The sequence below is a fragment of the Delphinapterus leucas genome, chromosome 14 (assembly GCF_059928025.1).
Source record: "Delphinapterus leucas isolate spDelLeu-1000000601 "Yukka" chromosome 14, BTC_Dleu_Yukka2, whole genome shotgun sequence".
In the NCBI taxonomy this organism is placed as follows: domain Eukaryota; kingdom Metazoa; phylum Chordata; class Mammalia; order Artiodactyla; family Monodontidae; genus Delphinapterus; species Delphinapterus leucas.
The window spans coordinates 27,034,578-27,094,294 of NC_143142.1; the positions used below are offsets into that span (position 1 = coordinate 27,034,578).

A 59,717-nucleotide genomic window follows, 5' to 3' on the forward strand; every position below is an offset into this window, starting at 1 on the left:
TAACGATGAAAAACCTGGATTAAACCACAGCAAGAGATCACTTCACACCCATTAGGATGGATGGATATTATCAACACAAAACAAACAGAAAATAACAAGTGCTGGTGGGGATGGGGAGAAATTGGAACCCGTGCACTGCTGGTGGGAATGTAAACTGGTGCAGATGCCGTGGGAAACTAGAGTTTTCACAAAAAGTGAAACATAGCATTACCATATGACCGAGCAATTCCACTCCAGGGAGTGGACCCAAGAGAACTGAGAGCAGAGACTTGAACCTGCACTTGTCCACTCACGCTCAGGGCAGCTCAAGTCACAGCAGCCGAGAGGTGGAAACAGCCCACCTGTCAATAGCTGATCAATGGATAGAACTGATTAATTGAAAAATGGATAAAAAGATATGATCTGTCCACATAGGGGAATAAAAAGGAAGGACATTCTGACACTACAACATGGATGACCCTTGATGTGATGTTTGTTGAAATGAGCCAGGCACAGAAGGACAAATCCTGTGTGGTTCCCCCTACATGAGGTCCCTGGGCTTGTCAGATTCAGAGACAGAAAGTAGATGGTGGGGGCCAGGGGCTGGTCAGGGGTGGGGGGAGGGGGAGTTAGTGTTTGATGGGGACAGAGTGTCAGTTGGGGAAGATGAAAAGTTCTGAAGGTGACAGTAGTGACAGCTGCAGGACAGCGTGAGTGTACTTGATGCCACTGAGCTGTGCACTTAAAAATGGTTAAAATGGCAATGATTTTTAATGTATATTTATGTATATTTAACAATTAAAAACCGCTGGATTATCCACAGTCTGCAAAAAAATATGCTGTTCATCTCAAATTGATCAAGTCCTCACCTGTCTCTAAACCAGCAGTTTTTCACACGGTAGTTTTGTCCCCAGGAGCTTGGGCAGCATTTGGCGACACTGTCGGTTGTCACACGGGGTGGGTGCAGGCCGGCCCCCTGCAGTGTACAGGAATCTTCAGGGCAGGTGTCACAGGGTCTGGAGCAGCTCACAGTGTGGCCGCAGTGTTCTGAGCCCCTCAGCCTGCCTGGCACGCAGCTGGGTGGCAACTGGGTGGGCGAGCACCCATCCCACGGGAGCCACTCTCCTGGCTACGTGTCCACGAGGCCCGGTCTACCCAGCCCCCTCCACAAGCCCCCTGGTGCCCAGGGACCCAGATTTGCCATGAGCCAGGCCATCCAGCCCTGGGCTCCAGCCTGGGTGTGGGGTCAGGACCCGGGAGAGAGCCCCTGCCAGCACCAGAGCCCGGCCAGTCCCATTGGCTCTGGAGCAGAAGGGACCTGCAGGGCAGGCGATGGTGGGATCTTTTTCACTGATCCCTGTTGCTCCTCTGAAACCACCAGGAAAGTCACTGAGCCTTCACAGTCAGAGCCTGTGCCGACCACCGACCCCCGACATTCAACCCCAGGAGCTGGGCTCTTGCTGGCCCCTCCACCGGCCTCTCCTGGCCTGCCCAGCATCTCTCCCTCTGTTTGTGGGGTTCTGACCCTCCAGGGGCCAGGCCCAGGGTGGGGAGAGGCAGGGGCCAGAGCGACACTTCCAGGTACGTCTCGTGTCCGCCCCACAGTGTTCGCTGAGACACAGTTTCTGCTCTAAAGGACCACATGTCCCCCAGGGAGGGACAGGGATGCCCACCAGGATCGGCTGGGGCAGCTGTGCTCTGGGGAGGGCAGGGGGCTCAGGACAGACTGAGCAGAGGCAAGACCCCTTAGGGGCATGTCCAGCTGGCCCTGCTCAGGAGCGTGCATGACCAGGCTGGTGGGTGAAGCCTCACTGCAGCACATCCACCCACGAGGGACGGATGGATGGGGATGCACCCCAACGTCCACAAAACCAGGACACGACCAGGTGAGCCCGGCAGGGGGTGGGTGAGACATTCATCCCTCCGTCCACAGGACCTGATGCAGACAAGGGGGGAAGGCAGCCTGGACAGCCTGGGGAGATGGGACAAGGTGGGACACGGTGGGACCCGTCTCCACACTCGGAAGAGGCAGAGCTGCAGAGCCCAGGACAGACAGGGCGGCAGGGCCACGGGGCGACTACAAAGGGCGGGGCGGCCGCACGGGGTGGACTGCAGCTGTCGTGAAGCAGGTCCTCTCGCCGTGAAGATGGAGCCAGGCCTGCTCACCCCTTCCTGACCGGACGCCACCCTGGTGCTGCCCCTCCCCCCTCCACGCCCCGTGTCTGAGCTCGTCCGTGTGTTGACGTAGCTCTCGCGTCTGTTATTTATTGCTAATCACAAAACAGCGCCTTCTCCCTCTTTACTTCTCCAGGGCGGTAAGAGAGCCATCAAGGGCCGGGGGTCACGGCCAGGAAGGCAAGGCTGCAGCGGGCACGGCCTTGGTTCGTCCTGCCCACAAGGAGAGATGTGTATCCAGAAAGGGTCCATCCAGGCCCACCTAATGGGCTAGCCCATTTTTTGGGCAAGTGGCTGCAGGCCTCGGGGGCCAGAGCTCACCTAATACCTGGAGGCCGCTGCTTCACGCTGAAGCTGGGCGCTGGCTACACGGGGCTGTGGTTTTTCCCTCCATTTTGGTCTCCGCTTGAAATTTCCAAAAAAAAAAAAGTCAATTGTTCAATAAATTCTCAAGATCGATAAATTGTATGTTGTGTAATGGTAATTCCCTATATAGTCACATTCTAACTCAGTTCATAAATCAAAATTTATGAATAAAATTTCCCCAACACTTAAACACTGGTTGCAAATTCATTAAAAACTCTTCTAAACATTTAACAAAACAACAGCCTCACGTCTACTTCTAACGTCTCAGGAGAGACTCTCGGAAGCTGGTTCTCACCCGTTTCTCTCCCTCCAAGGCACGTCCTCAGTTCTGGGGTCTCACCTTGTAAAGGCTACAAACACTCTAAGGCCCTCCATCAGGAGGTGGGGTCTGTGTCTCCCACACACCAGGGCTAGGCAAAGGCGGCTTTTGGTGCCCGCCTGGCTCGCTGGCCAAGCCCTCGGTGCCCCCACGAAGAATGACTCCCCTGAGGCCGCCACGCCGAGAGCCCACCTGAAGGCACCTGATGGGCGGTGCCCCTGTGCCGCCTTGTCCCGTGGAGAGAGACAAACCGCCCAGTGGGCCCTCAGCCTTCCTGACTGACGACTCACGGGCATGCCCCTGAGTCTGGGCTGATTATTAACATCCCAGCAACGGGACCAGACCAGGGACTCAACTTCTCAACATGCACGTCTTGACAAACAACAAACATACAGGCATCCTGTCATCCTGTCCTCTTCCTGCTGCTATAACAAAATACCACGGGCTGGGCAGCTCATCAACCAGAGACTCTGCTCAGTTCTGGAGGCTGGAGGTCTAAGACCAAGGCGGATTCGGGGTCAGGCAAGGGCCCACATACTGGTTCTGGCACTAATCCCATTCTTGGGGATCCACCCTCATGACCTAGTCACCCCCCAAAGGCCCTGCCTCCAACTGCCATCATGTTGGGGGTTAGGGCTCCAGCCTATGGACAGGGAGATGCAGATGTTGGGGCCACAGTCTTCAGGCGCGCGCAGCTACCTGCTGTGACAGTGCGTTTCTGGCACACTTTGTTATTAGAGTGTTGGTGAGGATTCTTGGCCTATTTGAACAGAGCCAGTGACTGTCACCATGATGCCCGTGGCGGCCCCTGGACCCTCAGAACTGCTCCTGGCCCCTGTGAACACATCCTGGCCTGTGGCAGCTGCGAGATTCACCCCACCCCCACCCCCGTCTGCCCAGTACCACGGAAGCAGCTCTGCTTTAAGGCAGGAGCCACACACGTCTCTGTGAAGGGCAGGCACTGAACACTGGCCCTGGGGCCCGAGGTCCGGGTGCTGTGCACAGGGCGCCGGGCTACGACACAGAGAATGAACCTGCCTGTCAGCTCCGAGTCTGAGCTCCCAGGGCAGGTGCTGGTCGTGCACGCAGGTGGCTCCTGAGCGCTCCTGGTGGGATAAGGGAAAGGCCAGGAACGCCTACTCATTTTCCAGTTCAGCCTCCATGAGTCTGTCCTGCTTCCTCATCTGTGGCTGTGCCGCCCACTCAGATGCTTCCCTGAGTGGATCCTTTTGGGACTGGTGGCCTCTACCTGGTGGGCTCAGCCCCATCACACAGCAGCCACCTTGCCCTTTCCACCTCACTTAGCTCCGTCCAGTCATGCGCTTCCCGCCTGCCCGGATCCCGAGGTGCCTCCAGACGAGCTGGTGTGAGGGTGGCCGCATCTGGGCAGGGCCAACCAGCCCCAACACACAGGAGACCAGGGAGGGCGGGGAGGGGGCTGCACACCCACCCCGGCCCAGGTGCACAGCCTGCTCAGCTTAACCCCAGACCAGGCTCCCCGCAAGGTGCCAGCTGGTTGAGCACCGAGCCTCCAAAGAACCTCGGGTCGTCTCCTCTCTGCACACTGCTCCCAGAGCTGCTCTTGCAGAGACATGGGTGGGAAACACCTAACAGCCTTGCTTGCTGGGGGTGCAGGCGCTCACGACGCGCAGCACAGAGCAGCCTGCAAGACAGCCCTCCCCAGGGAACCCCTCGGTGGCAGCGTCCAGCCCCCAGGGCCGTGTTTACAGAGCACGTGGCGGTCTGACTTCTCAGACCTCTTGAAGCTCACGGAGCCCAGGAAAAGGTGAGAATTCCCAACCGTGCTGCGTCCCCTGGTCACTTGCCCGGCCCACCGCTGACCTCTTGCTTGTCCAAGAGGAGCCAGGGCAGCACGATGCTGGGATGACCATGGGCCCCACCCATAGAGTGCCAGGCGGCTGGAAGAGGGCCAGGCAGTGGTGAGCTCAGGAGAAATGCCTGTGTCCCCAGACCCACTTCCTCTGGTCCTGAGTGTCTGGCAGGGCTGTCACAACCCGACTCAGCCCCATGCATGGAGATTTGGCCACAAGATGTCCTTGGGACACTGCTCACAGCACGTGGCCTTGGTGGGCAGCCCAGAGCCCAGCTCAGGGCCAGCAGCCGTGATCTTCTGGGAGCCTCTGCCTGTGCCTTCAACGGAGGTGAGGGCCAGGTACGGATGGACACTTTGTCTCCCGAGCCCTCTCCCCCTCCAGGGCTGAGTCACGGCAGGCAGCACACACAGCTCACCCCCAACGTTTGGGAGGCACCTCTGGCGTCTCGCGGTGTCCTGTCCTCTGCCAGTAGGATACGCTGCCACGGCTGTTTTCGTGAATTCAGTGATTCTGCCAAAGGATCGCTGAGCTGATGGCGTGGATGTAAGCGGGCATGGGCACCACGTCCTCAGCTGCAGCCTGGTTTTAGAGGCTTCTCTAGCCCACCGCCCAGCACCTCAGGGTCACAGCTGCAGCGGGACTCGCAGAATGACTGGTGTGTTCACAGCTGTGCTCTAGTGAGGAGGCCAAGTGGGTCCTGAGACAGAGTCCTTTGCTATTTAGCACTGGCCTCTAGTCCAGTCTCCAGGACAGACCCACGGGAGGGGACGCTGGCCTGAACGTTGGCTTTGCTGGGGGTGGGGGCACATGTCAGATGCAGGAGCCCGGCCAGGCCGGAGAAGCAGAGGTCCACCTCCCGAAAGGGGCACCCAGTGCCCTACTGCCTCCCGTGGAGAAGGCAGAGAGTGGGGGTCCTGAGCAGACCACAGCGCCCAGAGGACGCCCCACACGCGGGGTTCAGGTCTCCGCAGCCTAAACAGAGCCGCCCGTCTTGCTGGCATTCGTAATGTGGAAACCCCTCTGGATGTGCACCACCCCCCAATATCCCAGGGGCCACAGCCCCCCTCCCCGATGTGCTGGAGGAAACCTGGCAGCACCTCTGTCCGACGGGCCCATGGGGAGGCCCGTCCCTGAGCTAGGATAGTGCACAGCCCCCCAGTCAGGGGTGTGGGTCTGGGGGGCCCCGGCTGGATCAGCAGCACAAGTTGCAGGCAGTGTGGTGGGCACCTGGGCCTGGTCGCAGGGCAGATACCTGCTGGTCCAGGTGGCCCGGGTCAGACGTCTGCTCGCTGGATCCAGAACGCTCTGCTCTGCCCACGGGGACCAGGCCAGGCTTCAGCGGCTGCCCACTGGCTCCTCTTGCCGGGGCCCAGGGTCATCTGCCCACACCCGCAGTCCTGGACCCTTGTCCACCATGAGGCCCCGCAGCCCCAGGACCCGTCCCCACTGCCGCTTCTGACCTTCGGGGAAGAGGGACCACAGAGCTCTCCAAGGATGCAGGTGGTCCTCACAGCTGCGGGGAGGCACATCATCTGGAGCCCGAGGAGGGTGAGCTAGTCTCACATGAAGCTCCCCCAACACCCTTGGTGCCCCCCTCTCAGCACCCCACGCAGTGCTGGCATTTCAACCCCACTTGTGTCCCTCGTGGTCCCTGCTTCAACCAATCAGCCAAACCTCATAGCCCTTCAGCCCCCGAGCTGAACCTGGAGGCCAGACTCTCCAGCAGGGCCCTGTTCCAGTGGGTTCGGCATCCCGCCACCTGGATGCACACGTGTTCTCCAGATGCCTGGGAAAGCCACGCAGCCCTTCTGGAGCGCAGCCACCGCAGACCCCACCCTCTCGGGCCTGCTGGGACCCAGTCTGGTTATAAGCAAAGTGTGGAGTAGGGGGTTCCTGAGTGCCCCTTAGGGCCCCTGCCTCGGGGGAGGCCATTCAGGTCCTGCAGCCAAAGGGGGGCTGACCTCAGGTAGGGTGCGAAGGGGGCTCTCCCAGCAAAGAAGCTGATGGAACGAAGGGGTTTGTGGCCCCCAGCTTCGTCGGGCTCTGCCCACAGCCCCCATCCCAATTTTCAGGGTCCCATTCCTTCCCAATCAACAGCCCAGCCTTGAGAGGAGCTGTCCTGAGGTTTGGGCTCGGCCCCACGTGGGAGTAGCCGGCAGCTGCCCTGTGTGAGCGGCTGCAACAGTGCCCTTGGTCCCTGTCTGTCTCGCTTGGGCTGCTGGGCTTAATGCCTAGAAGCCACACTGGGACAGCCACCTGCCACTCTCAGCCTCACTCCACGAGGTGGCCCTTCTTTTCTCCTGCTGGTCCTGCTGGAGGCCTAGCCCTGTGCCCTCCCCGCCACCCCCATCAGGGGCCCTCTCCCTGCCGCGCTCCCGTCAGGAGCCCGTCACCGGCTCAACCCTGTGATGCAGGAGCTCCTGGCCGTCTGCGGTGTGAGGAGCCCAGGACCCGGGGCCCACACTTGGCGTCCCTGCTGGACGGACCAGCCACCCTGCCCAGTGGAGGCTCTGAGGACAGACAGCTCTGGGCTCTGATCACCCGGGGAAGCAGGGGGTCACCTGGGAGAATTCGTACCTCAAGCGTGCAGGTTTGCAAACAAGTTTATTATCAGGCACCCCCGGGTCGGCCTCTTGCCTGGGTCGCTGGTGCCCAGTGTCTGGCCTGGTTATGCTTTAAATGGCAGTCGCCATGGCACAGACGCTGTGCTTCACGAAAGGGAGCAGGTCCCATGCAGGAAGGAGGCCCAAATGACCGGCTCTTCCCATGACCAGTGGGGCCCATGGCCCATGGCCTCCGACCCCTTGCACCACCTTCCCGCTATCCAAGTGTCCTGACAAGGAGCCACGAGTCACGTGCACGGGTAGAGAGACCAGACACTGATGCGCTGATCCCCAGACCCTGTGGCCAGCAAGCCGTCGTCAGCGAAGGCCACACAGTGCACGGTGGCGCTGTGGAAGGCCAGCACGGCCAGTGGCTTCATTGTCCGCCAGTGAAACACACGGACGCGATGGTCCCAGCCCGCGGTGGCCAGAATCTTACGGTCTGGCCGAATCTTGACGTCGGCAATCCCGGGGTTGGTGAGCACGTGAGTCCCACGCACCTGTGATCAGAGCGGCAGGGAGAACCATTAGGTGGCTTCTTAGACCTGCCTCCACGCCTCCCCCTCTACCAGGACGCCCCCGTCAGGAACAGGGAGCCAAGGGCTCCTGCCAACTTACTGCCACCTCCTGGAGCCAGCACAGGTGACCTCTGCCCTTGGCCAGACCCTCGGGTTGAGACAGGACAGGCCTCAGTGGACTGCGGCCTGGGCCCCTCCCCAAGGAAATACTGCCCCCCAGCCTCCAGGCAGCACTGCCCACTGGACAGCAGCAAGGTCAGTGGGTCCTCTCTCACGAAAACTCACCGCACCCAAAGCAGAAGGAGCAGAAGGAACGCAAACCCCACCTTCAGCAAAGCCGGGGGCAGGGCAGCCCTGCGTGGCATGCAAGGGGGAAGGCCACCCGGGGCTGGATGTGCAGCCATTGTGGGGCCATCTGGCAGCTCTGCCCCACGTTGACAACACACACTTGGCCATCGTCGTGATGACCCAAATGGCCACGTCCTTCCACCCATCCTGTCTTGGCCCAGCCCTGGGCACCAGGAGTCCTTGCTGCCCCGGGGTCGCTGGTGTGCCCACAGCAGCTCCCCTTTCTCTGCAAATTCACCTCCTGTTGGGCCAGAGCAGCCTCAGGGAGAGTCATTCATTTTTCAAAGACAACACAGGGAAAAGGAGGAAAGAAACTCAGCGAAAGATGGCAGCATTCCTTGGAAGCAACCAGACACTCACCAGGCACTTTTGCAAATCAGCAAAACAGAACTGCATGAAGCAATGATCTCCATAAAACAAGAACCAGGAGAGCAAACCCAGAGGAGGGAGGCTGATCCACAGGCACCGAGAGAAGCAAACACTGCAGAAGCAAGGGGAATCGGAAGAGACAGCAAAGGCAGGTGTGACCCAACCTGGGGACAGAGGCACGGCCACTGGAGAAACAGCAGACGTGGAAGGCCGCGCAGCTGCTCTGACCTTTGCCGTTTAGAAAATCTGTTCTTGCTTCTAGAAACTGAAGTCTTAGGATCCACAGAGAGCCTACAGGGTGGTCACAGGAAGATGCGCTTGATAACGTCATTGGACGCAAAGCTAATTAGTCCTTTTGTCAGGCAAAAGGATCAAGTCAACTGTGAGGGCAGAATGGCCCATGGCCACGTCTGGGCGAGGTCTGGGCCAGACAGTGGGGTGACGCCTGCGAAGCTAGGAGGGGAGGCCTGAGAATTTTATATCCAGCCAAACTGTCGCTCAGGTATGAGAACAACAGACGAGCATTTGTGAACATGTAAGAACCCAGGGGATGCGTCCCATCAGCTCTTCCTCGAGAACTAGGAAATAAGGTCCAGTCTCTCAGGAGAAAACAGGGGAATGGCAGCAAGTAGCCTGGCAGAGAGTAGGGAACGTAGTCCCCTGCAGGATTAGGCCTGAGACAATACAGGGATCAAGGCTACAGAACCGGTTGTGTAACTAACAGAAATACAGGACGGCAGCAAAAGAGACGGGTGTGAAGTTCACTGATCTGCTCATCTTTGTCATCTGGGTCGAAGATACAACAGTCAGCCTCATTCTACGGAGATTATCTGACACCCACTGAGGTGCTGACAGAACAACCTCACTTCCTCTCCCCACCCAGGTGTAATCGTTTCCTAATATTTGCCCTTGTATTTCTCTGAAAAGGAATAAAAATATACTCAACAGACTTTTGACTGGATTCCAAAGTTAAAGCCAAATGTGTGCTGTGAACGTGAGAGACACCAAAAGAATGACTGGCCAAGAAACCCCGGGAGCCAGCAGACGAGAGAGTTGGGGCCCACCCTGGGGACCAGGGAGCACTCGAACAGACTGTGCCCCACTTGACAGCAACAGAGTGTGCACAGTTCACAACGAGAAGCCGCGAATGTCTGCTCAGCAGACAAACAGACACCCTTCATGAAGCTGGGACTACAGGAGGTGGCTGTGATGGGCAGCTGGTGCCAGACCACTCTGCGTGCTGCCAACAACCACCAACTGGACAAAAGACACTGCGTGACTGAGTCCAGGCACCAACACCGGTGGGAAGGGCAGCTGACAGGGGAGCCTCCCAGAGGCCCAGTAGCTCTCTGCTGGCGGAATGTCTGGCCGCAAAGTCCAGGTGGAGCACAGCGGCCATGTGAAGCCAAGGAGGTGATCAGAGGGTGGGGCCGCTGGAACCCGTGGGGTGAGGCAGCAGCATGGAGGGGGCTGGGGGAGGGACTGCAGGCCATGTGGGTCCCACGAGTCCTTGTGAGGGCTGGGCTGTGCCCACTCAGGGCACCACACAAGGTTAGCCGGCCAGTGGCTGCTGCAGGGTTAAAGGGAACGAATACAAGAGATCAACAGTGATCTTGGACCCAGCAGCCGAGGGTGACATCTGTGTGTCCACACAAGACCAGATGAGACCCCGCGTGGCCGCGCTGCAGGGTAGGCATCACGCCCTGGTTGGGCCTACTCTGGCCAACCATGATGAAGCTGGAAACCAAGCCCCACAAGTGCGAAGGGGAGGTACAGTTTGGAAGGTGAGTCCCATGCATTACAGGAGCCTGGGATGACCCTGGGCCCCACGTACTGCCTGACGGAGTGGAAGCCAAGCCCATGGTGCAGGTGAACAGCCGCAGGGCTGACAGTGATTGCTCTGCAAAGTAAGAGAATCCAGTCTCCATCTCTATCAGTACAATGTCTGGCACAGACAAAAATTACTAGACACCCAAAGGAGTAGGAAAAAAAGCAGTTAATGGAAACCAGCCCAGAACGGCACAGGTGTGGAACATATCAGACGAAGACTTTAAAGCAATATTTAAATATGTTCCAAAAAATGAAAGAAAATGCAAATAATTACCAAAAAATTGTCTTGATGAGTGAACAGGTAGGATCTATTAGCAGAGAAATGCAAATTCAGAACCAACTCAGAACAGCCAACACTCTGTGAAGGTGAAGAGCAAAGCGGGAGGACCAACTTCACAACTTGCTGTGAAGCTACAGGAATCAAGACCATGGATGTTGGTGGAAGAAGAGACAAACGGATCAGTGAAACAGAAAAAAGAGCTCAGAAATGGACTCCCATAAACACGTGACCTTTGACACAGGAGCAAAGTAGCCTTTTCAACAAACGGTGCTGGAACAACTGGACGTCCACATGAGAAGAAACGAATCCAGACACAGACCTGCCACCTTCACAAAAATCAACTCAAAATAGACCAAAGACCTAAATGTAAATTGCAAAACTATAAAACTCCTAGATGACGACAGGAGAAAACCTAGGTGACCTTGTATTTAGATACAACACCAGAGCATAATCCATAAAGGAAACAATTGATAACCTGACTTCACTAAAATTAGAAACTTCTGCTCTGTAAAGACACTGTTGAAAGAATGAGAAGACAAGCCAAAGACTAAGAGAAAGTATCTGCAAAGACGCATCTGATAAAGGGCTGTTACCCAAAATACACAAGAACTCTTAAGAAAATGAGCAACCCAATTTAAAAATGGGCAAAAAGCCTGAACAGACACCTCAGCACAGAAGATACACAGATGGCAACTAAGCATGTGAAAAGATGCTCCACATCGTATGTCATTAGAGAAATGCAAATAACAACAAACAGATACCACTGCACATCTGGACACATGTCATTATACATTCGTCCAAACCCATAGGATGTACATCACCAGAAGTGACCCCTGATGTGAACCAAGGGCTCTGGGTGATGATGAGGTGTCAGTGCAGTTATATCGATTGTAACAAATGTCCCACTTGTTGTGGGGGGATGTCGATAGTGGGGGGGCTGGGGGTATATGGGAAATCTCTGTACCTTCCTCTCAATTTTGCTGTGAACCTAAAACTGCTCGAAAAATAGAGTCTTTTGTTAAAAAAAAAAAGGCACAGTAATAGAAAATGTAGAACTGAAAAGCTAATAACTGACGTGAAAAATGTGTAGGACAGGCTTAACAGCAGATTGGAAATTATTATTATTATTTATTTATTTATTTTTTTGCGGTACATGGGCCTCTCACTGTTGTGGCCTCTCCCGTTGTGGAGCACAGGCTCCGGACGTGCAGGCTCAGCGGCCATGGCTCACGGGCCCAGCCACTCCGTGGCACGTGGTATCCTCCTGGACCGGGGCACGAACCTGTGTCCCCTGCATCGGCAGGCAGACTCTCAGCCACTGCGCCACCAGGGAAGCCGGAAATTATTATTTTTTAAAAGTCTGTAAACTAGGGGACATTATCAATGGACATTATCTGACCTGAAGAAGAGAGAAAACTGACCAGAGCCTCGAGGGCCATGGTACAATGTCACTCAGGGAGGTCACGCACTGAAAACCACAGATAAAAAGAACGTCTTGGGAGCGGCCGAGGAGAAGCCCCACGAGGTGACCAGGAGTGAGGACCAGACGCGAGTCCCCAGCAGACGGGGGTCACCTGAGACCACGTGTCTTCAAAGCACACGAAGGAAGCAAACCAAGCGCTCCAGAGAAAAGGCGGAGGTTGTCGCAAAGCATGAAAAAGCAGAGCCCCACTAGAGGGCCCGACAAGACGGCCAGGCAGCGCGCACGGGACAAAACAGAACCCGTGCAATGAGGTCGTGTGCGCGGCTGGCCCACGAGGGGGACGCCTGTGTGTGAAGGGAGGCTGAAGGTGAAAGATGGAAAAAAAGCTACAGAAGGAAGTAGCCAAAAGACACCTGGCCTGAGCCATGTGAAGCGCTGCTGAAATGCGCTTTCAGGCAAAAATCCTTCCCAGAGATAACAAGGGTTCAACCCCCCAGGAAGATTCAAAATGCAGACCAAGAACACACAGGACCCAGGAAAGTCACCAAGATAGACCCAGCAAGAGCACCCCCAGAGGCCGGGGCAGGCATGGCTTTCGACCCACGTGGCCCACATGAACCACACGGCTGCCTGAGGGGCAGGCGCAGCTGGGTGGCGGGCAGCAGAAATACCTCTTTCCAAGCACGGGGGCCACGGGAACCTACTGGCATTTCAGGGAGCTGCTATCACTCAGAACTGGTTCTCCAACCACAAATGGATCAAGTTAGAAGCCTAGAAATAAAAAATAACTGGGGAAAGAATCAAACATTTGGAAACATAAAAACACTCTGATCAGCTCCGCAGTCAGAGAACAAAGAAAAATCGGGCGCCCGGAAGTGAGTGTGATGAATCCCGGTCAGAGCTGCACATCGAGCCTGGAGGACTCAGGGGAGGAAGAGAAAGGTAGACGGGAAATGGGGAAAAGATGTTTAAAGAAAACAAACGTAAGCCTGGTCAGGAATGGACAGGACAGTCCTGCAGATAAAACAGGGATGCAATCACAAATAACTGAAAAAGGTCAGTGCAGCCAGCACATGGGCAGTGCCCCTGCGGCGACCCATCCAGCCCCAACACGCACACCTGCCCTGCCTTCCTGCGGCCTCTGTCCAGTGCCCAGGCCCGTGATGTCCCGGGCCCCTTCTCCGTCCATGGCGACCAGCAGCATCCCCGCATGTCCCGCGCTCTCTGCCACTCCAGTGCTCTGGTCCAGAGGAATCCAGGCTCAGTGCTTCCTGTCTGTGCTGCACACAAGCAGCCATAACCCACTCACTGGGTGGGTGCCCAGCACAGCCCTCACCCCCACCGCCCCCTTCCTTGGAAGCTGGTGCAGCCATGCCCGCATGAGAAGGCAAAGACCACACGTGTGCCCGCAGCAGGGGTGCGTCAGCCTGAGCCCCAACTCATGGGCAAGGACAAGGTGACTGTCACAGCCCCCAACTCTTCCTCTCCCAGGAACTCTGCCCTGGGCTCGGAGCAGTGGGTGTGCCAGAACCCACTCGGGGCCCTGCTTCAAGGTGGATTTGTTAACAATGGGGATGTTTCCCAGGGAGTAAAGGGCTCCCCAAATCTGCTGTCTGCTGTTGGAGCCGGGAGCCCAGGTGGTGGCTGGGGAGTTGCAGAGCAGCCTGAGCAGTGGTCTTTGTGTGGCTGGCTGAGAGTCGGGTGCGGAGCGGAGCACATCCATGCCAGTGTTGCCACCTGGGAGGGGCTGAGATGCCCAGGACGGCCCAGGGGAAAGGGGACAGGAGTGATGCGCCCCCAGCCTCACAGCCCCTCCTGGAAGCTCAGAATCAAGGCACAAGGCCCTTTCAGTGGGGACCTGGACTGGAAGAGACCAGTCCTATCGGGGGCCACAGCACCCGTGTGTGGTCAAGGCGGCCGAAGCCCCGCCCATGGTGTCCCGAGATGTGTGTGTGGGGGTGGGGGTGGGGGTGTGCCCATAGCTCCTCAGCTCGGGGCCCCACGGTCTCCCTCGCACCAGCCCAAGTGTCACCAGCTGCTGACACTTTAGAGGGAAGCTCCCAGCAGGGCTGGGGAGCAGGCGCGCAGCGGCCACGCAGCGGGGAGGAGGGGACGCCTGGCCAACCAGCCGTGGGCGTGGTGGGTGGGGAGTGGTCGTCTGACTCCAGCCTGGGTTGGCTGGGGTGGGGGCCTAGTTATTACTTCAGGGCCTAGAAATACCGCTGGCCGTAAATCAGCCCCTGCTTCAAGGCCGTGGACCCTGCCCCAAGTGTGGGAGGGAGGGCAGGTCTGTACACCACCTGTGTCTGACGACAGCCAAGGCCCAGACCCCGGGCTCGAGGGGAGCAGAGCGAGCAGCCCCTACAGGTGGGTGAGCGTCCAACGTCCTAGAGAGGGTGGCCGAAGGCTCCAGTTACCGCCGCGGCCTCTGGCCAAGCCCGTCTCGGACCAGGACCCTCCAGGAAGGATCCTGGCCACCAGTGGCTCTCGCAGCACATGACCTCAGGTGCCAGGAATGCGCGCGCAGCACGGCCCCATCTGGTTCCCATTACCCTCACTCCACGCAGGAGCCCCATCTGCGCCTCTGCAGCGCCCGCCCGCCCACCCGCCCAGGGAGATTGATTTGGGCTCATTAGAGCTGCTGCCGCGAGGTAAGGCACATCTTTGCCCACGTGGCTCCACGGCCAGCGCCTCAGGGCCAGTTGCGGCACCGAGGGCCCAGGGAGAGGTGCCTGCGGACACCGCGATGCTGAGGCCCTCGAGGCCCTGACACCTCCTCCTTGAGGCCTGCGTTCCAGGACCTGAAGGTGTCTGGGCCTCTGGGGACATGGATGTCTCCAGCGAGGCCACAGTGGGCGGTCGGAGGGAGGAGCGGCGCCTCCTGGGATGCACGCTGAGAGAGGCCCTGGCCGCGGCACGGCCTCCACCAACCTCCCGGCTGGCCTGGCCTCCCTATGCTCTGACTTTCCAATTCATATGCACAGTGAACCTCCAGCTCTGAGCTGGAACATGCCCCATAAATTTAAGTCTGAAGTTCCTGCAGCTGTTTCTCCAACAGGCCAGGGGAGACCAGGCCGACCTGCGCCAGGACGGCAGGAGGGGCCTCTTCCCAGGGTCCTGGGGGCAGGGCCTGGGGGCGCTGCAGTCAGTGGGGCCCTCAGGAGAGCCACCTGGGTCTCTAGGCATTTGCAAAGTTGGGCTGAAGTTGAAGCCACAGCAGGACAGAGCACTGGACCTCATGGGGGTGGGGGTCGCTGCCTGGTTCCCACCAGGCAGGAGCAGAGGAGGGTGTGGGGGGAACCCCGATGCCCACCTGGCCAGGCTCTGTGTCCTTGATGGCTCAGAACATGAAGACCCAGCACCACGTGGCTCCGCCCCATTTCTAAAGATGAGCACCATGGTGACTTCCACTCCCACCACCCACATCCAGGACTTCAAGGCCTTGGAGATGCTTCCTCTGGGATGGAGGCTGGAGAAGCTCCACCCCCACAGCCGGCCCCAGCCCTGCAGGGAGGCCTGTTTGACCCCATCCTGCAGGGCCTCTGTGGACTCCCTGGGACACAGGACAGGAAGACGGACGGGAAGCTGCTTTACTGCAAGTCAGGCGAGCGTGGCACAGGCTGGTCTGCAGTGGTGGGGGGGGCGTGGGGGGCAGGGGGTGATGTCAAGGAAGTTGGAACACCTGCCTTGTCCTCGTGTCACATGACTCCTCCCTCCCTCTCCCTCCCCCCTCCCCGGGACTCCACAGGGCTGCTCCCCCCTCAGGACCCTTCCCAGACCCTGGAGCCATGGCCACTCGCTCTGGTTCTGGCTTGGTCCTCCCATGGACTGTGTTTTTTAGGAAGCTAGAGCAGTCCCTCCAGCTGCCGCACGGAAGGTCTCCCTGCTGAGTCCGCCCTCGGCCCCTAGCTCCTGCCCAGGACCCCTCACCCACCCCTGATAGCCCTGCCTCTCGCTATCCTGCACCCAGGGCATGGCAATGCCCGCTGGGCATGGCAGTCTCTCCCGATTTTCACCCATGCCTGCCCTCTCCCACCCACCCAAGTGCACAGAGCCTCTTCCCTGGCTGTGGGGGCCCTGGGCTGCTGGGCAAGGCCTCCCATCTGGGGAGGGCCCGAGAGGTGCCCTCTTCCTGCGGTCTCCTGTCTGCAGGGAAGCCTGGACCACACAGCCCCTGTAGAGAGCACAGCCACAGGCCCTGTCCTCCAGAGCTCCAGGAGGTGGGATACACAGCTCCCCACTGGGGCCCCACTCCCCCCCCAGACCTGGGCTCGCAGAGCCGGCCGTGGTCAGGTCTCAGCCTTCTCTGAGGCTTCCTGGCTAATGGGGGCACCCCCGCCCAGAAGCCAGTGTGCACTCAGGCCACCCTCAGGGGGCTGACAGGCACAGGGCACACCCAGCACCTCACTCCCCAGGACCTCACCCGTCTGAGGCCTCGCCAGGAGGCTCCCCTCCCGGCCAACTCCATCCCCCCCTCCCAACAGGGCTGAGCACTGGGCACCCAGATGTGGCCCCGAAGGGCCCCCCAGCCACGTGGGATGGGAAGCCACTGAGCCGTTACAGCCCTCCCACTGCCCCCGGGCAGCTTGCAGACAGCCACAGGGGCCTCACTAAGGGATTTCTCCATGTAGGGTTTGGGTTTTTTTCTTTTTCTTTTTGATTGATCAGTTCCTTACTGACCAAATTCCTCTGAGTTTTGCAAACGGGCTTGCACAGTCCTGGATTCTACATGCCTTTCCTCTAGATGGACGAGACGTGACCGCTATTAGCCAAGGTCTGAGAGAAACCCAAACCCTGTGAATGGCTCACGAGCGCCAGCCCCTCTACTGCCGCCCGCCAGGCCCGCCCGCGCCGGGTCCGATGATTAATTAACTGCGGACCTGCCACAAGTCCTCTTCATGCCTAAATATTGTTCCAGCCCATCAGACTGTTGGTGCAGAGCAGGATAAATGACACCTCGGGCCTGGCCCACTGACCTGCAGGGCCTGCTGCTCATCCAGGCTCCAGACGGCCAGCGCCTTCTCCGCAGAGCCTGAGACGCCCCTGGCCTCCTGGGAGTCGAAGTCCAGACCCATGACGGGCTCCGTGTGGCAGGAGACGCGGCTGCACACTTTCCGTGAGGAGACGTCCCACAGGGCCACTGAGCCGTCCTCGTAGCCAGCCAGGAGGAGAGGGCGGGGACTGGAGTCAGCCTGCGGGGACAGCTCGCTGTCAGCTGGGGGATGCTCGGGGGTCCCGGGCCTTCTGGAGGAGAAGGAGCTTGAGATAGGCCGCCTTCCCCACTGAGCCCTGGGGGGTCTGCACACCCCCAGGGGGCCGACACCCAGACTGGGGCCAGTGCGGGCTGGATGGGGTGCCTGCCGTCGGGGTCTGGGACACTGGCTGGTCCTCCCACTCCTTCCCACCGGCCAAGACGTGCGGCCACCCCTGGGTGGGGCCAGCCACCTGTCTAGAACTGCTGGCCAAAGAAAATCTCGAGCTCCGTCTCAATGAAAAATGAACCTTCTGTACTTTGTCAACGTCGCCGCGGAAGCCCCCCAACCGTCAAGGCTGCAGAGTCAGCGCCTTGCCGGCCGAGCCGCGTGATGGATGAGGGCGCGGGTCAGAGGGCTGCGCAGCCGCCTGCAGGGGAGCATGGGGACCCTGGGTCGGCCTGGCACCGACAGAGAGCGGCCGCCCCGTGCTTGGTGCCCAGTCCCGGGACCGCCGCCAGGACCCGGCACCTTTGCTCTCCACTGAGCTCCCAGGGCTCAGAAACGACCAAGCGCCCCCTGCCAGCGGAGAATTTCCCGAGGCCAGGAGCTCAGCCTGCGGCCCTCAAACCCTGGATGGCCAGCGGTGAGCACAGGGCCTGGGGGCCGCCAGCAAGGCTGCCTCCAGGGTCGCCTGCAACTCCAATGGGGGCCCGCTGCTGGCAGGCAAGGCTGGTGCTGAGCCGCGTGCCTAGGCGTGGCCGACAGCACCCGGGCGGGCCCTCCTGGCCCACCTGCTGGAGCTCGCTGCCCACCCAGAGGGGCTCCATGCCCAGGTGTTGCACACCGTGAGTGTCTAACATGAGTGGACGCTGCCTACGTCCTGAACCCCAGGAAGCAGAGCTCGCCATGCTTGGTGTGAGGGGTATGTCTCAGGGCCCCGCAGAGTGAGGGGAGCCAGGGGAGCCCCGTGCAGACCAGCTCTGGGATCTGGAGGATGCCTCCCACAAGCCCTTTTTTCTGATGATAACATGTGCTCCCAAAAACAAGCAGGAAGGAGGAGTCCAAGAAAGCAGCTGTGAGGAACTTGCCAGGGCCCCTTGGGTCCATCCCCCTTGGGGCACTGCTGTGTCCTCCCACTAGCTTCCCACCGCACTGCCTGGCCCAGCCTGCTCCTCAGCCCCCACCCCCATGTTCCTCCTGCATTCAGGGCTCCCCCACTGCCTATGGTCTGGGAGCTCTGAGTGCCTAGGCTGGAGCAGGGGCTGCACACCACTGAGCCCCCTGTGCAGGCACACAGGGCAGCCAGGGCAGGAGCCAGACCAGCCACAGGGCCCCGTGCCAGGCTCTGTCCCTGCACTGAGGCCCCTCCACATTCTCTCCTGGCACACAGGGTCCCTGCGGCCCCCCAGGATAGACCCTGCAGGCGGGTCAGGGCTCTGGGGCCTCAGTCCTCCGGCGACCACACCCTTGGTGCCAGGCTGACTTCTGCTCGCTCTGCGTTCCTGTCCCCACCCCGGGTGTGCCAGCCCGAGGCACCCCCCAGCACCTCGAGGTTCCCCGGGGAGCCCTTAGCTGGGGGCATGGGGGGGACACTGGAGGACCTGCTCTGAGGGTTGGTGTGGACAACCTCTGACCTCCTACATGACAATCATCCTAAAAACACAGGCCATCCACTCTCAGGAGCAAAACAAGAAATCTCTGAATGTTTCAGAAAGGAATCCCACATTGGGCCACTCTGCCACACTCAGATCAATAAGCTATAACCTGGACCTCCAGGCTTGGCGAGGAATAAAGGGACATTTCAAATCAGCATAGACTTTTCTTAACAGGATGCTTTGCGCTGGATCGGTATCAACTAACACAACTCGATTTGTCCTTCTGTCAACCACGTCAATTACCTTGACAAGTTTGTACATCCCATTTCTGCAAATTTTTCTGATGGAATTCTTACACGATTAGGCAATGACAGCATCTCCAGGGAGGGAGGGTGAGCGGATGCAGCCCCGTCCCACCCGGGGCCTGTGAGCACCAGGCCACCTCCACAGCCTCCGCTGCCCCTCCAGGCGCCCCCCCACCCTGCCTGCTGGCACCAGCAGCTTTGCCATCCAGGTGAGTCTCAGAGCCCCCACTTCCTCACGCCCCTCCCCCATGGGCTTCTCTCAGTTCACAGATGGCAGGGACACCAACTGCAAGACAGGGCAGGGCCCTGGAGGGACAAGAGCTGGGTCCAGGGACCCTGCGGGCACACAGACACCTCCAAACCATGCGAGCCTGGCCGGGTTCGTATGGAGAGTCACAGCAGGGGCAGGAACAGCCTCCCCCTGGTCCCAGGCAGCCCGGGGCAGCTCTGAGGAGGCACAGGTGAGCTGCTCGGAGCTGAAAAACAGGCTGTAGGCAGCGGTCCGGGACAGCCCTGGTCAGTGACCTGCTCCCCATAGCTTCTGCAGCTGTAAAGACGTTGCCGAGACTCTTTCCACATGAATGCACCGGACCATCTGCTCTGCTGCCCCCAGGAGTAGATGCCCATTTTGAGCTGGTGCTGACCGCTGTGGGTGGGAAGCTGCCCCTCTGGTCAGGAGGGTCCCTCCCAGGCCTCGCGCTCAGCCCCAGAGCCAGAACCCATCCTGCAGGGACTCAGGCCTGTGACTCCGCTGCCCCCCGGCTTCTGCCGCAGCCCCAGGAGATGCCTCCAGACCCTCTCTAATCAGAGAGAACAGCCAAGAAAGAAGGAAATGGCGCGGATCAGAAATTCCAAGTGTGGCCGCAGGGAAAGCCAGCACATTAAGCCCACTCCAGCCTCAACAAGGCAAAGAAGTAACAAAAATTAATCCTGACGACGCAGGGGCCGTGCAGGCTTGCAGGGTTAGTCAGCACCCCCTCCCGGCCCCACACCAGGCCGCGCCGGTGAGCAGACCAGAGAGGAGCATGTGGCTCCCCCAGGAGGGGGTCGCTGTCTCCCACACCGCCCTGCGAAGTCGAGGACAAGCCCAGCATCCCCAAAGGGTCTGTAGGCGTCCTCGCAGCAGGAGGGCTGGTGGGCTGGGGACACCAAGGCTGAGAAGGACGCTGTGCACACGCCTCCCGGGGGCCAGTGCCCGTAGGTGATGAGGAACCAAGTCCCTAATGGGCATGATTCACACCTGGCGGGCGTGGCCGGCAGGTGTGGTCGGTGGGCGTGGCTGGCGGGCGCTGGGCCTTACCTGCCAGAGCTGCAGGCACATGGGCATGCCCAGCCTGGCCTGTGCCTCGGGCTTCAGGGAGCACACTGACGTCTTGGACGGCATCTCCAGAATCTGAACCTGACAGTAGGAAAACAAGCTGAGCTGGGCCAGAGCCAAGTCAAGTCTGTGCTGCACAAACAGGAGACTCTTGAGGCCTCAGCCCGGCCACTATGGGCCTGTCTGCGCCTTCGGGAACCCAGGCAGTGCCTCCCGCGTTGACCCACGGGCTCCTGGGCTCGGGGACTGCCGGGCTGTGTGGAATGCACACGTCACTCATGAGTGACTGGCAGGTCCCTTGAGTGGTGTCACTGCCCCGCAGCCACCTCAGGCCTCCTCTGCATTGACCTCTTGGCCAAGCAGGCGGCCTGGCCCACAGCGCTGGCTCAGCTCACTCGGCCTCCCGCCCTCCTCCTGGCACTCCTTCCCTGTCGGGCCCCACACGTGGATGACCCTGAGCCCTCCAGGACTGTCGCATGGCACCCAGACCTGCACACCTGGGGCCCCAGCGCCTGCTCCTCCACCGTGTGCGCCTGACGCTGACACAGCCCCTCCTGCGCCTGGCTGGGTGACATGTACCCACCTGGTGGCTCCGGCCACCCTCCTGGGGACGCTCCACCAACAACAGTGTGTGCCCCGCAGAGCTGCAGGGCGCCCCTCGTCGGCACGGGGCAGCCCCAGGTTTGCAGATGAGGGATCTGAGGTCCACACGTGATGGGGCATCGAGGGGACAGAACCTACACCTGCTGGTCCACTTCTGACACCTGGGGCACAGAACCCCCAGGAGGAAACCCCAGGGTGAACTCAAGGTGTAAATACACAGTGTAGGGCGGGTGTAGCCCTGCTGCTGCTCTCACTAACGCACGTGCACATGCGTGTACACACACGCCCACACACATGCACACACAGCCCCCTCCGCCCGTATCACGTTGCCTGCAGGGCCAGCATCTACCCCAGACACCTTGTTCTCACTGCCCCAAAGAGACGGAAAAGGACCTAAGTGACGTGAGTGTCATCCCGCCATGAATTAGAGGCTGCTAAAAGGAATTCCCGTAGCACCCACGAAGCTCAGGGGAAGCTCCAGCAAAATGAAGGAGGTACAGGAGGACACGGTGGCATGGAGTGTGGCCCAGAAGTGACCGAGCAAACCAAAGAGGAGGGGGCCCTCGGAGCCCTTCTGTCCTCTGAGGTCAGCGGGAGGGAGGCAGGGGTGGGGACTGGCTGGGCCTCAGGCACCCAAGCCCGTCCCGGCCAAGGCGGGGGACCTAGAAGGTCAAGGAACATGGCGCTGGGGGCTGGGTGCCTGCCTTCCTATTTCTGCTCCAACGCCAGCTTCCTAAAACGTCACTACGTCAGGAGGACAAGCTGCTGGGCGATGGGGGAGGGGGGTTCAGGGTCAGAGAGGGATGCCCCCACAACTGACCCGGGGGCTCAGGAAGACCCCTCCGGTGGCAGTGAGGAGAGGCGCGAGGGCGGGGGGATCGGGCAGCGGCGAGTGGCCCACAGTGAGGGCGACACCAGGGCAGCCCAGGCCTGGGCTAGGCGCCACGAGAGGGGGCGCAGTGCTGGCATCCAGAACAAGTGCCCCTTGGTCCTTGTGGTCCCAGGAGGGGCTCCGCACTCTGCCGGGGCCTCCCTCACACCGGGATGCTTCCACCTGGCATTCAAGGGCAAGTTTTGTTTCCAGAAGGAAAAATGTTTGGTGCGGGCAAGTGTGGCCACCCAGACGGCTGGGCCTGGCTCTGTCTGGGCACAGGCCAGTGGCACTGATTCCAGGTGGGAACATGGAAAACAGCCCTTTTCCCAGGATATGCAAGGTTCCCAGACCTGTGGCTCCCGGGCGGGGGGGTGGTGGTGTACCAGAAGCTGGGGAGCCGGAGAGAAGCAGAGGGGACGAGCAGTCTCGGGCCAGGCTGGCGGGGGAAGCAGAAGGCAACCTCAGCGGAAGTGTGGTCCGGCCCCCACCACTGAGGAGGCTCGGCGCCACCCGGCTGCTGCCACCAGGAGAAAGCAGAGCCCTCTCTTTTCACATTAATAAAACTTTTAACAGGTTTTTGGCAAACTGGCAAGAAAATCGCATGTAGCTCCTAATTGGTGACTTAAACGCCATCATGAACAAATAGATGCCTGTTCCTGCCTCATTATTTATGAGCTGAATCTGCTTTAAGACTCACGACTCCTCTTGGGTAGGGGCCAAACTTCCCGGGTGCAAGGCTTGCGTCCCTGCCCAGCCCCGCCCGCCGCACAGGCCCACAGGGCAGCAGGGGACACGGGGAGGACGGGGCGTGGGCGGTAGGCAGGGGCCTCCCTCCCCCTGCACATGTACCCCAGGCCCCCACCCACCAGGCCGTCCCGCTGCACTTGGGGCTCCTTCCCCCACTGCCTCGAGCACCCCCATCCCCCTGCCCTCGGCACTCCCCGCCGGCACCCTGTCCTGGGCTCTGCTTCCCCTGGGGATTCTGCCTCTTCTGTCCCTGGGGTGTGAACACCACTGTCCAGACTGACCAGTCCCTGCCACAGATCACTGCTGGACACTCAGCCTGAACTCCATCTGACAGTGACCTTGGGGCTCCATCCCACCCACTGCTCCCAGGAGCCCTGTCCTCTGACGGGCCCCGCTCATCTGTGACTGCGATTGCCACCCTGGTGCCAGCCCTTACACCCTGCGTCTCAGCCCCGCCCAAGACCTCTCACGCCAGTGCCCAGCTCTGACCCCAAAAGGCCGCCCTCCCCTGCTGTCCTGACTCTGAGGCCTACCTCGACCTCATGGGGTCTGCCTGGGGCTTCCCTCCATGCCTGCCTGCTCCCAAGGCCCCTGACAGCCTCGGGCCCTGACCTTGTCCATCCTGTGCTGCTCCTGGCTGGGTGCCAGGGCCTCCCAGGGACCTTGGCCCACTTCGGGCCCCTTTCCCGACCCCTAGCGCCGGGGCCACCTCAGGTGACCAGGCCAAGGCTGGCCTGAGGAGCCGCTCAGGGCACAGCATTCCTGCAGCCAGGGGCCAAGGGTGAGTGGACCCACTCACCTCATCGATGCCTCTCCCCGGCACAGCCAGCATCCAGCGCTGCAGGCCCCCAGCCAGCACAGAGCCCCTGCAGAAGCCCACGCTCTCCAAGAGCACGGAGTCCACGACGGCGCTCCTGCCCTCCGCCAGGTCCCACACGCACAGCTTCAGGTCGCGGCCCTGGCTGCCAAAATAAGAGGAGACGGGCCGTGACCCTCCCAGGTGAGGACAAATGTCAGTGTGTTGTGGGTAGAATGAAATTCTAACCCAAGAATAAAAGAAATCTCCATGAGCCCAGACCCATGAGTGAACACAGGGAGGAGAATTCAGGGAGAATTCAGGAGAATTCCCATTAAACAGAAGAGTTCCAGTGAAAGTAGAATGCTATAAAAGGAGGAGGAGAAACCCTCCCCGTGAGATCAGCCCAGGCACAGCTGTGGGGGCAGAGCCCCTGGGCGGACGCTGAGGACGGAGGGACGGGGTATCTGCAGCCCTGAGGTTCACTGTCCACTGTGTGGCTCTAACACTCACCAGAAATGCTCCTCGCTGGGCCTCAGGACTCATTTCCTAGGAGCCTAGGAGGCAGAGGGAACGGTCCCTGCCGGTGGGACACCGTGGACACACTCCCCAGGTGGATGAGCCCCACAGATGTCCCAGACCCCCGACAAGGGGACGAGAAGGGTTTCCTCCCAAAAGCCCACCTCCCCAGTCTGACCCCAAGAAACCCCGGAGCTGAGCCGACGTAAGGGTCACCCCACAGAACCGCCCTCCCATCCTCCTCCCAAGGGGTGAGGTCCAGACAAACAAGGGAAGAAGCAGCAGCATAGGCCCGTGGGGACGAAGGGGACAGGACAGTGGGCCAGTCCTGGAGCTGTGGAAGGGGACAGGAGGGCACGCGGGGCCCGGAATCTACCTGCACCGTTGGGAGACCTCGGTGCTGCGTGGATGGATGCCCCCCAGGTAGACCCAGGGCACCCGATCCTGATCCAGACCCCAGCTCTGTCTGGAGAACCGCTGGTGTTGGCAGGATGTGCCTGGACCCTGGGGAGCAGGAGTCATTCGGCCTGAAGCGGCAGCGACGCAGGAGAGAGAGAACATGAGGCCTCTCGACACCATGTCTGAGTGGAGCTCAGGAGAGAAGCAGCAGTGGGAACCATGCTCTCACACAGAGGCGCTGGCGCCGGCCAAGGGCGCCCACACAGGGAGGGAGGGCTGTCCTGTATCTAAGGAACCCCCAGAACAGTGGCCCCCTGCCTCCTTCGCCTGGACCCCTAACTGCTAACGCTGTACACGCGCCCAGCTGCGCCGCCACCTCCACGCTTTCCCCCACAGCGAGGGACCCTGGCACAGCCCATGTGGGTCAGTGCCGGTCACGGAGAGGCGAGCTCGGGGCCCCGGGACAAACACTGGGCTGGTCAGCGCTCACCAGGCCCTTGGACTGGATGGGCCACGCCTTTCCCTGTCCCCTGTGTGTGTGCGTGTCATCCCCAGGGTGACATTTCCACGTTTGGGGAGGACAGCAAGGGGATGACACTGCACACAAGGCCGACTGCCCACCCTGATCACCTGGACAGAGGTGCCCGCCAGGTGTGTTCACTCAAAGCCCCTCCCCCTGCCGTGGGCACTTCTGGGAAAGACACTGTGACATCCGCCACCCTGGCCTCAGATGACCCAGCGCCTCCACCCACTGTGGTGCTGCCCGCCAGCCCTGCAGACGGTCATCTTCCACGTCCACAAGGCACACCCACCAGACAGCGGGCTCTTGCCTCTTCTCTCCCCTCCTCCCATCAGTCTGGACTCACACATTCCTGTGTTACTGATGGGTCATTACCCAGAGTTCTCATTGATTTTTGTGCCCTAACCATCCCAGACTGGCCAGTGGGAGCCCCTTCAAGGACACTGGTGGTCTCTGAGCAGCCCCACCGCTGGATCCGGGGGCCCCCAGCACTGGGAGGCCCGGTGGGAGTCTTCTCAAGCCTCATCCACAACAGCTCCAAGTGGACAACCCAGATCTCCACCGACACAGAAAGGTGAGGAATCTGGGTACACACGTCCAGAGGAATAAGACAGAAAGGCCCACACAACACACTGCAGCCGTGCACACCCTGGCGGGTCTCGCAGACACAGAATCAAAACAAAGGAAGCTGCTCCATATCGCTCCATTTAGGTTAAAAGAAAAAAAAAACATAAAACGAGTCTATGCTTTTTGGAGATGCATATTCAGACGGTAAAGCAAGAATGAGGTGGAGGGGCTGCCTCCTGAGGATGAGGACAGGCCACTGGGCGGCCGTGGGGCGGGCAGTGGCTGCCCAGGTGTCCACCCATGACAAGATGGTCTGAAACTCGTCTTATGCACCTTCCTGTAAGTACATCACGCCTCCCAATAAAGGAAGAAGGAAACAAGCCCACCCAGGCAGCTGTAGAGGCACAGGTGCATCCTCAGGGGTACAGGTGTGGCTGGGGTGTCTGCAGAGCCCTGGCTCCCAGCTTTGTCCTCCGGCCCCTTGACATGAAAGGGCACCTTCCCCCTCAAGGGCCACTTTGGAGGCTTGACTTCCAAACACAGCTGGGCCCCGGCCTCTAGTGCAGCCTCCAAGCACCTGCGTGGTCTGCGCCTGCCTAGGCGGGGGGCCCCCACAGCGCCATCCGTCATGCACATGCGCAGGGTGCCCCTGGAGTTGCCACCCCACACAGCACCAGCCAGCTCTCCAAGGGGTGGAACTCCCGGCTTGAGGCTCCCCAAGGCCAGCCCAAGGTGCGCGGAGGAGCATGAGGTCCAGAAGGGCTTACACCTCGGCTCAAACCTCAGGAGGAAGTTTCCAGCAGCTTTGTGGGGTCTTCAGACACAGCATCCACTCTAATCATCAGGGAAAGAGCAAAGCCACATGAGGGCTCTGCAGTGAGGGGTGCGTCTGGGCAACTGGGCAGGGAAGGAGCGAGGGTCTGAGATGGATGGACAAGCACACACACCCAGGGTACGGCCTCCAGGACTCCTGGGGCCTCAGCCACCTGCAGGGAGTGGGAGCGGCTTCAGTCCCACACAAAAGTGCTTTGAAGCCACTGGGGGCCCAAGAGGCCTTGTTTAATGGGGACTGGGCTCCACGGTGCCCAGGGGTCCAAGCTCCAAGTCTGGAGCAGGAGAGCAGAACCATCTGGGAGTTCTGGGGCAGAGGGCACCAGGGAAAGCCCTCTTTGACTTAGCAGATTTCTGACAGGGGTGGGAGAGCTGGGACCCCTGTACAGGGGCAGATGTCAGGGCCGCCCCAGATAGCAGTCGCTCTGGCTGCCAAGTGGCCCCCGCTCCCTCCTGTCCGTGCCCTTCCCTCACCATCCCCCTCTCCAGGGGAAGGAGGGAAGCCCCCTGACTTACTCCCTCACCCACCAGCACCCTCTTGCTGCCTCCTGGCCCACCTCCCACCTGGGGTCCCAGCCCGTCACCTCCACAGGACCCTCCCTCACTGCTACCCAGCCCCCAGACTCCCCAGTCCCGGCCCACCATGGCGTCAACACATGCAACCCCCGGTGCCAGGGGGCCACACCCCTCGCTCTGCCATCTCCCACCCACCCACACTGGCAGCCCAGAGTTCCACGGCCCTGGCACCTGCACGGCATCCCAGTCCCCCCTGGGGCAGCCGCACTGGGCAGGAAATGGGGCCCCATCAGCCTGGGTGAGCTTTAGGTTCAGCTCTGTGCCACCCTGGCGACCAGTCCTCCCTGCCTCGCGGAAAGGTGGCTCCATGGCCAGGGAGAAGGCTGCGCTGCAGAGCGGCTATGAGGACACCAGGGCCCGTGACTTGCAGGAGGGAAGTGGAGGCTCCTCTAAGTACTGGTCCCCAGCCCTCGCCCTGGGGGCCCCAGCAGGCCAGGGTGGGCTCGGACAGAGCCGTCCTAAGCGTCCATCGGGCTCTTCTCAATGGGCACCCGCCCGGAAGGCCCACACACCCGGGCTGCGCTGCCCTCGACAAGTCACCCGGTTCTGCCACTGTTGGGGCCGTTCTGGCAGCTGGGGGAGGCCTTCAGGGCCTCCCCTAGGAAGCTCACGGAACCCCCCCGAAGGCCACAACCTGGCTCACTGCTACCAAGACTCACCTGAGGAGCTGGGGCCCCTGGGGCAGTGTCTGCAGCCAGGTCACACACTGGCCCCCATGGCCATCCAGGGTGGCGACCACCCTCCGTGTCTGCAGGCTCCAGATGTGCACCAGCCCACGAAGGGACCTGTTCAGAGAAGCTCCAGTCAGGCTCGGGCATGGGGGGGAGCGGGCTGGACACCACGCAGCCGGTGGGTCAGGTGCTCCAGCCAGCAGCTCCCAGCTCAGGGGACAGCTCTGAACACATAACCAGGGGACACGTGCTCCTCTTACAGGGAGGGTGGCAGGGCCCTGGGCAGACTCTTTTCTGGAGAGGCGGAGAGGCCGCCACTGACAGTGCCAGCTGCCTGGCGCCCCTAACGGAGACCATGTCCCTGCGTCCTCCACGGGGGAGGCCCGAGGGGACAGCGCGTCGAGGGCTCTGAAAGGGTGAGTGCCCGGGTGATGGGCAGCCTGAGTCCCTTACCCCCCGACTTCACCCTGGGCCGGGGGTACTCACCCTGAGAGGAGCAGCGGGCGCCCCTGCCCCTGGGCTCCTTCGCAGAAATGCAGTGTGTGCACCGCTGACTGGGCGCCTCGGAGGACAAACTGGGGGTCTGGTGGTGGGAGCGGTGGGGTTGCCATGCTTGTCACCTGGGGACCGAGGAAGGGCGTGAATGACTCACCTGTCCTCCTTCGGGAAGGCACAGGAGCATCCCTGGATGCTGCCCACCCCTGCACCCTCTGTCCCAACAGGTACTGTCCCCAGGCAAGGGCAGCAGTGCCCACACCCCCCACCAACTTGGGCAGGGTCCTCCTCGTCCCAGCTGTCCACACACTGGGAGCACTCGTCCTGCCCTCTGCCCAGGCCTCGCTCCAGCTTCTCCCTCAGGGGGCCCTCCCCAACGAACCCTCCCAGCCAAGTCAGAGGTGTATGGGGTCCACGGTCTTCGTCACATGGGCTGCAAACACGGCCCGCCGGGTCCTGGTCCTGCTCATCACAACCTCCAACTGTTACAGCCACCCAAGGAACCGTCCGGTGAGCTGCTCTAGGCCTCCCAGGCTCAGATTCGAAGTGTTCCAGAGCCTGCACGCTGCCACCAAGGGGCAGAAGGGCCAGCACAGGTATGTGTGTGGGCAAGGGGCGGGGCCCAGTTACCCAGCCACTCCCCTGGAGGGCTGCTCTCAGAGGACAGACCCTTCCTCAAATCACTGGTCCTGTGTGTAAGGCCTGCTGGGCCCACCCACCCCAAAGGAGAAGCTGCCAGGGCCCCCCCCGAGTCCACCCCAACCACGCCACCCCAATTTCACAGGGAGCCAGGGCCACGTATGTCTGCACGCAGGCCCTGGGCCAGGCCGAGGATGTAGAGGGGACGGCTAGGAGTGGACCCCCCGGGAGCTGGGGCAGCTGGGGGGGGCCTCTCCTGCTGGGCTCTGGGACAGCCCCCACCCAGCCTGCACACAGCAAGGGGGAGGCGCCCACACAGCTGCCAGAGGGGGGAAGTGAAAGGGCCCAGAGTGGGCCGTCGGGAAGGGGCTCCGGGGACAGAGGGACAGGCCACCCCCACACAGGCTCCCACCGTGCAGCCCCCCAACACACACACACGTGCTCACACAGGCGCACACGCGCGCGCACACACACACACACACACACACACACACACACACGCAAGCAGCACGGTGGCCCTGGGCAGCGCCAGCAGAAACCCAGCCCACACCTGCCACCTGCCTGCGGCCTGACGGGCGTTTCCACAACCTCACCGCACCAGGCTAGCTCCCAGGTGATGAAATCAAGTCCTCCTCCACTGTTTTCCCCGGACGTAGGGAATAAACCCGTCAAGTTGTTACAACAGCCGGACGCTCAGGCCAAGACGAAGCCTCGGCAATTAAGGGCTCCATCATTTCAAGCAATTAAAGTAAACACTTTATTTGAAAACTAATTAATTCTAGCTACATATTTTTCCCATGACAATACTCTATGATGACTTGATTTATGACGTCTAATTATTCTTTATTAATCTAATTGAGAATAATCGTATTATCCTATCTCCGGGCACCAGGCCGCCCGGAGCGGTGAGCACGATGGCTGCCCACCGGCCTTGCCCCCCGCTGGCCTTGCCCCCACCTCCACTGGCCTGTCATTCTCCCCCCACACAGAGGGCAAAGGAGCCTGAAACTTAATCCATGGAGCACAACTTTGGGTTCTGCAAGACACATTCCTTTAAAAATTAAAAAGAGAGAGTCTGACAGCCTTTCCACCATTGCTACAAATGCCCCCAGAGCCCCCCAGGCCCGGCCCACAGACGGAGGACAGCCGCAGGGTTACTCCTGTGGAGGGGGGACCCGGCCTCCCCACTACCCTGGTGTGGGAGCAGAGTGCAGTGTGGGCAGGGCCACAGAGCCTGCAGCTGGCCCTGCCCTAGGGCACCTGCTGCCCTAGGGACCTGGAGTCCCAGGTCCACGAGGGACAAAGTTTGAGCCCTCTGGAGGTGGGTAATCTCGAAGGAGTATCCCCTACAGATGAGGTCCCCGGGGCCATGGGCTCAGTGTTAGGCTGAACCAGAACCAAAGCTGTGCTCGGAGATTCTAGAACGTCACCGCCCTCAGCTCTCAGCCCCAAATCACACCACCTTGGGGCCCCCCAACTGCAGGCTGTGCATCTCTCAGAAGGACCCCTTCAACCCAGGCCTCAGTGAATTCACAGGAAAAAACCTAAGAAATGCCGGCTCCCAGCCAACACTCGTAAAAGCAGACAAGGAGGCCCAGCCCTGCGAGGACCAGGAGCACCAGGAACCGCAGGCGCAGACCTGGACCCGAGCAGAGCGTTCAGGTCTGTGAAATATAATGCTTCACGGCTTTAAAGAAATAAAAAGATGGAACTGAATGTACAAGCAGAGAGCATCACCTCTCAGATCCAGAAAATGACCCGACTGGGGAAAAGCTATTGGGAGCAGGAGATCTGCTGTGCCTACAGGTCGTTTATGAATCACAGAGGAAATGCTCCTTCATGAGGGGACACCGGGCTGTCACCACCGGCACTGTCCTTGAAGCGGGCCACCCGCAGTAAACAGCCTGCATCACTCATCTCCTGAGGGCCCATCACCGTCCACCTATGCCAGCAACGTTCGGGAACCTCCAGACATACCCACCAGGGGCCCAGACAGGACACCCAGCTCAGACTCATGGCAAAGGTCAAGGTCAAGAAAAACAGCGAGAGAAACAGCAGGGTGACTCTTCTAAATTCAGAGACTAAAGAGCATGTCGACCAAATGCAATGTGTGAACCTTGATTAGATCCTGATCAGAAACAGGGGCCACAACTGGGGGAATCTGAATACAGGCTGCAGATAATATAGAATTAATATTGCTAAGTTTCTTGGGGAAAACAATGGTATTTTATGTAGAAGAGTATCCTTATTCCTAGGATACAGTATTTTAGGGATGAAATGTTATGTCTGCAATCTGTTTTCAAACGTTTCAGAAAAAAAACCCTCGACCTGTGTCTAGCTACATACAAGCACACAGGCAGAGAAGTAAAGCAAATGTGGCAAAATGCCCGCCATCGGTGAACACAAGTACTCACTACTCCACACTTGCCACAAACCCACACGGGACTTGTATCCAGAATAGATAAAGACACAGATCAATAACATAAAGAAGCAAACACCAAACGTTAAATGAGCAAAAGACTTGAACAGATGTTTCACAAGAAACATAAATACCTAACAAACATAGGAAGAGATGTTTAACCTAATTAATAATCTTGGAAATGCCTGTTCAACCCTAGCGTGAAATAACTGCACTCCTAGCAGATTAGCCAAAAATTAAACAGCCTGGCAAATGCTGACCAAGATGTGGGGCAACTGGAGCCGTGTACCACATTGGAGGGGCCTATGTGGAACCAATCACCGTGGAAAACAATCAGGGACCACCTGGCACGCCCTATGACCCAGCAACCCCACGCTTAAACACCCTAAAGAAACTTGCACACTTGCACACAAAGACTTGTACAAGAGTGTTCATAGCAGTATTGTGCATAATAATAAAAACCAGAAACAACCCAAATAACCATCAACTGCAAAATGGGATGCTTCTGGCACATTCATATGACAGAATACTCCACAGAACTGAAAATGAATAAACTCCAGTGTCACACAGAAGAAGTTCAAAATCATGATTTTCTTCGAAAGACATTAAGGAAGTAAAAAATGCTAGAAACAAGGATAAAATAGTTGCAACATATATCTGATAAAGGACTCATACTCAGAATATGTGTCAATAAGAGAAACAAGATAAAGTGATTCCAAAAGGCTGAAATTAAAGATAGACAAAGGTATGTCAGGCAAACAGAAACAGTAAGAAAATAGGAGTTGAAACACTGACATCAGAGTTTAATTCTAGGGACTTCCCTGGTGGTGCAGTGGTTAAGAATCCATGTGCCAATGCAGGGGACACAGGTTCCAGCCCCGGTCTGGGAAGATCCCACATGCCACGGAGCAACTAAGCTCGTGCACCACAACTACTGAAGCCCGCCCGCCTACAGCCCGTGCTCCGCAACAAGAGAAGCCACTGCAATGAGAAGCCCGCGCGCTGCAACAAAGAGTAGCCCCCGCTCGCCGCAACTGGAGAAAGCCCACGTGCAGCAACAAAGACCCAACATAGCCAAAAATAAATTAATTAATTAATTTTAAAAAAAGTTAAATTCTAGCCAAAAAGCATCAGATTTGACAAAGGCAGACACTTTCTAATACTAAGCTGTGGTTCACAATGAATGTATGAACATCTATGTACTAAGTAACAGAAACAACACCTTTATAAAGCACAAACTACAGGAGATGCAAAGAGGCACAGAAAAAAGCTCACTAGTAATTGGAGAATGTAATATACTACCGTCAGTACAGGTCAGACCAAGTGACAAAATAAGTAAGGAGACAGAGACTCAACAAGGTAAACAGTATGGAACTGTAGGGAACTCCACACTCTGACAACAGACACTACACCTTCTCCTCAAGGGCACATGAATGCTTTCTCTGTGATCATATACTGCGCCACAATGGAAACGTCAGTAAGTTCCGCAAAGAAGAAATATTAACATTATAAACAATATTCTATGATCACAGTGCAATTAAACCAAAAAATTAACAAAATAAAAACCAAAAAGATCTTTCCAACTAAAAATTTTTAAAAATTTATTAAATGACTTCTAGGTAAAAGGGGAAATACTTAAACCACAAATTTTTTAAAATGACAAAACAACATTACATACCAAGATTCATCAGATATATTTAAAGCTTTGGTCAGAAGAAAAATAGAGATTGATATCACTTATCATACAAAAATAGCAAATAAAATATTAGCAAACAAAATACAACCTCAAATTAAGAACATAATACATGCTGACCAAGTGGAATTTATCCTAGAATGCAAAGTTGGTTCAATTAGGAAATCCATTAATGTCATACATCATATTAATAGATTTATAAAGAAAAAGCATATGATTATCTCCATAGATGCTGATAAAGCCTCTGACAACATTCAATACCCATTTTTTTTTTTTTTTGCGGTACGCAGGCCTCTCACTGTCGTGGCCTCTCCCGTTGCGGAGCACAGGCTCCGGACGCGCAGGCCCAGCGGCCATGGCCCACGGGCCCAGCCGCTCCGCGGCATGTGGGATCTTCCTGGACCGGGGCACGAACCCGTGTCCCCTGCATCGGCCGGCGGACTCTCAACCACTGCGCCACCAGGGAAGCCCTCAATACCCATTTTTAATTAAAATACTTAAGCAAACAGAAACTGATGGGTTTCTTAAAAATGATTATAATACATACACACACACACATACACACACACAAACACACACCCTCCTTAGTTCTAAAGCCAACACATTACTTTATGAAGAAATATCAGAGGTATTTCTATTAAGATCAGGATACCCACTGTCTACACTACTAGTCAACATTGTATGGGAGGTTTAAGCTGATTCAGTTAGACGAGAAAAATCAATTAGAGGCATATGAATTGGAAAAGAAGATGTTAAATTCTCTTCCAGATGACATGATGGTATACATTGAAAGCCCTAGATAATCAATGACAAAACAGATCCAAACATTAAAAGAACAGGACTTACCTAGAGGTCCAGTGGTTAAGACTCTGTGCTTCCACTGCAGGGGTCATAGGTTCAATCCCTGCTCGGGGAACTAAGATCCTGCATGCTGTGCACCATGGCCGCGGCCAAAAAACAAATAAGCAAACAAACAAATGAAAAAACAAACATTAAAGGAAAACTTCAGTGATAGTAGCAGCAAATAAAACTAGCAAAGAGAACTCAACAGCTTCCATGTACACAACCAATAACCCGTCAGAGAAAATCCCACTTAAAATACCAACTAAGAAGATAAAATACTTAACAATAAATTTTTTAACTTTTACACATCAAAAGAGATAAAAATCAAAGTATCTTTAAAACACATAAAGTCTTCAAAATTAAAGAAGGACTAAATACCAAATAGAAAATTGGGCAAAAGACATGAATAGACAATTCACAAATAAAGATATGAAAATGGCCCTTAAACATAAGAAAAGATGCTTAACCTCACTCATGGAGAAATGTAAATTAATACCACCTAAAGAGGCTTCTGGTTCTGGCCAGGATGAAGCAGGCTCACTACAGCCTCTCTCCTCTCTATCTGGCAGATTGCAACTAAAAACTCTAGACAAAATATAAACAGCAATTACTTGAAAACTCTGAAAAGTGAACAATAGCAGACAGACTTTGGAGGCAAGCAAAAACTTGGAGAACTGATCTGAATGGGCACAAGCTTCCTGCTTTTATTTTTATGTCTTGGGGCACTGCCTTGAGGGTGGGTCTAAGTTGCACTGCTGCAAGGCAGTGGTAGCTAAAACTTGGAGAGACACTTTTTCTCTGCACTGAGATTAGTTTAAGTCCTAGATTGAGTTAAAAACATAATATATAATACAAGAAATATAGTCAAAAAGCCAATAGAATCCTAGATTCTAAAAAGTTAGGGTTTGACTCCCTGATGGCCTGTGTTTCTCTTCTCTCTTGGCCCTGCCCCGAGGATGGGCCCTGGACACGGAGCTATGTGGAAGAAGTGACTCTGAGAGACCCCTGTCGTTCTGATCAGAGGAACCATGGAGAAAGAACCCTGCCAGATCCTATGTGGGTATGAGAATGGCAGAGAGGAGAGAGCTAAAGAAAAAGATCCCTTAATTCTGTGAATGAACCCACAAAAGCCCCAGGCTCTTCTCTGAGCTGCATACATGTGGGCTAGACCCAAAGCAGCACCAGCTTTAAGACCTGAACTAGGACCTAAACCACTGCCCAAGTCTCAGGCTGAACCCAGAGTGGCTGGTGAGTGGGAGAGACCTAAAGCAGTGTATCAAGAGCCTTGAAAATGGAAATGAAAGTAAAACTGTAGCCCACAGAGGGTGAGACAATCTAACTGGGTTGAATGCCTGTTAACACGAAACTCAACATCCTTCAGAGGACCCAATGTAATACCCGGTCCAGGGTATGTCTAGGATACAACACAAAATTATTCAACACACAGAACCAGGAAATGAGGTCAATTCTCAAAGGAAACGACAATTTACAGATGCCAACCTCAAGACAGTTCAGATGTTGGGAATATCAGATAAGGGTTTTAAAGCAGCTTTTATGATTATATTCCATGAGGCAAAGGTAAACACACTTGAAATGAATGAAAGAAAGTTCCCAGCGGAGAGAAAAATTTTTTAAAAAAAAGGAAGTTCCAGAACTAAATAATACAATATCTGAAACAAAGACATTCAATAATGGAATCAGAGATGACAAAGGAGAGAGTCAGTGACACGAAGACTGGTCAAAAGAACTTATCCAATATAAGATCAGAAAGAAAAAAGACTGGAATAAATGATTAGAGCATCAGGGACTGCAGAATAATAGAAAAAGGTCTAACATTCATGCATGGGAGTCTGAGGACAAGAGAAGGAGATGGGGTAGGAAAATTACCTGAATAAATCATGCCCGAAACGTCACGAATTTGGGAAAAGACAAAAATGTATAAATTCAAGAACTCAATGAATCATAAGCAGGATAAACTCAAAGAAAACCATACTCATGTCATAATTAAACTGCTGAAAAATAACAGCAGTAAAATCCTGACAGTAACGGCACGTTACACATAGGAAAAAAATCATCTGTGTGAGCGTGAATTTCATATCAGAAACCATGGAAGTCAGAAGACAGTGGAACATCTTTAGAGTAAACAAAAGAACTCTATACCCAGCAAATTATCTTTTGGGAATGAAGGCAAAATAAAGGTATTTTCAGGTGAAGGAAAACCAACAGAATTTCTTGCGGGAAGATATTTCCTAAAAGAAATATTAAAGAAGGTTCTACAGCTCAAAAGAAAGATCAGAAAGAAATGTGGAACTCCAAGAAGATAGAGGAAGAGAAATGGTAAACATAAAAGACAAATTTCCACCTCTTAAGTGAACATGTATATTGTTGGGTTTGCAATCTGACAGCTATAACATGAAGGGGGGAGGGTAAGGGGACCCATATGGATGTAAGGCTTCTACTAACTATTAAAAACATAATATATAAGAGATACAGACAAAAAGCTAACAGAAAATTTAACCAGAGTATTTGAAAATATCCAAATAATCCAAAAGAAGGATGGAAAGAAGGGATAGAGGGCTAAAGCATCAGGAAAATGAGAAAACAAAATGGAAGACCTAAATAGAACCATAAAAATGACTACAATAAACATAAATGCTCCCAACATGCTATTATAAGACCCAACAACTATAAGCTAATTTTTAAAAAGCCCGACTGTAAATTATCTAGAAGAAACCTACTTTAAATATAAAAACATAGAGGACCTCTCTGGTGGTCCAGTGGTTAAGACTCTGTGCTCCCAATGCAGGGGGCATGGGTTCGATCCCTGGTCAGGGAAGTAAGATCCCGCATGCCACACAGAGTGGCCAAAAAATAAATAAGTAAATAAAATAAAAAAATAAAAACATACATAAATTGAAAGTAAAAATATACACTATACAAATAACAAAAAAAAGGTGTAATGGATACATTATTATCAGAGAAAGTAGACCTCAAAACAAGGACTATTAACAGGGAGAAGAAAACACACAATGACACAAGGCATCAATTCATCAAGAAGACATGAAAGTCCTAAACATGTACTCCACTAACAGCAGAACTTCACAACACATGAAGGAAAAACTGATGGAAATGAAAGCAGAAGTAGACAGATACATAATCACAGCTAGAGACTTAAACTCCTCCTCAGCAATCAACTCAACAAATGGCCAGAAAATAGTACAGGAGACCTAATACTATCTATCTACTGGACTGAGCTGACATGAAGTGAACATTCCACCAACAGAACAACTCATACTTCTCAAATATACATGGAACGTTCATCAAGATAGACCATATCCTGTGTTTTAAAACAAACCTTAAGGGCTTCCCTGGCTGTGCAGTGGTTGGCAATCTGCCTGCCAATGCAGGGGACACGGATTCGAGCCCTGGTCTGGGAAGATCCCACATGCCACAGAGCAACTAGGCCTGAGCGCCACAACTACTGAGCCTGCACTCTAGGGCCTGTGAGCCACAACTACTGAAGCCCACGCACCTAGAGCCCATGCTCCACAACAAGAGAGGCCACCACAATAGGAAGCCCGCGCACTGCAACGAGGAGTAGCCCCCACTCTCCACAACTAGAGAAGGCCTGTGCGCAGCAATGAAGACCCAATGCAGCCAAAAAAAAATAAAACAAAACCTTAAAAAATGTAGAGTAACCTCTGTTACTATGTGAGGTGACAGACGTTAACTGGACTGATCATGGCAATCATCTTGCAATATATACAACTATCAAATCATTATGTTGTATACCTGAAACTAATACAATGTTATATGTCAATTATATCTCAAAAAAATGTAGAAGAACCAAAAGCGCACAATGTTCTCTGACCTTATGGATTTAACCTGGAATCAATAACAGAAAGACAACTGGAAAAATCTCCAAATATCTGGGAAACAAACAACATGCTTTTAAATAATCAATGGGCCAAAGAAGAAGTCTCAACAGAAATTGGAAAATATTTTGAACTGAATAAAAATGAAAATATAAAATAGCAAAACTTGTCAGATGCAGCTAAAGCAGGACTTCGAGGAAATTTATAGCATCAAATGACAAATTAGAAAAGAAGAAAGGGGGAATTCCCTGGTGGTCCACTGGTTAAGACTCCGTGCCTTCACTGCAGTGGGCCTGGGTTCAATCCCTGGTTGGGGAACTAAGGTACCGCAAGCCTCATAGTGTGGCAAAAAAAAAAAAAAAAATTAAAATAAAGGTTTTCTTTAAAAAAAAAAAAGAAAGAAAGAAAGAAAAGAAGAAAGGTCTCAAATCAATGACCTAGCTTCTACCTCAAGAAACTAGAAAAAGGAGAAAAATGAGCCCAAAGCCAGGAAAAGGAAGGAAATAATGTCAGAAAAGAAATAAATAAAACAAGAGAATTGTAAAACTACAGAGAAAAATCAGCAAAACCACAGATTGGATCTTTAAAAAGATCAATAAAATAGATAAATCGGTAGCTAGCCTGACAACTGAAAAAAGAGAAGAAACAAATTATAATAATGGAAGAAGGGTCATCACTACAGACACCACTAACCTTAAAAGGAGGATAAGGAAATACCATAAATAACTCAGTGCACATAAATCCAACAACTTAGATGAAATAGAAATTGAAAACCACAGACTAGGGGGTTTCTAGGTCACCTAGAAGAAATGACCTGAATAGCCCTATAGTGACTAAAGGGATTGCACTTTTAGTTAAAATCTTTGCAAAGAAAAGAAAACTCCAGCCCACATGACTTGACTGGCATATTCTACCAAACATTTAAAGAGAAAATAGCCCCAATTCTATATAATTTCTTCCAGAAAACAGAAAAAAAGGGAACATTTCCCAATTCATTTTGAGGCCAGCATGATCCTCATACCAAAAGCAGATAAAGACAGTACAGGAAAAGAAAACCACAAGCCAATATCCCTCATGAATACAGATGTAAAAATCCTCAAAAAAAAAGTAAATCAAATCCAGCAGTATATAAAAAGAATACACTATGGGGGTTTCCCTGGTGGCCCAGTGGTTAAGAATCTGCCTGCCAATGCAGGGGACATGGTGGCGAGCCCTGGTCCGGGAAGATCCCACATGCCGTGGAGCAACTAAGCCCATGTGCCACAACTACTGAGCCTGTGCTCTAGAGCCTGCGAGCCACAACTACTGAGCCTATGTGCAACAGCTACTGAAGCCTGTATGCCTAGAGCCTGTGCTCCTCAACACGAGAAGCCAGTACAACGTGCACAATGAAAAGTAGCCCCCACTTGCCACAACTAGAGAAAGTCCTCGCGCAGCAACGAAGACCTAATGCAGCCAAAAATAAAAATAAAATAAAGAAGTTAAAAAAAAAAAGAATACACTATGACCAACTAGAGTTTACTTCAGGAACACAAAGCAGATTCAATATTCCAAAATCAATAGAGATAACTCCATCACATTAACACACTAAAGAAGAAAAAACACAAAACCATATCAGCTACACTCATACAGAAAAGGCATCCAGCAAAGTTCAACATCCATTCATGATTTTTAAAAACTATCAGTAAGCATGATCCACAATAGAAAAATGGATAAATTTCATTTCAAGAAAATTAGAAACTTCTGCTCTTTGAAAGATGGTGTTAAGAAAATGAAAAGACAAACTACAGACTGGGAGAAAATATTTGTAAATCATGCATCCACAATATATAAAGAATCCTCAAAATTCATCAGGAAAGCAAAGAAAAAGTAAATAAAATCAGAAAGTATTTAAAAAGAAAGGGCAAAAGATGTGAATAAACACTATAGCCAAGAAGATATGCAAATGCCAAATTAGGACCTGAAAGCATACTCACCAGCTTTGGTCATCAGGGAAACGCAAACGAAAGCCACAGTCACCTGTACTACACGCTTATGGGAGCGGCCCACATTAAAGACTGACCACACCCCTGGCCGCTGGGAAGCACGTGAAGCAGAAGAACTCTCCTATGAACATACTGGTACAATGGCTTTGGAATAAAGCGTGGCTGTTTCTCCAAAAAAAGTCCCAAACTGGAAACAATCCAAACATCCATCAAGGCTGAACAAACGGTGGTACACCCATACTCAACAACAAAGGGGCACCGATCACGCCTCCCCACGAATCAACCTCAAAATCATATATTGACTAAAAGCAGCCAGAAAAAAGAGTAAATATTCTATTCTATTTACATAAACTTCTAAAAAGTGCAAACTACCCAGTAGCGACAGGAAACAGATGAGTGGCTCCTGGGGAGGGGCGCTGCAGGGAGTGGGGAGAGGCCTTACAAAGGTCGCAGGTTGGGAGGAAACCCTAGGGATTCCCTAAGGACAGCAGGCACATTCATGTCTTGGGTATGGTGATGCTTACACAGGTGTTGGAACTTATCAAATTATCCACTTTAAATATGTGCACATTTTAGTATATCAGTAATATTTTAAAAAACTCAACAGCAACTAAACAAAAGATCTGAACAGACGACACTTCACCTATAAGGTGTACAGATGGCAAATAAGCACAAGAAGACGCTCAGCATCCTTAGCCTCTAGGGAAATGCAAATGAAAACAACACGGTTCAAATGAAGAAGACAAACCCCCGAGGAAGCCAACGGCCGCTGAGCCACAGGTGAGGATACAAACTGCACACACGCCCTGGATGACAGCCCAGCAGGTCCCTGGAGCACAAAACAGCCGATCGTCAAGTTGCCAGCACTCCGCCGCTGGATATTTAATCTAGAGAAATGAAAACATACGTGCACACAAACACCTGTACCTGACTGGTCTGTTCTATTCAGAATATCGCCCGAATGCGAAATGACAACACACCCTTGAGCAATAAAATAGGAAGAAAGTATTGATGAACGCAACACCATGGACGCCTCCCCAGAAAATCAGAGCGAGTAACAGGCTACATACTGCTTGGCCCTATTCACACGGCATTCTGGAAACGGCAGGGCCAGGTAGACAGCGTGACTGGAGGTGCCAGGGGCCAGAGTCAGGGGTCAGGGGTGGGCTCATGACCAAGGGGCAGCGAGAGGAGGGCTCTGACCATGGAGAGGTTTCTGTACATGTGTTGGGACTCCCTGTAAGTTCGTATCTTAACAATCAGTCCTGATCGATACCGTGAGTCCACAGTGATGAAGGAAACGACTGAAGAAATAGATCAACAGGGAGAGCAGACAAATCTGAGCAGAATTCCAAGTGACCTGCAAGGCAGTGGAGCTGGACCCCTGCCTGCGAGGGTGTGCGTGGAGGCAGCCCTCCTCACAGGGGAGACCCGACAACCGCCACCGTCCAGGCGATCAAGGTCATGCTGACAGCACGTTCCCTGGGTCTGACACGGTGCGATGGCCCTTTATCTTGGAGGTCTTGCTCCTAGAAACCCAGACCCCAGGCTGATCCCGAGAAACACACACGGCAAATCATAGCGGAGGGTACTCGCCTCAAAACTGTCTCAGGCATCACAGCCCAGAGGGGCCCAAGGGGATGTGACCAAGTGTCACATAGTCCTAGCTGAGGTCCTGGAAAAGGACACAAGAGGAAAACTAAGGAAATCGGAATAAGCTCCAGACTTGGGTGGATCGCAGTGCTCGAGGCTGTTCATCACGGACGACCATGCCATCCCCACGCACAACAGTCGCAAGGGGAGGGCACCAGCACCTTCCAGGCACAGGGCAACCACTGGGCCGCCGCCCTCCTGGCCATTTTCGAGGAGGCTATTTTTCAAATAACATATATTGAACAATATTTGGGGGCTATTTTTTCTTGACCTACAGTTAATGGTATTTGATTTACCACTAAGGTATTATGAAAACCCAGTTTCCTGCCTAGATTTTTCTGGCTTTAGATCCAATTTCTCATTCCAGTTAAGGTGACTTTAAACAGATTTAATGCCAATTTTTAAGTGCTTCTCCTATTTAAAGTGATTTCCCATCCTATTTTTGCCCTAATATAAATAGACTTAAATCCATCAATAGCGCCCGCAACACAAGGTAGTCAGTACTCAGCTAAGCAATTTACTGGTAACTTTTATCATCTTCATGCTTATTGTTACTCCCAAAGCAGAGTAGCACCAGGGAAGGGAGATGCTGACCCAGCAGTCCCCTCTCTCTCATGCGGCACGGCCATTCTAGCAGGAAAACTGAGCTGGCCGGTTCTCCAGGCCAGGAGGAACCGAGACCCAGTCCCTCTGCACCTCCCAGGCCACACCTGGACAGGCCATCCTGAGTAGGCCCCGTCGCCCTCCACCTTCCTGATCAGCTCAGACCACAGCAAGGCCCAAATCTCAGAACTGGCCCCTGGAAGTCACGTTACAGACGTGGCGGCCCCAGGGCGGTCCAGGCCAGATCACTGGGAAGCCTCCTGCTTCACAGGACATGGAGGTCTGACCACCACCCCTCCCCCATCTCTGAAATGCAGGGAGGTCCAGGGGAGTTGGCACACAGCGCGTCAGCAACAAGCCCACGACACAGGACAACCCTCTAGGTAGTTAGCCTCTTGTCATCGAGGTCCCTGTGGGTCAGCATCCTGTCCACGGTGCTGGCTCACTGGGTGAGGGCAGCCCAGTGAGTGACACCCAGGCCCCCAGAAGTGGTCCCCCAATAGTAAGGCCAAGGACACAGCCCCCTCCGAGGAGGCCGGACTGGCCCACAATGCTGTAGAGAAGCTGCGGTTCAGGGATCCAGGTGAGACAGGGGACAGCCTGCTGGGTGACAGCCCTACTCTGTTCCCTGCAGCTCGTTCCCTGGGCCAAGGAAAACGCACCAGCTGCCCTGCCTTCCTGCAGACTGCCACGCATGGGCCCAGCCCAGGGAGGACCTGGCCTCAGCACAAGCCCTGGCCCCCACCTCCCGCCCGTGCCTGCAGAGCCCCGCCCAGGCCTGGGTGCAGCGGCAGGTTTGCCCAGGGAACTCAAACTTCACAAAGAAACCATCTCTGGAGCGGGCTCTGCGTGGCCATTCGGAGTCAAAGGCATGCTTCATAGCCCTCCTGAGCCCGTGCACGGCCAGGGCCCCTTCCCCTTTGAAGCCTCTGGTGAGTGATTGAAGCGTCTCCTTTCTGAGAGGCAGATAGCACAGTGTAATCTGACTCTAAGCCCCGGGATAAAGGTAGTTTGTTTCCTCTCAGCCTTTCTGTCAACACCTCCTCAGTAATTAGCCCTAATTATTACCAAGGGCCAGCCTCCCATTCGGTTATTAAATCAGAAATAGTATCGTGGCCGGGCATCTGTCAACGCCCGGCTGGCGACCTTGGATTCACTGAATCCTCTGTCAGTATCCATGGCTTCAAAGATGCGGATCCTGGAGAGGGGTTCCGGGGAGGCAGCTCCCTGGCCCGGGGAGGGGGTGGGGAGGAGGACGGTGCCACAAGCGGCCCCGTGCTTAGCGGGCCTCAGAGCCCATTGGGGAGGCGGGAACCGGGCACCATCCCTACACTGCCTTCCCCCAACCCAGCCATGCCTGCCTCCCGGGGCCTGACGTGTCCGTGTGTGTGGGGGTGGGGGGAGACTAGGAACACCCTCATAGCCCTTCCCTGGGCCTGCCCGCCTCTGGCACAGCGTCGCCCAGAAGCCCAGGTGGTGGCCTCAGTTGCGCCCGGTTGTGCACGGCCTGAGGCTGGCAGGCCCGTGCTGGCTGTTCTGCACGTGCACGGGGAAGACTCCTGAGCCCAGCCGGCAGGAGCCCCCTGAGTCCCGACTACAGCCTACCCACCCCGCCCCCTGTGCGCAGGGCACCTCCCTGTGAGCCAGAGGGCCCACAAGCAAACTCGGGGATGGCTGTGGACATGAGTTTCAGAAGTGGAGCTGAGTGCTGTGCTCCTGAGACCCGGGGAGGACAGCCACCCACCCGTCCTGGGCCTGAGCCTCTTGTTCAATCCAAGAGAAGCAAGTCACCTGCTCCTGCAAAGCCTGGGAGGGACGCTGCTCCCTCTGGCAGGATCCACTGCTCAGGCAGCAGCAGCGCTGACCTCACATCCCTGGGGCAGCATCCCAGGCCCTTGGGCAGCTGCCAGCAATTCGTGTGAAGCCCCTTGGGAGTGTCCTTTCCAACTTGCCCCGTGTTTGGGGAAGATGGCCACGGAGGACCAGGCTCCCCCGCTGGGGTCAAGGTCCACGTGATATGATGGGTGCCTGGGCAGAGGTGAGCACAGCCCGTTCTCCCCTAAGCACCTCTGCGGCCTGACCAACACAAGGTATGAAAGGCTTCCTACAGCTGAGGGCTTGGAGGCACCAACTGGACTCCTTGGGATGGGGGGACAGGCCATCATTGCCGGGCCAGGAGGAAATGCCAGGGTGAGGAGCCACTGGTCCTGGAGCTGGAGATGGCAGGAAGGAAGGCCACTTGGGTGTTCTCAGCCGGCCTGCCTGGCACTTAGGGGCCAGGGTGGGACCGGCTAGCAATGGGTTGCCGCCCTGGTTGTTCCCGGTGAATGCACAGAAAAGCTCCATGTTTTACAGGAAGTGGGACCATTCCCAGGCACCAGCACCGGCCTCTGGGGCCGACTACCGCCAGGAGGGATGGTCCACAGGGGCCAGTTCCCCAGGGCTGACATCAGTGCCCAGATGGCCCTCCCCAGGGCCTGGGATGGGGCTGATGCCCACAGGCTGGTGCCCAGGAAGTTCCCGTGAACCCAGTCCCTCTTGGAGAGGGGCCCCTAAGCATGGTGGTGGTGAAGGGCGCTATCACTTGAGGCCTCTCGGGGGCCGATGTGGCACTCCCAGCGGCCAGCAGGTGTCCCTGCACCGTGGCTGCACTTCTGCCACCCGCACAGGCAGGTGTAAGGGCGTGGGCTCACTCCCGACCGCTGGCCCAGGCCGGCACTGCTCAGACACAGGTGGAAAGCAGCCAGGGACGTCCCTCTTCACCTTCTTACGGCCCCGCCAACAGGGAGACAGGGCACCCGGGGAGAAGGAACGGGCTGTCAAGGGCGCCCTGCAGGCCAGGAGATTCCAGAGTCACGTGAAAGGAAGAATGTTTAAACTTGGGAATATAGAGTAACATCTTCGCACCCTCTGTAGGGGTCCCAGATACAGAACTGGGCACATCCTGCTCGGGGCTGGAGCAGCTCTGCACACAGGGGCGATGTCAGAAGGATGCTCACGACAGCACTGCCCAAGACTGCAAAGATGGGAAACAAACCCATGTCGGGTGTTCTGATGGCCCAGCTGTCTCCCCCAAGTTCCCATGTTGAAGCTCCACTCCCAGCACCTCAGACGTGGTTGTGTCCAGAGGCTTCAAAGAGGGGATTAAGCTTCAATGCGGTCATATGGTGGGCCCTGATCCAATAGGACCGGTGTCCTCATAAGGGGGCGAGGACACAGACACACTGAGGGAGACCGTCAGGGGACACACAGCGAGGTGAGGGGTCTTGGGAGCAGCCAACCCTGCCAACACCTGGATCTCGGATGCCCAGGCTCCAGGACCGGGAGGAAGCACCTCCTGTCGCTTAGGCCACGCAGCCTGAGCAGGTGCGCACGGGCATCTCTCCCCACAGCCCATGTGGCCCCCCCTCATGGCTGCACAGCTGTGTCCCGTGGCTTGGCGCTGAGGGCCCCACCCACTTCGCGGGAGGGCGCAGCAGCTCCCTCAGGCCAGGTGAACGGAGGGGAGTGATGCGCACCACTAGTGGTTCACAGCGGTCCTTCCCCAGTCTCTGCGGTCATGGAGAAATGTAGCCAGTGGAGCCCTGTCGGCACGACCCGAGGGACCACAATGGATGGGGTGGCCACGATGTGGAGGTTCTGTTCCTGCAGCACAGTCGGCCCGCCCTGACCAACACAGCGCCAGCAGCCTGGTGACCGCACTCCTCGCTGCCGGACCTCCAGGCTGTTAACAAGGCGGTGACCCCCACTGGGCACTCAGCCCTACCCCGCCCCCTTGAGGACCGGTGATTCCAATGGCTCATGGTTCAGCCGAGACCATGGAGCAAGCAGCCGCCACCTGCACGCGGGCCAGGGTTCAGCGCGCCCAGAGGCCTCCTGCGGTTCCTGGCACCTAGAATGTCTGGAATCACAGCAGAAAATCTGCCCGTACCTCCCCATGGTGCTTTTGTGACTTTTTACCGTTAAATCTTTAATCCACCTGAAGCACGGCTGGCACACAGTGAGTTTCACTGTTTTCCAGACAACTGACCAGCTGCTCCAAGTCCTCTCACTGAATGATCCACTTTACCCCCATTAATTGGAAACAGCCCTGCCAGCGTGAACTAAACCCCTGTATTTATTCGGCTTTATTTACAAGTTCTCTGCTCATCCTTCCATACCAATTTCCACGTCCTTTCGTTCCTGCAGCTTTAAAAAATGTTCTGTATCTCACAGTACCTCATCCTCAACACTTCCGGTGTTAGAAGTTTTCTTGGACACGGGCGCTTTACAAACCCTCCCACAGTGCCCACCGTGTCCCAGCTTTAGAAAATGAGACCTCCGGGTATTTCCAAGGGAAGCAACGGACAGACACAATGGTCTGGAATGCACGCCCCAGCACAGCCCACCCTGAGCACATCCAGCAACCCTGCCAGGCCCAGAGCACCCTCCTCTGGGTGGGCTGCCTACGTGTGCAGAGCCAGGAATGGCCATGACCCAAGGGCCCTTCTCCTGCCACGCACAGCAGAGCCCCCTCTCCTGGCCCTCTGTGTTCCTTCTCCCCCCCAGAGGAGAGCAGCTGGGTCATCACATCTGCCCAAAGGCAGGGCACAGTGCCAGCTAAATATGGGGCAGTCACTTTGCGGAACCATAGGCGCTGCCAGTCTGGAAGGCCAGCGCCCTCCCACCCTCTCCCAACCCCAGGAATGGGTGACCTTGCCCTCACAACTGAGGCCTGCCCTCCCGTCCTTTTCTTCATGGCCAGGGCACACCAACAGAACCCATTTTCCACAGGTCATCTGTCCAGTCTCTCCCCAAAGCCCCCAGGCCTGCCGTTGCAGATGACCCTCATGAGAGGTATGCTGGACCATAACCCGAGCCTGCAGGAGCCGTCTGGGGCCCGAGGGGGAAAAGGCCCCCAGTGAGACCGGGGGTCAAAAGGGAAGATGGAAATCTTGGGCTGAGGGAACTCACTCCAGGTCCACTAACTGGAGATGGGAGAGGCAGCCTGTGCAGAGGGCTGCTGACTGGGCCACCCCCCCCAGAGGGCAGCTCTGGGGCCCCAATGTTGCTAACGACACCAGACCCATAGGTGGGCCAGGCCACAGCTGACCAGGACAGCCTGCAGGAGGAGGGCCCGGGCCTGAGCAATAGCATGGGGGCAGCAGTGTGACCAGGCTGGGCTGGAACATCCAAATTCCTCCACTGGATCAGAATCAAGGGTGCACACTTATTTCTTATCAGCTTGCTTGTTTCGCTTTGGGGCTACATCAGCTTCCCACCTACTTCTAAGACTCGCAGCTGTTTTACTTATGAGGTGTCTGTGCCGTAAAATAACTCAGAAATAAAACCACCTGAACCCAGAACATTTTCAAGCAAATTACTAATGAAGTAATCCCAACAATGTCTATTTTACTTAAAATTTACCATTTGCTTATTACTTTCCTTCTGAAAATGACTTTCTGATTGCAGTTATATTTCCACTTCTTTTTCTTTCCTATTCTCCAGGAAGGTGTTTTGTTTTCCCAATTATAGGACCCACAGGGGCCTGAAATGTTTGCCTATCTGTCCCTCGGAGCAGATGCACTGTGCCTGTCCTGTGCTGACCTGGGCTGGAGAAGCCTCCCAGTCAGCTCTGTTACTAGAAAACCCTCCCTGTGCAGAGCGGGTACTCCTTCACTCCACCCTCGGCCCTGGGGACTCACAGCCCTGGCCTGCTGCCTGCTCACTTCACCGCTGGCCTCGAAGATAGTTCTCAAGGCCACACCCCTCCCACCAAGCCTCCCACTCCCACCCATTCAGCCAGACCCTGCAAGGATCCAAGCCCCTGCCATGAACCACACCTGCAACGCTGACCGGGTGCTCGCAGCTGGGCCCAGACTCTGCTCGCACTGATGGACAAGGACTCACTCAGCCATGGATCCAACCCACGTTTAATAGCACCGACTGTGTAGCAGGGACACGAGGTTGACTGATGGAGCCCTGCCCTAGGGACTCACAGTCCATCCAGAGGCACAAGTCATTACAGCGCTGGGCGTTGAGTGCTGAAGCAGCCAAGTGCACGAGTGGGTGTGGAGGCAGGATGCTGAAGAGCAGAGGGGAGGGCAGCGCGGGCCAAAACAAGACTAGATGCTAACACTGCAGGCAAATGCCTGAAAGGGAGCTGAGACTGGCAAGGAGGCCCCCACTCCACCCTCCTGCATTAAAGCTGTCCCAGTGGGCCAGGGCTGCTGGTAAGCCCGTACGTAGGGAAGCACCCTCCTCTGCCAAGACACCCTCCCACTTACACTGAATAGTGAGAGCAGCTGCTTCCTCCATGCAGCCTTCCTTAACTTCCAGTCCAGAGGATAGGGGACACAGGGAGCAGAGGCTGGGGCAGGAGTCAAAGCAGACACCACAGGAGTTAGGTCCAAAAGGGCTGGCACAGCTGACCCAGTCCAGTCCCAGCCAGCACCGAAGGGGGTGGGTTTGGGGGGGACTAGTTACAAGGACTGTACAAACTTGATGGGGACTGATCTACGCAATTCTTTCCAACTAGCGGGAACAGGCCAGGTGAGAAGGCGCTTCCCAACAAGGTGTTGGGATGCAGCCAAGAGCCCAGTGGGAGGCAGCCTCTGGGCCACTGAGTTGGAGAATGAGGGGCACAGGGCAGAGGCCACTGTCCTGCTGTGCCCTGGGGTGGGAGTTTAAGGGGAGCTGTTTGTGCTCAGACACGGTAGACGCCAAACAAGTCCATCTCCTGCCCAGCAATGGGGCAAGTGGACAGGGCACTACCTGGTGCACCCCATCTAGAGTTAGCTGGCAATACCCCACTGTCCTGACAGGGGGGCCGTGGGGTTCCCTGGTCACGCAGACCACTTCATGACAAGGGGGCACTGCCATACCTGCCCAGGCCGTGTTCGGAATCCAGTGCTGTGGGTTGGGGCGTGGGACAGAATGGTGGCTCTCCTGGGGTGGCTGGGGTGTCCACTGCCCCCTGTGGGGTACCTAAGGATGCCTCCTGGCCTGCCTCTGTCTCAGAAACCTCCTCCTTTGTTTTCTGGGGTCCTGGACCCCCTGGGTTAGTGGGACCTGGTTTCTGGGCAGGGGGTTCAGCAGATTCTGCAACTGCAAGGACAGGTTTGGGGGCCGCCTCCCCTGGCTGGGAAGATGGCCCCATGGGACCAGGACCAGCGCTGCCTGCAGAGTTGGACAAGGCAGAAGGTTCCACAGGCCCAGAGCTGCTCTCCATGGCTAGTAGCTGCTCAGGTAGAGCATTTCTAGATGTGGAATTGGAACTAGAAACAGTGGGGGTGGCCAGAGCAGCGGGGACAGACCTGGGGGGAGTGCCCATGTTGAGGGCCAAGGCCTCTGAGAACCTAGCTAAGTACTGTCTCACCACAGGCAGCTGTGGGGCCACTGGTGGCTGGCTCGAGGCCAGAGGCAAAGAACAGGGCCCTGCAGCGTGGTACTCAGCAAAGTTGTTTGGGTTTTGAATAACTTCCTCAAGATCCTGGCAAAAAAGCTCATAGTTGTCAGGCAGGGGCAGGTCCCCATCGAGGTAGGGGGCTGCCCACGCCCGGGCTCGGCCCGTCAGGCGCCCGAGGATCTCGCAGACGCGGCTGAGGTTGTCCCGGTAGTGCTCAAAGCGGAAGGACATGTAATCGCCCAGCTGGGCCAGAAAGCGGTCCAGCAGCCAAGGGGAGCCATCGAAGGTGCCTGGGTCTGAGCCGGGCACCCAGTGGAAGTCCACCTTGAGGGGCCGCAGGCCCATGCGCATTGCTGGGGGGCCCCTCTCCGCGGGCTTACAGCCCACAGCACCACTCGCTGAGCTCTTCTGCTCCATGGTCGTGCGCACACACACAGGGTCCCCACAGCAGGGCCGCTCAATCCAGGGATCCACTAGGGGGGTGTACGCAACCCCAGGAGTGGCCCCGTCCTCCTGCCAGGGGTGTGCATTGGCGTAGTTGGCTGCCGCCCGGATGGGATTGCGAGGGCCCTGGCGCCGGCCACGAGGCATGCTGGGAGCAGACGGGAGCTGCCACGTCAACTAGAGAAAGAAGGGGGAGAGGAGGGAGGGACGGCGCCCAGAGGGTGGGCAGAAGCGGCGCGCAGACACAACGGGATAGACGGTTGCGAAGGGGTGCTCCAGGCAAGTGCTGAGCGGGGAGCTGACCACTGCGGCCTCAGAAGAGCTGAGAAGAGCTGATGGGACTGTCAGACGCAGGCCACCATCCGAGGCGATCTGTCCAAAAACAAGGTGGGAAGAGTGGGAACTAGGCCCAACCACCACCACTGGGCAGCCGACCCTGGGCCCCCACCAGGAGCTCTCCATGCAAGGGGGCCCAGAGGCCTGCCTGGGAGGTCCCAGAAAGCAGGTACACGCCACCTGGGATGTTTCAAGGGCAAGATGTGATGGCAGTGATGTCAATCCCAGGAGGCCAGATCAGGGGGCCAGATCAGATCCCCCTGGGCTTCCTTGGACGGCCTGGATGGCTGTCAAAGAATTTCAGGAGTAACAATAACAACCTTCACTGACGGCTCTAGTCATGGCCAACAATGACCCCTGATGAGGCTGACCCCGAGGCACGGTGGTGAGTAAAGTCACTCGTCTGTGGCCACACACGCCAACCAGTTAGTGACAGAGGCAGCTGACCCCACGACACATCACCACGCCATTTACAAGCTACGCTTCACAGTCCTGTGAACCGTCTCCCAGCCGCCCAAGCACTGTACTGTCAGGTGCAGAGTGTGTCATAAGATCTTTTTACATCACAGCCCCAGAAGCATGGCAAGCACTACCTGTGTGCCTTCCAGGTTTCCCCCCACCCCCACACCCGTCCTGTGTCTCCCAGACTCATGTCGCTACTCACAGTGCAGCCACCCCACCCCAAACACATCCTCCCTGCATTCCCCTCCCTGTCAACAGCCCAGAATCCGAACCCGAGTTAAATTCCACTTGCTCTGTCTACTCTCCCCACCCCAAGGTGGTCCCTGCAAAGGGCCTGGAAAACAGTGACCATCACCCCTGAGCAGCCCAAAGAAACGCAAAACAAAAAAGGAGGTGCAGTTCCCGTCGGATGCAAGGAGCCCTCCCGCAGTCCAGCCTGAGGGTAGCCACCTCCCCAGTCTCCCTGCAACACGAGGTCCACTCCTGGCCTGCACAGAGCGCTCTCTGCTTCACCCCTCCTGGCGCGATTTCCCCAACAAGCCCTCCACACACACACACACCCCGCCCCCCACTGCTCAACCGGCTCCCACCGAGGGGCGCCAGTCTGCACTCACCTTCGGGGCGGCTTCCCACGTGTTTACCTACCCCCATCTGCGGGAGCTCCTCCAAGGGGGCACGGCCTGTTGGTCTTTCCGCCCAGGACCTCCCAGGGCGGCCTGCAGCATTCGGAGCCGCCAGGGGCCCCAGCACCTGCCTCCCCAACCCCCAACACTGGTGGCGAGGCGGGGGGTGGGGGTCTTCCATCCGAAAGCCCGTCCCATCCTAACACTAAAAACACGCTAGGGCGGTAGAGACCGAAGACAGCAGGTAAATGCCGTCCAGTCCAGTTCCTCACCGAGCGCTGAAAAAAAGGTGACCACGAACCACTCCCACTCCTGCCCCCCGTGAGGGGAGGCAGCCGCTGCCGTGAGCGCCCGGGACCCCGCCCCGCCTGGCTCTCACTAATTCGGGGAGCGATGTCCCCAGCCTGTCCGGCGCCGAGGGACCCGGCCCTTCCCCGGGACAGGACAGCGTGCGCCCGCGGAGCCGAGGCCGCGCCCGGTTCAGGCGCCGCCGCACGAAGCCCACCTACCTGCGGCCACGCGGCGCCACGACGGTCCGGTTCCCTCGACAGCGAGTCCGAGCGCACCTACAAAACGGACGAGACCGGCCGCCGTGAGGCGAGGCCAGGGCCGGCGCGGACCGGGGTCGGGAAGGGACGGAAGGGCGCGGACCCCAACGCACTAACCCGACGGCCGCAGCCCGCGACCCCAGCCGCAAGCAGCGTGAGCCCCAGCACCGCCTTGTCGTGCGGCCACGCCCCCTGCGTGCGCGCGGCCGACCCCTACGTCCCCGCGCCGGCTCCCGGAACGCCCCTCGCTGGCCTCCCAGCCGCGCTGCGCCTGCGCCCTGCGTTGTGAAGCCTCGGTCGCGCAGGCGCTTCCGGGCCCTGCCAGCGGGGCAGCAGGGCGCGAGGGTTGATGGGAGGGCGCTCAGCCGGACGCCGCGCGGAGTGCCACGAGAGCAGGTGGGGCCGCGTGCGCAGGCGCAGGAAGGGCCGGGTCCGGAGGGCGGGTGGGGCCGCGTGCGCAGCCGCCGGCGGCGCGCTGCGCTGAGGAGCGGCTCGGTGCGGCGGGGTCGTGGCGCCCACCTGGCTCTAGCTGGGACTCAGGGACAGACGCGGCGACAACTGCACTGAGTGCTGAGCGTCAGGAGGGCTGTTGGGGGCCGAGGGCACCTGGGAGGGTTGGCACAGAGGGGCTTCAGCGTTTCCTGGACGGAGTGCCCGGAGAATACCCGTAGCTGGAGACCAGCAGGGGCCGGGCGCGTATGTGCGCCCAGGAGCGACGGGGCGGGGCTGGCCCCGAGGACCGTCCCCTGAGGGCCCGGTTCCCTCGCCATGGGCGGGCTGGCTCGACTCACCCCTCAAGGCTGGACCCTGAGCGGCTGCCCAGCCAGCGCCCCGGCACTGGAGGCGCCGGTGCGGGGGAGAGCTGTTGCCCTACGTGCGAGACCTCTAGCACCTCGTGCCCCGGGGCCCCCAGGTGGGGACAGGTTACCAGGGCCAAGGCGGCCGAGGTCACTGGAAGTGATGTAACACCAGCTCCCTTTCTGCCCTGGTCTAGCGACTTCTTTCATGAAACCATCTCTGAAATGTTATCTGCATTTACAGCCAAACTCACTTGCTTTGATCCTTGAAACAGAATCAGAGATTACACTGTACCTTCTCAGGGTTTGTGGGGATTTCAGCAGCCTCGCCAAAAATAATAGAGGTGGCACCCTGCCAGGAAACGCCTCCTGGAAGTGTGAATGAAACTTGTATTTTTCGGTTGTGTCTTTCCTAATTGACCTGATAATTTAAACTTCCTGCTTCAAAGGAGAGGGGGAGTTCCCGACAGAGTTCCCGACAGTTTGGCAGCTAAGGCCAACTCAGGGCAGTCAGCGGAGAGTGGGCAGCAGACTTGTGCAAAACACCCAACCACACCCACCCAACTGGGCCACACCATCAGAAAATACCTTTTTGGGTCCAAAACTTTATTTTGTTATTCAGGCCATCTTCTATGTATATATATATTTTAAATTGTGGTAAAATATACATAAAATTTATTTTAACCATTTTTAAGTCTACATTCAGTGGCACTAAGTATATTCATATTATTATGCAACCTTCACCACCAACATCTCCAGAACTTTTTCATTACCCCAAACAGAAACTCTGTCCGCATTAAACACTCCTCTTCACCACCCCTTTCCCAAGCTCCCAGTAACCTCTATTCTACTTTGTCTATATTAATTTGCCTATTCTAGGTACCTCGTATAGTTGGAATCACATATTATTTGCCATTTCACTTAGAAGAATGTTTTAAAGGTTAATCCATGGTGTGGCACCTATCAGACTTATTGTTCCTTTTTAACACAATAATATTCCTTTCTACATATATACAACATTTTGTCTATCCATTCATCTGTTGGTGGACACTTGGGTTCCTCCCATCTTTTGGCTGTTGTGACTGATGCTGCTGTGAATGTGGGTATACAAATATCTGTTTGAGTCCCTGCTTTCAATTGTTTTGGGTATGTACCTAGGAGTGGAATTGCTGGGTCATATGGTAATGCTATGTTTAACTTTTTGAGGAACTGCCAAATTTTCTACAGTGGTTGTATGAGTTTTCATTCCCGCCAGCAATGCACAAGGGTTCCAATTTCTCCACATCTTCACTAACAGGTGTTCTTTTTTTTTTTTTTTTTTTAAATAATGGCTATCTTAATGGGCGTGATGTGGTACCTTGTGGTTTTGATTTGCATTTCCCTAGTGACTAGTGATGTTCAGCATCTTTTCATGTGCTTATTGGACCTGGATGTGTGTTTGAACTGGGAGGCCCAGAGGCAGTCGTCAGGCTCTGAAGTGTTCAGGGTTGGTGTCAGGTCTGTGGCTCCCCAGAGCCAGGGCAGCAAGGAAACAGGGACACGCAGCCCAAGAGGTGACGCCAGCTGCCTGAGGACTGCCAGCCTGTTAAGCCTGCCTGTGCTGCTTGCCCCTGGACCTTCCTCAGGGCCCGTCCCTAGAGCCTGCTGGTGGACAGCAGAACCCAGAACCATTCCTGCCATTTCTTTGTTCAAATTTGCTCTGGTCACTCCTACCTTAGTTCTTGTAGTGCAAGCAATCACTCCAGCTGTCACCTAAATGTCTTCATTTCTCCCTCATTTTTGAATAATATTTCTGGGTTGGCTTTCTTTCTGAATGTAGATTTCATTCCATTTCTTCTCACCTTCATTTTTTCGATGTGCAGTCAGACACATGTAACGTGTCCTTATTCCTCCAACTGTTCTCACAGTTTCCTCTTTGTCTTTGATTTTCAAGAGCTTGACTGTGATATGCCTGCCTGCCTGGCTGTTTGTTTTTATGTTTATACTGCTTGAGATTTGTTGGGATTCTTGGATCTATAAGTTGATCCAAAATTCATGAAATTTCAGGTCATCATTTCTTCAAATTTTTTTTATGCCCCATTCTCTCTCTTTTCTCCCTCTGAAGCACGATTATATTAAACTTTATTTCTTTTTTTAAAAAATATGTATTTATTTGGCTGTGCCGGGTCTTAGTTGCGGCACGTGGGATCTTTGTTGCTGCATGCAGGATGTGCGTTGCGGCGTGCAGGCGCTTAGTTGCGGCGTGCAGGCGCTTAGTTGCGGCACGTGGGATCTAGTTCCCTGACCAGGGATCGAATCTGGACCCCCTGCACTGGGAGCTCGGAGTCTTAACCGCTGGACCACCAGGGAAGTCCCTAGACTTTCTACTGTGGTCTCTCAGATCCATATTACCTCTATTGTTACTCTCTATTCTTTTGATGGGACAATTCTTATTTATTTGTCTTCAAGATCATTGACCCTTTCTTTTGCCATCTCCAAACTGTTCTTAAAATCCGTTAAAGTCCATCAAGTTACATTTTCATTTATTGTTATACTTTTCAGTTTTAGAATTTCTATTTGGTTCTCTTTGACCATTTCCATTTCTCTGCTAAAATTCTCTGTGGTCATTCATTATGGCCAATTTTTCCCTTGAGGACTTACATATATTTATAAAAGCTGTTTTAAAATTTAATTCCAGGGACTCCCCTGGAATCCGCCTGCCAATGCAGCAGACACAGATTCGAGCCCTGGTCTGGGAAGATCCCACATGCTGCGATGCAACTAAGCCCATGCGCCACAGCTACGGAGCCTGCACTCTAGAGCCTGTGAGCCACAATCACTGAGCCCGCATGCCACAACTACTGAAGCCCACACGCCTAGAGCCCATGCTCCACAACAAGAGAAGCCACCTCAATAAGAAGCCCACACACCGCAACAAAGAGTAGCCCCTGCTCTGCAATTAGAGAAAACCCGCGCACAGCAACAAAGACCCAATGCAGCCAAAAATAAATAAATAAATAAATTTATTTTTAAAAAATTTAATTCCAACATCTGGATCATCTTGGGGCTGGTTTCTAGGAACTGCTTTCTCCTCCTGGCTAGGAATCATATTTCCACGTTCCTCACACATCTAGTCATTTTTAGCTGCGTTCTGGACACTGATGGCATTTTGCAGAGCCTTTGGAGTCTGTTATCTTCTGAAGTGTGTTGGCCTTTGTTTCATCAGGCCTTCCACTTTGAACTTTTGGAGGCATGGTTTTATTTTTGTGAGGGTGGATCTGTTGCAGTTTTGCCTTTAGTCCTACACAAACCCGTTAGTCTTGGAACCTAATTTTTTCTCACAAGGTGTGGACTTGCTGTGGTTTCAGGGGAAAGCCCACAGTACTTGCACAGCCCCTGTGACTTGGTGGGACTTGAGATCCAAACTGTCTGTCCCCCTGCAGTGGATGATCACTGAAATCTCTGCTCTCTCCTCCTTGAGTCTCGCTCCCACACGAGCAGTTCAGTCATCAACCAAGGATCTGACGGGAGTTTACATGCAGGTTTTCAGGGATTTTCTCCCTCATTTCCAGATGCTCTGGCTGACCCCAGCTGTTCTCTGGCACCTCAAGCCAACAGGACTACAGCTTCCTGTTCCCATTCTGGTCACTGGTGCCCTGCCCTAGGGAGGGCCCTCAGGGGAAAAGCATATACACGCGAATCTCACTCAGTACATTTCTTTTTCCAGTGGCTGGATTCCCTCTAGTTTTTTATTGCTTTTGGTTGATCTTCAGTGCCTTCAGACAGTATCTTTTCTATTTTGTGTGGAGTTGATCACTTTTATTTGCGAAAAAGTTAGCTTTATACAAGCTGCTCAGACACCACCCAGACCAGCCCCTCTGCCCCCTGTACATCTGTCTCCAATAGCACCAATCCAGCTATGCCTGCCTGTATTAAGACACACAGCACCTAGTGGAACACTTGGAGCAGACCTGGCCTCCTGCTCCCCTGTGTGGCCCTGGCACATGAGAGCTGGAGGAGGAAAGCTGCAGGAAGTCAGGTCAGCTCTGAGCTGCACCCCTTTCCACGGACACACGGTGTGTGGAGCTCAGACCTTGCAAAGCAGGCTCCTCAGACCTGTCAGGATGGAAAACACAACGTAAAGGCTTCACGCCCAGGTTCATCAACAGCTGTGCCTCGAGCACCTACTACACACCAGGCACCATGCTGGGGACAGAGACACGAGGAAGGGAGGCTCCTTTAGGGCAAGAGAGAAACACCATTCCAGGAAGGCTTCCTGGAGGGAGAGCCTTGCACTGAATCATAACCAAGGAGGGGGGCTGGCCAGGCAGAAGGTGGAGGCACAGCCTGGCAAAGGCTTAAGGGCCAGGCGAGTGCCGTGGGGGAAGTGACCCCACTCTCTGCCTCCCCGCGGCAGGACCTGGTCCTCGCAGCCCTGTAGGGCAGGTGGGGAGGGCCTCCCGGTGCAGTTCCTCGCCCGGTGTGCCCAGGCATGCACCTCTGGGAGGAGGCAGGCGCCGGGCGGGCCTCTGACCTGCAGAGAACGGCTGATGTGAACAACACTCCACTTGTACAATGTCTCCCCTTTGAAAACCAGATACTCCCTGAGCTATGGAAACCCAACCGCTTGCTGAGCGTCAGGACGTTATTATTATAATCACCCGGCCCAGTTCCAGCCACCGGGGCAGGACAATGCGCCTTTGAGGCCGCAGAGGGCTCGCCTCCCATCCACCCTCTCCCACAGGCAGGGGCCTGGCTGCACCTTCATGCCCCACGGGGCACCTGGGGGTCTGGGCATCAGTCTTCTCACTTGTCAGGTGGGGGCCCAAAGAAGACACGTCCAGATGTTGCTTCGATTGCCTCCTGTTCTGTCCCACATCTTGACCCTGGTAGCTCAGGAGCCACTTACATCTGCTTTGGGGGAACTTATGGGTATGAAAATTCTTCAAAGATACTAAGACCATCAGGGGCCATTAGCCATTCTTGCCATCATGGGCTGCATGCTTCGATAACCTAATTATGAAAAGGGGGCCTGTGGGGGGCCGTGCCCAGTGCCTGGAGCCCTGGCCGGGTCAGTGGCTGGCGGCCAGGCAGGGAGCTGGGCCCTGCAGGCTCCTGACCCCCAGCTGCTACGTAACAAGGCCACAGTGCCTGTTGCTCATGGTTCTACTTTATTCCCAAGCTTTTGGTGTTACTTGATCATCAGATTTATGCCATAAAGATCCCAAATTTATTAGGGAAAAAAAACCCCAACAAACTTAATTTCATGGAACTGCAGGCTGGATCACTGTCCCATGAAACCCTAGAGGCCAGAATCTCAAGGCTTTAGCCAGGCCTGCCTCTCCTGTTTGCTTCTGCTGTCGCCGCTGGGCAGCCCGGGGGCAAGGCTGGAGCAGGACCAGCCAGGCAGTGAGGGCTCGGTGGTTCCTGAGCTCACCTGCATTCGTCAGGATTGGGTGTTCACCCTGTGGGTGCCCTGTCCCCAGTGGGGGTCAGCTCCAAACAACAGGCACGCAGAGGGAGGTGGTCCTCCTGCTGCCCACTTGGACGGTGCTGGTATGGCTGCTGGGACCCGGGCTTGGGTTTCAGGATTAGGGACACCCGAGCACCATAAGCCACGTTTGGCTGGGATTAGGCGGGCTCAGCTCTAAGATGCTCTGCTGGCCCTGGGAAGGCACAGGTGCTTGGCTGGGGCCCAGGACGTGCAGGGTTCCCAGAGCCCTCGGGGCAGGCCCAGAAACCCGAGAGATCTCCAGGAGCTGGGCCGCAGGGAGGGCCGGCCAATGGGGAGGAGTGGGCCTGGGGAGAGCAAACGGGGAGAGCGGGGGTCTGCCTCAGGGCAGACTAGGCTGTGCTTCCCCCCACAGACATCAGACCCAGGTCTGAAGGCCACAGCCCACCTGTCCTGAGGCGGAGCTCCTGCAGACCAAGAAGCAGCATCTATAAAACAGTCTTCTCCCTCCCAGTGTTGCCCAAAAGATCCGGTGTGTCAGCAGGAGCGGGTCTCCAGCCGGACCCTGGCTACTCGGGGCGGACAACCCAGCTACTGTCCCCAGGCACCATGGCACCAGCCCAAGGGGGTGCCATCTGTGGCCATCGGGATCAGGCATCACTTCCACCAAAGATGCTTCCCGACAGGACTGGGCCAGCAGAGGGATGTGCTGTGGGACCTTGGCACTACAGCAGAGACAGGGCAGGGGACACTCGTGGGGCTGTTTGTGATGTGGCCACCTCGGGCCCAGGCACCCTGCTGGGCTTGTTCGCCCCGGGGGTGTGTGGGGGCATCTCCCAACCTGTTTCTGGCAGTGGCTGGCCCACAGCGTCCCCCCACGTGCACCTGGACTAGGACCCAAGGGTGGACCGAGCAGGACCGGTGGGCGCTGACCAGAAAGGAGGTGGGCAGTGGAGGTCAGGGCAGGCTTGGTCAAGCTGGGCAGGAAGAGGCCATGGCTCAGGTGAGGGCAGCCAGGGGCCCTGGGCTCCCAGAGGGGCTCAGGGATGAGTGGGGGCAGCCTGGGGCTCTTGGTGGCCTGGCCCAGGCCCGGCCAGCACGGAGGAGCCTCTCATGGTGGACTCGTAAGAACCAGATGCTTCCGTGAGTGATGTGAGTGTGGGTCACTGAGGCCTCACTGTGGGGGGTGCCCTGACTGGGGTGGGCCGGGCGCCCAGAGCCTGAACAGGGTCCACAGGGCTCAGTCGTTCAGCCTGGTGGCCCTGGGCCTCTGGACAAGCGCACTGCCCAGCCTACTCACGGCGTCCCTCTCGCAGGGCCCTGGGCCACCTGCACCGCGGCAGCTCCTGGAGGCTCAGCGTCAGGCAGTGAGCGGCGGGTGAGGGTCTTGGGCCCAGCACTGGGGCCTGCTTCAGGCCAGGACACCAGCCACGTCTCTGAGCTGTTGCCTGGCTTGTGGCCACAGGACAGATGCCCCGACCTATGGGCACCACCTGACAATGGCTGTTTCTCACAGGGCAACTCCGCCTGGAGGACCCCTGGCTGGACCTGGCGGTCACCTACTCAGCCAGGCCTGCCACCGCGTGAAACTATGGCTGAGGCACGTGTGGGGTGGGTGTTCCCTGCTACCCGCCCAGCAACACTGGGGGTCACCACACGGCTGTGGGATGCTGGGGGGCACCCACGGCCTGCGGAGGGTGTGTAGCCCTCAGCCCAGCCCTTGAGGACTGGTCACCCTCCCCTGTGTATCCACCTCCCTGGGGGCCCAGGACCTCGGGGACAGCACCTCAGGGGGCTGGGAGAGGACTGGGGTGGCGGCAGAGGGCTTCCCAACGGAGGGAGAGGCAGGGGAGGGGTGGGCTGACCGCAGCGGCAGCGCCCCCACGTCACTGCACAACTCGCAGCCACAGATGAGCGCAGGGC

At 56.1% G+C, this 59,717-nt stretch overlaps 2 protein-coding genes and 1 long non-coding RNA gene across 7 annotated transcripts; 1 reads left to right on the forward strand and 2 right to left on the reverse strand.

The window, feature by feature from the left end:
• Positions 1-7,261: 7,261 nt before the first annotated feature.
• On the reverse strand, positions 7,262-51,733 carry GNB1L (G protein subunit beta 1 like). 3 transcript variants are annotated; one of them, XM_022551169.2, is made up of 9 exons: positions 51,684-51,715; positions 51,528-51,584; positions 33,654-33,738; positions 28,048-28,181; positions 27,550-27,675; positions 23,482-23,644; positions 20,441-20,539; positions 17,022-17,237; positions 7,262-7,777 (listed from the first exon to the last, which is right to left on the reverse strand). In XM_022551169.2, the coding sequence occupies exons 4-9, from the start codon at positions 28,170-28,172 to the stop codon at positions 7,526-7,528; spliced, it is 981 nt and encodes a 326-aa protein (XP_022406877.1). In that variant the 5' UTR covers positions 28,173-28,181; positions 33,654-33,738; positions 51,528-51,584; positions 51,684-51,715; the 3' UTR covers positions 7,262-7,525. The 3 variants fall into 3 exon arrangements, with proteins under 3 accessions (XP_022406877.1, XP_022406878.1, XP_089750979.1); XM_022551170.2 differs by lacking the exon at positions 33,654-33,738 and having other exon boundaries at positions 51,684-51,733; XM_089894853.1 differs by lacking the exon at positions 20,441-20,539.
• On the reverse strand, positions 47,661-51,742 carry RTL10 (retrotransposon Gag like 10). Of its 3 annotated transcripts, none has more exons than XM_089894852.1 (5): positions 51,684-51,742; positions 51,528-51,584; positions 48,630-49,969; positions 48,033-48,115; positions 47,661-47,830 (listed from the first exon to the last, which is right to left on the reverse strand). In XM_089894852.1, the coding sequence occupies exons 3-5, from the start codon at positions 49,742-49,744 to the stop codon at positions 47,733-47,735; spliced, it is 1,296 nt and encodes a 431-aa protein (XP_089750978.1). In that variant the 5' UTR covers positions 49,745-49,969; positions 51,528-51,584; positions 51,684-51,742; the 3' UTR covers positions 47,661-47,732. The 3 variants fall into 3 exon arrangements, with proteins under 3 accessions (XP_089750978.1, XP_089750977.1, XP_089750976.1); XM_089894851.1 differs by adding an exon at positions 50,114-50,220 and having other exon boundaries at positions 47,661-48,115; positions 51,684-51,716; XM_089894850.1 differs by having other exon boundaries at positions 47,661-48,115.
• On the forward strand, positions 51,608-55,379 carry LOC149747594 (uncharacterized). Its single transcript, XR_016387578.1, has 2 exons — positions 51,608-51,962; positions 55,041-55,379. It is a non-coding gene; the product is annotated as an uncharacterized LOC149747594 (long non-coding RNA).
• Positions 55,380-59,717: the final 4,338 nt, after the last annotated feature.

Bases quoted from the DNA above. Each gene is read 5' to 3' on its own strand.
- RTL10 (XM_089894850.1), bottom strand. From the start codon at position 49,744: ATGCCTCGTGGCCGGCGCCAGGGCCCTCGCAATCCCATCCGGGCGGCA. The intron at 48,116-48,629 runs GTATGGCAGTGC...CTCCTGCCCCAG, and splicing joins TCCGAACACGGCCTGGGCAG to CCTCTGCTCCCTGTGTCCCC.
- GNB1L (XM_022551170.2), bottom strand. From the start codon at position 28,172: ATGGCAACCCCACCGCTCCCACCACCAGACCCCCAGTTTGTCCTCCGA. The intron at 27,676-28,047 runs GTGAGTACCCCC...TTCTCTGAACAG, and splicing joins CGCCCGCTGCTCCTCTCAGG to GTCCCTTCGTGGGCTGGTGC. The intron at 20,540-23,481 runs GTGAGTGGGTCC...TCCTACTGTCAG, and splicing joins CGGGGAGAGGCATCGATGAG to GTTCAGATTCTGGAGATGCC.